We start from the raw sequence: 72,089 nt of genomic DNA on the forward strand, positions 1-72,089 counted from the left end.
TAATTAATTTAATATAATGTAGTCTTCCCATGCCAAGCTCCCTTCTCAAATCTATACAAAGTACCCCCTATTGTCATCATTAGAGATTGTGTACATGGCATACAGGGTATCTCTTCAGTGCAGAGTTAACCCAGGTGATCAGCTGCCAGATTTACCTAGCCCGAATTTTAATGTGCTCTCAACAAATCCATACCGAGTTGCTGCATCCACATTGATATTGTACTCACCCATATGTAGGACTTCTGAGGACATATCCTATGGTTCTTATCACTGGACTAAGACTGCAGAATGCCTTCTTCCAACTAATCTAATTTGGTTCAACTGTGATAACCTCCTGAACAAACCTTATGGAATTAAGATAAACTTAATTCAGTAAAATTAAACCAGAATGAATCAGGGTTAATACCTTTGGGATCCATTGTATTAAAAATGCAATTGTGTATGTGTTATTGTGGGATGGTGTGCATTTCCATGGGAAGGGTAACTAGGAGAACAGCAGGGGCAAAATTACTCATGCTGTAACATCTCCAGAGAAGCCACCTCCCTGGGAGGGTGTGGATATAACAAGTTCAAACTGGATTCTCCAGGGACCAATAGACAAAAGAATGGGTCTTTGAATACATAGCCTGGTTTTAAGCTATCTCAGGTCCTTCTTCCTGATACAGCAAACAGACAGGACAGCTGGTCCATGAAGGACCCAAATCTTAGGGTAGGGTTGAAAGGACTGGGCCCACTGAGTTCTCATAAAACTGGATGTTTTTTCTGAGCTGAAGCTGGGATGAACTGGTAACCATAAGGAATCCCCTGGGGTGGAGTGTTGAAGGACTGCTCCTACCAGAATCCATTTAGGATGAAGTCCATTGATCTTATTAGCATGTTTATTTTGCTGTTCTGAATATATTTTCTTGAAATGCCTTTTATCTTAAGAGTTAAGTTGGCTTCTACAGGAAGTGCTGTGTGGTACATTTTAACTACAGCAATGACACCAGTTAACCATCTCTGAAGAGCAACCAAACAGGTCCTGGGAATAACACAGTGAAGGCAGGAAATGTGCACCCTGAAAATATCCCAGTCAGTGGGGAGAGAGACCCAGATCTCCATCCAGAAAGGCAACAGCTGGAGAGCTGGTGTTAGCAATAGGACTGATAATAATATAAATTGCATAAGTGCCAACAGCAGTAAAAGCCAGTACCATACTAGGAAAAACAGCCAGAGAAAAATTGGCTGGTTGAGTTATGCAGTTTAACTCTGAAGACCAGATAAAATCACAGCTAGTACATTAGCTCTATTCTAATGACCACTGAAGGAGCGATGGTCCAGGTTCACAGAGGACCTCCGGCCTGTTGGCAGAGGATCCAGCAGACGGAGACTCTTGAAGCCACTGCCTTGGAGGGAAGCAGGGAAGAGGCTAACAGGGGCAGCAACTATGTGCCATCCAGACCAAGCACACCACTGCAACAGGCGTGGTAGACAGCTGAACAGCTGGAGCAGGAGAAACTGCAGCTTAAGAGGGATTGAGCATGTCTGGAAATGTAGCAGCTTGCAGACCAGGAGCAAGAGAGAACAGACTGGGAAAGACTCTGTTAGTATGAGAGAGAAGAGAAGGAGAACCAGCTCCAGGACAAGAAGTGGCAGCATCAGTTCGAGCTGGAGAAACTGCACAAACAGACCTCTAAACCAGTAGGTGGAGCCAGCATCCAGGTACTTTTCCTGGTGTGTGGTGTAGACCAGTGGTTCTCAAAGCCGGTTCGCCACTTGTTCAGGAAAAGCCCTTGGTGGGCCAAGCTGGTTTGCTTACCAGCTGAGTCTGCCACTGGTGTAGACTCCAAATTACTTCCTTGGTTTATGGAGGGAGACGACATGGATGTATTCCTACATGCTCTTGAAATGGGTGTGAATTGAATAAGGTGGGGAAATCAGACCTGCTAAGGTACCTGGCTCCACTAGTAACTGGGACAAAGGCCTTGCACATTTTTACCCTTATGGGGAGGAAGGACTATAAACATAGTAGTTGCAAAACTGACCCCCTGAAGTGCATAGGAGAAGCTTAAGGGGAGTTTAGAAAAGAGGAGACATGACCTATGCTGAGGTTGCAGTTCAAAATAGGGGTTATGTATGGAAATAGGGAACTGGTTAGTGGGTTACCAAGTTAGATGCGGCCTGTGAGTTAATGGTATAGAACAATTCTATAAACTCTGCCAGCCTGGCCAATAGTCCTCAGGAGGAAGGGCTTGGATCCTTATCCCTTTTGTATCTAGGATTCCAAAAATAAGAGTGAGGAAAACCTGGCCCTTCTATTTCCTCAGAGGACAAAGCTGGCTGATACTCTCAAGCAATTTCCCCAGTAGACAACCACTGTTCCCTAGTGTCAGGCAGTTCTCTGCACTAGTTCTGTTTGCTCCTGAATGTCACCCAGCCTCAGCCAGGACAGTCCCTCTTTAGAATCCACCATTCTCCAGGATTGTCAAGCCTTAGAGGTGAAGTAGGGTATGGTTGATTACGCTCTTTAACCTATTCTTAACTGGGGTGAAGAGCTTCCCCTGCTATAAAGACCTACACACTCAGACCCCAATCATGCACTGTAATCCATACAGGCACATCAATGCACCCACGTGGAGACCTGTTGATCTCTGTGGGGCTGTGCATTGTTACGGCAATCATCCCGCATAGCACATGCCACAGGAGGATGGTGTAGAGAGAGACAAGTCACGACATCTGCATCTTGATTTTGAATACCTGGAGTTTCACAGATGTAGAGTTTAAGACTAGAAAGAACTACTAGATCATCTAGTCCCCTGTATATCACAGGCCATAAAACTTCATCCAGTGACCACTGTATTAATAATATAAATAATAACAAAGCATAATTTGTTTGGCTAAAGCATATTTTCCAAAAGGTAGCCAGTTTTGATCTGAAGAGATAGAGAACCACCCACATCCCTTAGCAGATTGTTTCAATGATCAATTAACCCTAATTGGGTTTTTTTTTTCCAAGTGTGTCTAATTTCTAATTCGAATTTATTTGGGGAGAGTGTTATGTCAAGTGAATTTTGGTTCACTGTATTGAACAGGCATAGACTGTTTTCCAAATGTGGATTCAGGGTTGGATTTGAGTACCCTTAGTCCTTTGGAGGTTCTGATCCAGGGAATGGGCTTTGGCCCATCAGTATAAGCAAGAAGTCTTAGGTCACATCTACACTAGAGACCTTAGAGTGGCATAGCTGTACCAATGCAGCTGTGCTGCTGTAGGATCTCCCATTTAGCCACTCTATGCTGACAGGCGAGCTCTCTTTTCAGTTGTCCTTAGGGATGGCAAAGTCATCCGTTTCTTCCCAAAGTCCCGTTCCTGAAACAGCTGGGCTGCTCTTCTGGGAAAGTCCATTTGCACAAACACTTCTGCGAGCATGATCACTGATTCCAGGGTCATTGACTGGTGCCTTCAGACCCAAATGTGCATATTAATGGGGAGAATCTGGATAAATTATTCCAACACTGTAGCATCCACTATTTCCTCCACATTTCAGGTATATGGCCTTGGACAGTGAGTAGCCCAGTCAGTTAACTTTTGTGCAAAAGCCGAGAGCCGTACCCTTAAACCCATTTAGCAGCCCAAAATTTGTCATTATCTGTTCTATTCAATATCAAGTTCTGTCCAATATCTTCATCAATGATTTAGATAATGGCGTAAAGCAGTGGTTCTCAAACTAGGGTGGCTGCCTGTTCAGGGAAAGCCTCTGGCAGGCCAGGCTGGTTTGTTTACATGACACTTCCACAGGTTCTGCTGATCTCGACTCCCACTAGCCGTGGTTCACTGCTCCAGGCCAATGGGGGCTGCAGGAAGCAGCACGGGCTGAGGGACGTGCTGGTCGCCCTTCCTGCAGCCCCCATTGGCCTGGAGCGGCAAACCGTGGACAGTGGGAACCACGATTGGCCAAACCTGCAGGCATGGCAGGTATACAAACTGGCCCGGCCTGCCGGGGGCTTTCTCTGAACAAGCAGTGGCCCTAGTTTGAGAACCACTGCCATAGAAAGTACACTTATAAAGTTTGCGGATGATACCTATCTGGGAGGGGTTGCAAGTGCTTTGGAAGATAGCATTAAAATTCAAAATGATGTGGACAAACTGGATAAATGGTCTGAAGTAAATAAGATGAAATTCAATAATGACTAATGCAAAGTACTCCACTTAAGGAACAATCAGTTGCACACATACAAATTGGGAAATGACTGCCTAGGAAGGAGTACTGCAGAAAGGGATCCTGGGGTCAACGTGGATCAGAAGCTAAATATGAGTCAACAGTGTAACACTGTTGCAAAAAAACCCCAAACATTATTCTTGGATGTATTAGCAGGAGTATTGTAGGCAATACATGAGAAGTAATTCTTCCGCTCTATTCCACACTGATTAGGCCTCAACTGGAGTATTGTGTCCAGTTCTGGGTGCCACATTTCTGGAAAGATGTGGACAAATTGGAGAAAGTCCAGAGAAGAGGAACAAAAATGATTAAAGGTCTAGAAAACATGATCTATGAGGGAAGATTGAAAAAATTGGGTTCGTTTATTCTGGAGAAGAGAAGACTGAGGGGGACATGATAATAGTTTTCAAATACATAAAAGGTTGTTACAAGGAGGAGGGGGAAAAATTGTTGTTCTTAACTTCTGAGGATAGGATAAGAAGCAACGGGATTAAATTGCAGCGAGGTCAGTTTAGGTTAGACATTAGTAAGAACTCCCTAACTGTCAGGGTGGTTAAGCTCTGGAATGAATTGCCTAGGGAGGTGGTGGAATCTCCATCATTGTGGATTTTTAAGAGCAGGTTGGACAAACATCTGTCAGGGATGGTCTAGATAATACTCAGTCCTGCCTTGAGTGCAGAGGACTAGATGACCTCTCGAGGTCTCTTCCAGTTCTATGATTATAAGGTTTCTATTATTAGGGATAGGGTTCTGTGGCCTGCCTTGTGCAGGAGGTCAGACTAGATGATCATATTGGTCCCTTCTGACCTATGAGTCTATTATTTTTCTGCCAAGAGGACTACCAGGCCCAGAATGGCCACCATTACTGCCTCATAATCAGAGGCCTGCTCCTTCCTGTGGGCCATGTAGGCTGCATGGACTTCCCTTGACGAATAGGATACCACCTTGTGTGGCAGGCTGAGCAGGAACTACTTTGTAGGGTGCAACATATACTGCTTGGTTCATCACCTTGCTAATACTAGAATGTCTGCTATACTACTCAGTATGAACTATAAAAACATATGGAGAGTTCTGATTGTTCAGATATTGCAGTCTATCACAACTTAATCCTTTCTCCCTCTAATTCTACATATTTACTAAACTTCCCATTTAAAGTTCTTTATGTTTCACATTTATTGTGCATGCATAACTTATTCTTGTTTCATACAGAAGATTAAAATGAAGATTAAAAAACCTATATTCTCATTCACTTGGAAATAAATGGCTTATGAAAAATAATCTATTGCGTAATACTAAAACCACAGTAGTACCATTCCTTGTCATTTCTCTCAAGGGTTACAATGATATACCATCACATGAGTTATTTCCAAAGCTTGCTGTTAGTCATCATGGATCCTTCTGTGAAATGAAACACTAGCAATTTGTCACGTTATCTAAAATTACATAGACAATCTAATATGACTAGAAGCCACAGTAACAGAAAGCCCTGCTGGAACATTTGCACATGTTGTGAAGAATCTAATATGTTTCTCTAGAGTAAGAGTGAGCTGTATCTAGAGTATGAGTGCGTTGTAAATCTTTCTCATGGTTAACATCTTAAAAACCTAAAAATTCTTAACTACAGTAAACTAAAATAATGCAACTCTGGTAATAGTTTCTATGCCATTGTAATATTGTTATTTTATTTATTTTGATAAGGACAGATACTGTCATGGCCAAAGAAGTTTATAGTCTGACTGGACACAATCAATTCTATTTAAGTTCTCAAGAATGTGAGCATTAACATGGTGCCTAAATGTGAATCTTTCTGGGTATTTCTACACTACAGCTAGGGATGAACCTCCTATGCCAGGCAGAAATATTCATGCTAGCTCTGCTCAAGCTAGCAAACTAAAAGTAGGCGTGTAGACGGGGCTGGCCTTAACATGAGGCGAACTGAGGCAGCCGCCTCAGGTGCCAGACTGTGTGGGGGGGGGGGTGCCACTAGGACCTAGAGTGTAGAAAATTGTGTCTGCTGCTGGTGCATGTGTATCTGCTCTGCTCTACATGGACAGAGATGGTGGAGTGCTGTGCTGGAGGAAGGAGGGCACAAGAGACATAACAGGCAGGCAGGAGAAAAGGTGAGGGAATAACAGAAAGCAGAAGGAGCTGCAGGAAGAGAGAGGAGAAGGAGTCTCTTATGTACCTCTTTAGCACCCCCAGGAGCCTAGACTGATTAACACCAGCTTCTCAGGGAGCTTGCTGTTTCCTGCTGCTTCCCTGAACCCACTTGAGGAGAACAGGCAGTCAATTGAAGTAGTAGGAGTCAGGGCAGGTCCAGACTAGAGCTTTAAATCGATTTAAACAGCTTTAAATCGATTTAAAGCTGTAACCGTCCACACTACAGAGTACAGTAAATCGATTTTAAGGGTCCCTAAAATCGATTTCTGTACTCCACCTAAACGAGCGGAGTAACCCTAAAATCGATTTTATAAAATCGATTTTATGCTAGTGTGGACGGAAACAGAAGTTAATGGCCTCCGGGAGGTATCCCATAGTGCACCGGTGGCCGCTCTGCACAGGGAAAGGAACTCTACTGCTGGCCAGGTAAACAGGAAAAGCCTCGGGAACTTTGAAATTTCAGTTCCTGTTTGCCCAGCGTGGAGCTCTCAGCAGCAGAGATAACAATGCAATCTCCTGAGAATAGGAAAAGAGCTCCAGCATGGAACACACAGGAGTTACAGGATCTGATAGCTGTATGGGGAGAAGAGTCAGTGCTTTCAGAACTGAGGTCCAGCAGAAGAAATGAGAAAACCTTTGAAAAGATTTCTAATGCCAGGAGACAGAGAGGACACAGCAGAGACTCGTTGCAGTGCAAGGTGAAAGTGAAGGAGCTCAGACAGGCGTATCAGAAGACCAAAGCAGCAAAGGGCAGGTCAGGATCTGGCCCCAAAACATGCCGCTTCTACAAGGAGCTGAACGCAATATTGGGGAACTGTGCAACGACAACCCCCCCCTTGTCTGTGGATTCAGAGGTGGGGGTAGTGATCTCTGCCACTGCCGAAGATTTAGAGGACAGCGAAGATCACGATGAGGACCAAGAGGAGGACGAAACAGCAGAGAGCACAGAGCATTCAATTCCCCCTAACAGCCAGGATCTTTTCCTAACCCTTACAGAAGTACCCTGCCAGCCCTCTCAAGCCAGTAGCACAGAAAATGATGCTGTGGAATTGTCCTCTGGTGAGTGCACTTTTTTTATTAAAAGCGTAGGCTGAATGAATGCAAGCCTTTTTTAGTGAGTGATTTGCCATGAGTGCTTGCATGCAGTAGCTGGAATTAGAGTTACTGGAACAGTCCGTTAACATGTCTGGGAACAGAGATGACCATTCATTCCTTTCTTCTGTGCTGAGCCAGTAAATGAAAAACCTTTCCTAAAACAATGACCCAGGTGGTGGTTGTTAGAAAGCTGTTCATTCCTACGGGGTAGTGTCCCCTAGCACTTGGCCAGCATGAATCATCCCTATTAACTGCCATGGCAGAGGGGGGATGGGGTTAGGTAGATGGCATTAAAGCTAACTCCAAAGTGCAGCACAGATGATTGTGGGAGGGAACTTGTATTTCCCTGTGCTGCACCTTTTCCATGGCTTAAGAAAAGAAACCATTGTTGTTCCTTAAAGCGCTTTGCCTCACTACTGTTCATGCTACCTGATAATAGCAGGGGGTGCAGGGTACTACAAGCCACTGCACGGTTCACTACCAAATAACTTACCATTGTCTCCGGACACGGTCTGTGTGCTCCCCTGACCTGCGGCTGAGCTGAAATCTCAGTCCTCAGCCACAAGCAATAAGTATTAAAAGAATCCTAAGGCGACCTTGTGGTAAAGTTACATGCTCAAGGTACGGTGAATAGCGCAGTTCACTGAGAAAGACTGTATCCATTGTTCTATGAAATGTCTCTTATGATTCTTCTATCACTCTTTCCACCCCCACCCCCCCACACAGCTGCACATTTCTCCAGCCTCCCTCTCCCTTCTCCTGTCTGACGGGGAGGTCACATAAGAAGGCTAAGAAAAAAGAGGACGCGTGAGGAGATGTTCACAGAAATTATGGCAGTAACCCGTACTGAGAGAGCTCAGCAGGGGGACTGGAAACAATTGGTCGCAAAGTACAGGGAGGCTGCCAGTCAACGCGAAGACAGGAGGGATGCTAAAAATGATTTCAGGTGGCAGGAAGAGCAGCGCTGGCGGGCAGCAACGCTGGATCTTCTTCGTGATCAGACCGACATACTCCGCGATATGCTGGAAGAGCTGCGTGGTCTCAGGTTGCCTCTGCAGCCCATGTATAACCTCCCTCAGTACTCACCCTGTCCCACACCTTCCAGAACCAGGCGTGTAAGAACGCGTGGGGGAAGGCTATCTGCACCAGCCAACTACACCCCTGTGGACAGTCCAACCAGAAGGCTGTCATTACATTGAAAACCCCTTAATGTTATGTTTCTTCCCTCCTGTACTCCTCCCAAACCTCTCCCTTGGCACCATTTACTTACTTTACTCTCAGGACATGCTATGCAAAGGCAGTGTGAGGGTGGGTTGTTAAAGAAATAAAGCATGCAGCTTTGCAAAGCTTCAGGGAAGCTAGTTTGCAGCATCAGGAGTAAACACATGGGAAGGTGGGTAATACAGGGAAAATAAACAAAGCAGTCATACTGTACCATGGTCTATGATAAATCTTGTTATGTCTTCTCTGATGCGCCTTCTTCTTACCAACCTCCCTCCTCCTTCCTCCAAACCTCCCTCACTCCCTTCCCCGGAGAACCCCGAGTTATGAAATGTCATGCACAGGATTGTAACAGCAAGCATGATGATTGATTGCTGAAAGGGTCTGATTTTTAATAAAGAACTCAATTTCTTTAACAAATACCAGTAACTTTATTTTCAATAAGCAAGCAGTTAAGGAAGGGTGCAGGGAAGCTCGTTTGCAGCAGCCAGAGTCAAGACATGGGGAGGTAGGTAATAACAGGGAAATAAACATACCAATCACACTGTTCCCTGGTCCATGAAGCCACTTCTGGGCTTCCTTAACTGACTTTGTCTTTCCTTCCTACATCCCTCCCTAACCCTAGCCATTTACTATTCTTCTCCCAAAAAAACCCTATTACTGTAATTCTATTCACAGGCTTCTAAATGCAAGAGGGAGGGTACGCTGCTTACAGTGACTGTCTTTTAATAAAGAATTCAATGTTTTCCACAGACACAGATGGCTATTTTAATTACCGTAAGCAAGCAGTTGTGGAAGGGTGCAGGGAATGCAGCTTGCAGCAGCAGGACTGAATACATGGGGAGGGTGGTAATCAATGGAAAAGAAACTCAGCATTCAAACTGTACCCTGGCCCATGAGGAAGCTACTTTTCAGGGCTTCTCTGATGCGCACAGCATCCTGGTGTGATCTTCTAATTGCCCTGGTGTCTGGCTGCGCATAATCAGCGGCCAGGTGGTTTGCCTCAGCCTCCCACCCCGCTATAAAGGTCTCCCCCTTACTCTCACAGAGATTGTGGAGCACACAACAAGCAGCAATGACAAAGGGGATATTGGTTTGGCTAAGATCTGAGCGAGTAAGAAGCGTTCGCCATCTTCCCTTCAATCTGCCAAATGCACATTCTACCACCATTCTGCACTTGCTCAGCCTGTAATTAAACAACTCCTGAGCACTGTCAAGGCTGCCTGTGTATGGCTTCATTAGCCAGGGCATCAAGGGGTAGGCTGGGTCCCCAAGGATAACTATAGGCATTTCAACATCTCCAACTGTTATTCTCTGGTCAGGGAAGTAGGTCCCTTGCTGCAGCCGTTTAAACAGTGTAGTGCTTCTGAAGACACGTGCGTCATGAACCCTTCCTGGCCATCCCACGTGGATATTGGTGAAACGTCCCTTGTGATCCACCAGGGCTTGCAGCACCATTGAAAAGTACCCCTTGCGGTTTATGTACTGGGCGCCCTGGTGCTCCGGTGCCAAGATAGGGATATGGGTTCCATCTATGGCCCCCCCACAGTTAGGGAATCCCATTGCAGCAAAGCCATCCACAATGGCCTGCACGTTTCCCAGAGTCACAACCTTTCGAAGCAGCAGCTTAATGATTGCTTTGGATACTTCCAGCACAGCAGCCCCCACAGTAGATTTTCCCACTCCAAATTGATTACCGACTGACCGGTAGCTGTCTGGCGTTGCAAGCTTCCAGATGGCTATTGCCACTCGCTTTTCCACTGTGAGGGCTGGTCTCATCCTGGTATTATGCCGTTTCAGGACAGGAGAAAGCGAGTCACAAAGTTCAAAGAAAGTGCTCTTACGCATGCGAAAGTTCCGCAGCCACTGTGAATCGTCCCATACCTGCAGGACTATGCGGTCCCACCAGTCAGTGCTTGTTTCCCATGCCCAAAAGCGGCGCGGAACGGGTAGAACCTCCCCCAAAACCGTCAGGAGCTCCAAAGTGCAGGGGCCCGGGGTGTCGGAAATCTCGTTCTCCAAGTCCTCATCACTGTCGTCCCCGCAGTCAAGCATTCTCTCTTGCATTTCTGACTCATGATTCAGCATGGATAGCATGAGAATGCGTGAACTATTTACAGCATTCGCGATCAAGGATAAGAGCACTCCTGGATCCATGCTTGCTGCAAAATGGCGTTTTCTCACTGCAGCCAGTAAAAACCGCGCGAAGTGACTGTGTTCCGCTGACAGGAAGGGAGGGGGTGAGGCTGTACCCAGAACCACCCACGACGGGGATTTTGGCCCCATCATGCACTGGGGTAGTAACCCATAATTCCAAAGGCCAGGGACCCATGCAGGAACTGTGGGATAGGTACCCAGAGTGCAACGCTCAGGGAAAAGATGGACGCCAGGGAACATGGACGCTCAACATCGATGTAAGTAGCCCTAGTGTGGACGCGCAAAATCGATTTTATAAAGCCTGCTTTATAAAATCGATTTTAATAACATCGATTTTACCCTGTAGTGTGGACGTGGGCTCAGATAGGCCCTTAAGACCCTGATATCTTCCCTCACTCAGGCTCTGCTACCAACCTGCTTATTTGTCTCCTTCAATTGAGTGTTGAGAGCCACTATAGCTGGAATAAAACAGGAGTCATGAGTGTAAGAAGAAAACGCCCATCTGGGGCAGCATTCAGAAAAAGAAAAAAAACAAAGGAAGCTTTTCTATCTAAGCAGGAAGGAGCTCCCCTGAGATACATAGACACAAATGTTCACAGTGAGGATGTAAGTGGTGAGGAGATGCCTGATCTTCCAATTAGTCAGAGTACAGGTGACCTGGCAGCTACTGCAACATCCATATCTCCATCTCAAACGGATGTAACCATGCACATTTCTGAAGAAAAATGTAGATCAGAAAAGAGTGTGGCGGAGGTACAAGATATAGCTGCTGGTGAGTTTAGTCCCTTAAGTCTAGATGAACCAGAACTCTGAACCCACTTGAACTGCAGCCTGAGGAACTTCCTTCCATAGGCCACAGCAAGTGAAAAACTTCATGTTCCCCAAAGACAATGAAAATAGAAGTTTCCATCCTTCATGTTACTGGTGTGAAATCCCCAATGGTGACAAACTGGAGAGGCCATGGTGTGTGTACTCAAAAACCCAGAATTCTGCATACTGTTTTTGTCGCAAACTCTTCCAGTCTAATGTTCTGGCCACATTGGGTTGTATAGGAACAAAGGATCTGGCAAGAAATCTGGCATGCCATGAGAAGGCAGCAAATCACCAGAGAGCATTCCATAGGTGGAAAGAACTTGAGATGAGACAAAGGTTAAAGACCACCATAGATGTTCAGCATCAAGAGAAGATTGCATCAGAGTCTTATTACTGGCAAAATGTTCTGAAAAGGATCATTGCCATTGTGAGAATGCTTGTTACCCAAAACCTAGCACTGCGTGGCATTTCAGATCAGCTGTATGTGCCAAACAATGGAAACTTCCTTAAAATTGTGGAGCCGATGGTTGAGTTTGATGCTACTCTAGGAGCATCTAAGAAGAGTCACCACCCAAGAAATGTACACACACCATTACCTTGGAAAAACAATTCAAAATGAGATCATACAGTTACTGGCAACAAAAGTCAAACAGAAGATTGTGGCAGATCTGAAGACAGGAAGATATTACTCTGTTATTCTAGACTGCACACCTGACATCAGCCATACAGGTGTGTTTTGTAACGACAACAGAACCAAGTGAAAATGTCCCTGTAATGGTGTCTGTCAGAGAGCAGTTTCTAGAATTTATTGAAATTGATGATACTACAGGAACTGGTATGATAAATGTGCTTATTAAAAAGCTGGAAGATACGGGAATTGCGATAGCTGACATGAGAGGTCAGTGCTATGATAATGGTGCCAATATGAGAGGAAAGAACAGAGGAGTGCAGACACGGATCCGAGAGTTAAACCCTCGGGGGGGGTTTGTCCCATGCAGTTCTCATTCATTGAACTTGATGATCAGTGATGCAGCATCAGCTTCTAGTGAGGCTGCTGAATTTTTTAATGTAATATTCAAAGCATCTATGTATTTTTCTCTGCATCAACTCATTGATGGCAAATTTTGAAGCAACATCTGGGAACATCCTCTCTGACACTGAAACCACTGAGTGCCACACAATGGGAAAGTCGAGTGGAGGTGATAAAGCCTATCAAACACCAAATTGGGAAGACAGATGATGCCACAGTTGCCATTATGGAGGATAATGCTATGCCAGGAATTGTTCGTGGGAGAACAATGGCAGAGGGAAACATACATAACTTCAAATTTCTCTGTGGCTTAGTGTTGTGGCATGACATACTGTTTGAAATAAATCTTGTAAGCAAGAGATTCCTTGATATATCTGGAGCAATGGAACAACTGGACAAAGCAAAGTCATACCTACAGTCTTTCTGGTCAGATGAGGGATTTCAAAACATTCTGAAGAGTGCAAAGAAGTTGGCAGAGGAACTTCACACTGAAGCTATTTTCCCACACATTCAAGAATACAAGAATCACTGAAGAAGAAGACATTTTGATCACGAGGCACGGGATAATATCATAAGAGACCCCAAACAACAACTCAAAGTTGAATTCTTTAACCAGGTGCTAGATTGTGCAGTACAGTCAGTTGAAGAATGTTTCATGCAGCTCAAGGAACACAGCAGTATATTTAGAATGTTGTATGATATTCCAAAACTCCTCACTGTACCTGAAGAAGACCTACACCAGCAATGCAGGGCACTAGAGACAGTGTTGACACATGATGACATGCGCAATATTGATGCTAGTGATTTCGGTGATGAACTGAAAGCTCTTTCAAAATCCATTTCAGCAGGATCAACTCCAAAGGCTGTTCTGGAATATATGTACACAAATAAGGTGACCACCCTCTTTCCAAATGCTTTTGTTGCTCTGCACATACTTCTAACACTTCCTATAACAGTTGCCAGTGGAGAACACAGCTTCTCCAAGCTCAAGTTAATAAAAACACACCTGAATGTTCATGTTGCTGCATAGGCAGAGGCTCAGGCTTGCCACACAAGCTCAGATTCATGGGGTTGTGTGTGTTTACACTCTAACAGATAGTATGGGCCACCATATGTGCCACAACATCCACATGGCTACTTTTAACATGTTAGCTTGAGCTGAGCTAGCGTGAGACTGTCTACACTGCATGTCCCAGGTGCAATGTATACATACCCATGGCAGACAAAAATGTACCAGGAGACCACGTGCTAGGTCAGCGGTGCTTTGTTGTTGGGGCAACAAATCTCTGCGAGGGAAGGTGGGGAGCATTTCAGTGAGAAAGAAATAAGAGAGAAATAGGCCTAGCCAATTTGAGCATTAGATTTGGTTATGTGTGTTGTAACATATAGAATAGACTAGTATCCATTTACATAGCTTGAGTTCTGTAGTGGCGCTTCCTGTATTTAGAAGCTACCTGAACCCAGTTAGAGCAGCAGTATGCACGTAGCTGGTCCTCTTTTATATTTCTGTATATTTAGTAAAGACAGTTATTTGGGAACCAACCGTGCCTGTGATTTCTTCATATTGATTTTGTTAAGTAAAGAGCAAAAGACTCCCCAAAGATGGACCCCAAATTTAAAAAGTCTAGGCTCTTTGCATATCAAGGGGGAGAGAAAAGACACTGTCCACTTAGCAAACTCTACAATCAGCTTTTTCTTGTCATATGCCCATCCAGTAACTTCGTGTTCATGTATGTGTATGATCCCATTTGTGAATATCTGTCTCATATAACGGTAATAATAGTGTCTGATCCTGAAGTCAAAGGGAGTTTTAATACTGACTTCACTAACAGCAGGATTGGGCCCTTGAGTCCTGCGTGTAACATCTAGGGGATTTGGGAGACATGCTGGGTATTTTCCATCCAATATGCAGAAATACGTATATCTTCAAGTGACTGGACTGAATCCACTGGTGTGTGCATTATGTCAAAAAAACATTCACTATAGTTAATGCAAGATCACCATTATCATATTCACATATGGAGCACTATCTGAGGAAGGTATGTTCCTGTCCCCAAGTCTGTCTATCTTGTCTGTAGGCCAGACTGAGGGACAAAGTATGAGGCCGTGCAAAGGTTTAAGGGGACATAAAGCCCTTTCACTCTCTTGCACAGCCTCCCTACATCCCAACAGCAGGCACAGGTGGCAAAGAAATGGTTATGTGCCTCAGGTGCTTGAGGTGTGGGGGAGGTGAAGCATTGGCTCTCCTTCCCAAATGCATTGGCCAGAACAACTAAACAAGTCTGGAGAGGAAATTTTTTTTTATTTGTGAGGGCACTGACGGATTAGCACATGGGCCCATGCCTAGGGACCCCAGCCTATTGGGATGTAACCCCCAGGGAGATTATCTAGATTCCTGGGACTCTGTCTGCTGGCAGCTCAGGGAGAGGCACACTGTCCCTGGTAGAGAGGGGGATACAAGGCAGACTCAGAGTTGGCCTGGAAACCAATAGGGCGCTCAGGAAAGAGGAGACACTGTTTTTTGAGACAATCTGGAGCCAGCCAGGGCAAGGGCAGGAGTGGCTGTGTTGGGATCTGGTAAGTCCCAGCCTGCATGCAGGGTTCCCCTTGAGAACTGGCCTCTAGGGACCTGAAAGCAAGATCCCTCAGCTTGGCTTTTCCTTCTCCACTGAAGACTCCAAGTTTGTTAAGTTTTGCTAGGAAATTTCCCCAGCCAGTCTGGGTTTGCCTTCCAGCTCCCTAGGGGAGACCAGTCACCCCATGGTGAGCTCTGTGCTGTCCCCTAGTTCAGGGCTGCTGCCTGCTGTGTGTGTGTCTGGATGGTGTGGTAGGAGACTACAGTTTGGATTTTAGTACAGGTGTGTAATCTGCACCTTGAGCCCTGCACCCCTTTGTGGTGAGGGGAAATCCTGGGACCAAAGCAGCCTGATTCCTGCCTGAAGATGATCCCTGCCAGAAGAGATCAGTCCCTCTGCAGTGCAGGGAGGGATAGCTCAGTGGTTTGAGCATTGGCCTGCTAAACCCAGGATTATGAGTTCAATCCTTAAACAAAAATCTGTCTGGGGACTGGTCCTACTTTAAGCAGGGGGTTGGACTAGATGACCCAAGGTCCCTTCCAACCCTGATATTCTGTGATGACTGAGGAGTCCAGAGTCATCTCTGAACCTGAGGATCATTCATGGAGTTTGTGAATGTACCATCTTTTAGTTAGTCAGGGAACTTGTTTTGAGGACTCAGTACTCCCTGAACTGTGTCCTCAAGTCAGAGAGTAAGGGTTTGGGGATTTTATAACCTGCTGTGTATTAAACCTGTGAATGGACTTACCACCTTCTCCCACTTGTTAGTCCTTTGGGCTGTACTGAACCCAGTCAGCCTGTCATAAACAGATAGCTAAGGGTTAATGTCTCTTACACCTGGAAAGAAGTAACCTGAAACACCTGACCAGAGGACCAATCAGGAAACAAGACTTTTTCAGATCTGGGTGGAGGGAAGTTTGTGTCTGAGTTCTTTGTTCTTGTCTTCTGCCTGTACTCCCTCGGCTATGAGAAGTGATTTTTTCTGTCTGCTGAGTGGGTGGGGGGATTCAGAAGAACCCAGACCTGTCCATCAAAACCTGTAAGCAGACTGACATTAAAGAAGGTAACTGGGTGGAGAGGGGGCTCTACAGGGAGAACCCAGGAAAATGGGTGCCTCTGTGCCCCAACCCGCCTAGCATTCAGAATCATTTCAGAACCCTTTGGAAGTGGTGCTGAACACAGCTTTTCTGTCATGTCCAGCACTGGGTCCAGTGTTCCTGCTGCTGACACTATGAAAAATGTGTCCTTTCTGAAGTGGACATAAGCCATAAGCATCAGTTTGAGGCTTGGATGTTAATAAGTGGTATCTTTCAAACACTAACAAGTGTTTGGCCTACGTGAAGTTACCTAGTGACTCCAATCCAGTTCTAAGTGGACAAAGCACTGCAGCTGTTTGACTGAAGTCTATAGTTTGGAGGGACATGTGCTGAGCCTAGTGGCCTGCTAGGCAAGGCTGAGGCTTTGATCCTTAATCACTTTAACACCCATTAACCTTTAACCAGGGGGCAGGGTACTTGGGAGCAACTCAGGGAGAATGGGAGTTTAAAAAGCCAGCTTCTAAGTAACCAGAGGAGGAAGTGAACAGGACCAGCTAAAAGGAGTTTTTTTGAGGGAGTTCTCCAGATGAAGGCGGAGCAACTACAGTGACCTTTGGGGTGAGTTTGTTGTCTGCTAGCTTGTTTGGTTTTTGTTTGCTTGCTGCTTGACTCAAATATATTGTTTGGTCTGTTTGTCTGGGGTGGGGGAAGGCAGGGATGGGGCATGTGCTGACCTTGGCACCAGTCCACTCTTGGAACTGCTCAATTGCTTCCTGGGAACGAATTCATCTGGATTATGTGCAGATGCCATCTAGTGGTTAGGCATGGAACATGCACAATTACATCATATATATTACACTTCTAATTCCTGCAGATGCCACCTACAAGAAAGGATTGAGGTGCATTGGAAAGGGCAGTCTAGGAGATCAGGAGTTGGCCTTGCCAATGCTGTGTTTTTCTGTGTGTACAGAAGACTTCAGATTCCAGAATTGAGCAAATAAGGACAAAAATATTTAACATTTTAAAGAATGAAAGCAGCAAGTTCTGTTTGTTATTGGTGTGGTCTTCCTTATAACTGCAGATTCACATGTGCTACCAGTTTATTCAGAAGCAAGTTTGCTAGTATCTAGAGTTTTCCAAATATTATAGGTAGTCCAGAAACTAAAGAATGAGACTAAAGAACTAGATCAGGAGAGACGGTGTCCATCATTGAAGAAGGATTGACTTCTCAGCAACCCAGAATGCAGTAATTCAGGTCCTTTTACCGGTTCTGTCTTGCCTGTTATACTTATCTGTCATAAATGTATGACCAGACACTATAAGTGACAATAAGTCTGTCTGAAATTGCATTTGTATTGATTAAGTCTGAATTGGGTAGGTAGGTGACTCAGTTTCTTCTCTACACTCCCAACAATCCCTAGGGTAATTCAGATATAAAACTTTTTAATTATTATTGCATTTTCAATAATAAAAGGAATATATAGAGAACGAGAATTAATCCATAAGCATAAACAATTTTCTAATTCTCCTAGGGCACAGATTTCTCTGTGCTGTTGATTATGCCAGAAGAAGAAAAGTAATTAGACTCATGGGTATAATTCAAGATTTCAGGGTGGAACATATAGCATGGAAGAGCAGCAAGCAGCTTGTCAGCCATTTTTAACTATTAAACATGTCCCTCCAAGCTTTAGGTTGTAAATTCCTTTCATTAGCCCAAGAAAGAAAATCAATCATCTGTGCTCCTATCTTGCCAGAAAACACTGAAGTGAATCAAGCAGAAAAGCTGGTGGATCTGTGTAACTACATGGCAACATTCAATGTGTGCATTTTTCTGGCTCATCACTTCCTCTTTCTCATTCTGAATAAGATGTGGCTTTTTTGGTGGTGATTGGAGCATGGGCTAAGACTGATGTGGAGAACATATAGTATAGTTAGTCTGTGAGAGTGGTTGTGATGAGAGAAAAAGAGTTTTCCTTTTAGAAACCACCATAGGCTTTTCTGTGTTGTGATCTGGCCAACAGTGCATCATATTTGTGAATTTAGCTGTAGAAGACCATTAGCTATTTGTCTTAAGGATATATATGATGAAATCCCACTGCACTGGTATATGTGCATACATTCTAGTCACACACAGTAGTGCACTGAGATCTCACCATGTAGCTCAGTCAATAGGAGTAACACAACTAAATCACTATGGACCAGATAATCCCCTCTCAAAGAAAACCCACAGCAGATTTTCTGAGGGGAGAAAATGTCTGTCCTCAATGAGTAGTCCTAGCTCATTCTGTCAAGTGGCAAGTTTGACCTGTCATGTTATGAAACAAGCAGGAAGTTTCAGCCCACTGAAACCTATGAAACCTCCGCTTTTCTCTGGCCCAACTTTTAAGAATTGAGTAAGAGCAGACACTGGATTTGTTTCTTACAGCAGGTAAGTTTCTTCTTTAGAGTCTGTATGAACTTCTCCATGCTGAGTAAATGAATCACATTTTAAAGTGTTTCAGCTAACATATTTGTACTCTACATAATCTTAAACAATACAACACCTGGTATAGGCAATCACAGCCATATTTAAAAACATGTTAGCGGCTCATGGTTGACTCTAGGGAACCTTATTTGTTTCTGCTGCAGCTGCCACTTTATTTTGAATTATTCTTTTTGGGCAAAATTTCTTTTTGATGGGTTTTTTTGTGCTCTTTGTCAGCCGTATAACATTTGTTTGAATATAGACATTTTAATGCCTTCACAAACTTTGGCAGAGAGGGGTAATTTGACAGGATTTTTTAGAAGTTACAATAGGTAAAATGACAAGCTCTTCACACACACAAAAAATCAATAGCAAGGGAGAAAAAAATAGCTGTGGTAGAAAAGAAACTAAGAGTTGCAATCTCTAATGAAAAGAAGCTGAGCAAAAGAAGCTGAGCCCCAGAATATAGTCACTACTACTTAGAAGAAGAAATAAAAGCCAGAAAGCTGTAGATAAACATCACTAGGAGAAAAATGATGACCTGGGAAAATGACTGCAGGCACAACAGTCTGTGATTAATGGGACTGCCTGAAAATATACAGCAAATCTACCTCGTCTGGAAGAATTCTTAAAAAATATGCTGAACACATTACAACTAAAGGACTGCAATATAACTCTAACAGTTGAGGGAGCACACAAAGTGGTGGAGGGGAAAAAACCCCAAACTGCTAGGCCAGTAAGTATGACATGACTTATAGCCAAAACGAGAAATCTTATCCCTGCACAAACCAGAAAAACTGGACAATTATTTACTAATTCTTATTCTGTTTCCTTCCAGACTTTAGTACAGAGCTGCAAAAGAAAAATTGCATTTTTGCTGAAGTTAAAAAGGCAAAATATATGTGCAAAAAAACTACCTCCATTCTGTTATACTGAGACTTGAATAGAATAATAAAGTACACAGCACAAGAGGCTTGGAATCGTCGCAACATGTGTGGAATATCAATCAAACATAGCATGTGCTTCATCAAAACATTCTCATTGTGTGTGGTAGAGTCAAATGTTTAATACAAAAAGCCTAATAAGATCTTAATATGCATAAAGGTATCATACAAAAATTGTGATCTGTACTAGTGTCTCCAGGATGGACTCAGTTATTAAATTATAGTTAATCAAAATATGACACCCCAAAAGTTGCAGTAAAAAAACCTAATAGCATATAAATGGAAGTCTGAAAGTCATCAAGTTAATATTATACAAGAGGTCTTGTTTTTGTCAGTTTTGGAATGGCAATATAGATGTAGACGCATAGGGAAAAAAATTTAAAAATCCAATATTTAAAGGTGTATTCTATGGAAAAATTGTTAGAAAGTATGGAAAATAATGAAATATACTGCAACAGCTAAAGCACAATTTAATCTGTAATGTATTAATTGAATGGATTTTTTTATCTTGAAATAAAACAAGTGAATATGGTCAAAAGACAAAGTACTTTGCTATTTAAAAAAGTGTGTATGTGAAATTCGTATGCATCTGATAAGTGTGGTAGATGATAGCATTAAACAAAAAGGGAAAGGAAATGCTCGAGCAGTGTCATTAGGTGATGGTGATACGCAGTCTTCCAAGTTCTTTTTACAGGTACAGGCAAATATTCAATGTTGGTAAGACATGCTGTGTTCTTGTTAGTTTTTGGTTATACAAGATTCTGTATAGAGGGAGCTGTGTGAATGGCAAGACAGTTTGCTGTCTGCCTTGGTTTCTGAATACAGTCTTGAGGCAGAGATGATCCCTGGGAATGGATCATTGGTGTTGGGCTGAGATTCTTGAAAGAAAGGGATACCTATCTCTCTGTTCCTTGGCAGGGTATATAGGTATGTGTAAATAAAGCAAGTTACATTTAGACTGTATGCAGGATCCATGTCACTGATTTCTGTTACTCTGTGAAGCTGACCTGTAAGGTCTTGACATCTGTCATTCAGCATAGTACTAGTGTCAGAAGAAGAGGCAACAATGACATGAACCATTAATTGCATTCCTCACAGACTGGAGGTATAGTTATATTACCTAGTAGACAGACATTCTTATTAAAATAGTTTTTAAAAGATTGACATAGCAGGTGGCTTTTTAAAAACAGATGAAGACAAACCCCACTTAATATATATCAAATTTCAAGAGTTTAACATCAGTGTTCAAAATAATCTTGAATTGTTGACTCCATTTTTGAACAAGAATAAACTCATTTCAGATTCCCCATAAATTTAGTAAAGCTACTTGTTAAACCATGTACACTTTTGATTGGACTTAGAGTTCTAGAATACTTTCTCAAAGTTACTTTTCATAGGTAGACCCAATTTAGTTGTGACTCTCCAATGAAGAAGATGGGCTGGACTTTAAGAACAATACGTTTCTTAATGCATTTTAATTTGCAATGCTAAAAGTGTATCAGAAATTCATGCTTGTATAGTTTTCTTTTACCCATGAAAGTTATGCTTTTTCAAAAAAAGAAAGCTTGGGTCTATCTGTCTAGAGAGAGCAAGAGAAACATACAGTTTGAGTATAAAAGTTTATTTTGTAATATGTTGGATTTGAACACCCCATTATGTTTTATAATCCTAATTTTTAGGAGAGCTCTTCCACAGTGCTCTCTCTATAGTTGTTTCCTTCTTTGCAGTCTGTGTTATAGTTCTGACTCCTTATAAAATTACAAATTATAATACATTATTCATCTTAATAAGGCTTGCAGGGAAAGGAAGATCTGTTTTACCTGTATGGGAAATTAAATAAAGTACTTGGTCATTAATTTTATTCCCCTTCATTGAAACTACTCTCACCATTTTCACTCTGATTTGAAAAAAGTTGCACAGATGCAAACAGATGGTTTGTCATGTATGGAATTATCTCAGAAGGTTTCTTGGTTCATTCTGGATAAACTTTCAAAATCCAAACCTGATCTGAACTACTAGAATCTCTTGTCTTTAAAACTGGGCGTCAGATCTCATCAGAACTCTGATTTATCATCTCCCATTGGGTGTGAGCTACCATGAGGAATATGTAGGACTAGGTCGCAGCTTTAAGCAGAGCCCTGGGCAAGATGCAATATGTAAACCTCACTGCCTGAGAAGTAGCATATGGAGAGATTGTGCCCTAGAGACCCTCCTCTGAGGCAGTCAGGGCTGGATTATGGAATAGGTAGCTCAATGGGATATTGACTCCAAGGCCCATTGCTCTAGGGATCCCCACCAAGACTATCCCAGCTGAAAACTGTGTGTGTGGCAGGAAGAGAGAAGAGACAGCGCTTCTACCTGAACCCCAGGGTAAAGACTGGGATATATGGAAAGCTTCTTTGCAGCTGTCCCTGTCTTCTCCCTGCTGTTCACAAAGTGAAGGAAATCCCTGCTGCTTCCCCTCCCAATGGAGGGTGGACCACAGGATTGGGGCAGCAACTCAGGAGGCTCCATGTCATTGTGTGCCAAGGGTCCCAATGGGCAAAATTTCTGATGCCCTCTTACACCAGCAGAGAATTTTTATTGAAATGGTACCATTTATTTCCCCCTGGCCAACTGCAGTGGACAGAGTGGGGCAGAGTCAAGGCTCCACCTCTTCCCCATCCCTGTCTCCTTGCCTATTTGCTCACAGGGCTTATCTGACGAGCAGGGCCTGCACTGTGCACCACACTTGAACTCCAGGTCTCTCTAAGCAAGTCTTCCTTGTCTAAGCAAAGGGCTTGAGGGCTTACAGCCTGGTTCAGTCAAGGAAGTAAAGGCCAAAGTCTAGCCCTCAGTACTGGGATACTTCTGACTGTTGGAGGAAAAAAGTTGTTGAAGATTTCCTAAAAGGTGGGTGAAGGTACAAGCCAGTTCTTAATTTCATCCAAACTGACTTCAGCAGGGCCAGGATTTCACTTCAAGAGGTTTAGTGACCAAGCAAACTTGGACATAGTTTAAGTTCTTCAGTGCCCTGCAGAAAATGCCATGCTGTGCATAAAAACGAGGAGCCAACATTTGATAATCAAGTGGACTGTGGATCAGAGTGGCATGAAATGGTGGCTGAATCATGTAGAATATTTATTTTATGAACTAACCCATTTACTAATACACTTTTGAGCATAGGTGGGATATGCAGCCATCTATGGCAAAACACCTTATTCTTTGTGAGCCAGATTTACAGGAGATGGCTGGCAGCCCAGGAGATAAGCCCAAGCTGTTTGGGTGGGGAAGGGAACTGGAGACAGGGAGGTAGGGGACAAGGTGTCTTTAAAAATAATGTATAATCTTTTTTCCCATGGTGTCAACACACACAGATCTGATCCTACTTATACTAATGCCATGCAGCTTGTAAAGACCTTATTTATCATGTCTCTTGCTTTGTTTTGGCTTCAGACTTTCATGAAACTTAAAAACTATCAAGCGATCATGTGCTTTAGAAGATCACCTCCTGTTCTCTGCAAATACTTTGATTGAGGAGTCAGTTGCAATAAAAAAGGACAATGCAGTGATTCCAGCTTAGTACTTCTGCCCTAAGTAAGTTAGAGAAACTCACTTCTGCTTTACACTGCAAAAGATCCATCCAAACACAAGTTTCTAGGACAGAGGCATCATGTGTTTCATTGTGGGAAAACTCGTAACTCTTCATGTATGATTCACCAGTGCTTCAGTAAAAATTTACTCTAATAATACAGGGAGATTTGCTGGTTAACGCTAATATTTTAGACAGAGTATACAAAATATCTAGAACTTTCAAACTAAAGATGGACTGAAACCTCAAAATTCAGTCCCAGATTTCAATAACCCAAAGTTTGAGAGTATTTGGGTTAGACCCATCTCTACTTAAAATGTTGCTTACTGGATTATAATTAGTGTTTTACATTTTTTGCACAAGTCAAATGTTCATGCTCTTCAGTGTTATTTTGTTCCCAAATTTATGCTGCAAAACTTTAAAAAAACCACACACACACACAAAAATAATGTTAATATATCTCTTTTTGATGGGTGACGAGAATATATACAAGGCACTCAGATATGATGGTCAGGAGCATGGTATAAAGCACCTGATTACAATAGCAAAGTCTCTCCTATCCTTGACTTTCCATTTTGCTTTTAGTGTCTGTTATTATATGTACGTGTACTGCTGTCTGGTTTATTTAGAAATTTGTATAATCTATATTCTATACTAATTGTTCTGTTTCTGCAGAAACACAGATCTAACTTTTAATACAACATACTACATTCACTCAGCCTCAAATAGCCTTCACATGTCCTAATCCATATGACTGATGTTTTAACATATGTACCTTCATGCCTACTCAGCAACATGGATCTAAAACGATCATTTCTGTACAGGAACATGGCTTGAGCGTCTGTGGTAAGAATAGCCCAAGGACTTTTGAGATGGACTTCCCTAATTAGCTGCAGTTTCTTCTAGAGAAAATCCAATCAGATCTGTGGGAAATTAAAAGAACAATTAATTTTCTTCCTATTTGTTTAGGAACTGTGAAGACAAGAATCTGGTATTGAATGGTGGCCAAATGGAGCTTGATTCTGACCCGTGTGAATCATGACTAAATCCATGAAGGTCAATACTTCTTTAGGGTAAAATCAAGGAACATAAGACTAGAATTGGTTTTTTGGAGCTTTTGATTCACCTTTTTATAGATTTAGTGCCTGAATAGTAACAAGCTAGTGTGGAAAAGTGAAAAATCTATTTTAGAAATGCATGAGTAGCTTAGGAAGAATAATGCTAAATAATACGCCAGCTGTGATACAAAGCAGAAAAAGCAAGGAAATATAAAACTGAGACTAATAATACCTAGCTCCTATATATAGCACTTTTCATCAGTAGATCGCAAAGCACTTTACAAAGGAGGTCATTATCCTCATTTTACAGATGGAGAAGGCACAGAAAATGCTACATCCTCTCACAGGATTGCCAAACAATAGTGTGATATTTTCTAATCGGTATTCATCTGTCTTGGATTCCTATTCAAAGGTTGTATGCAATATTATTCTATAATCAGCCTATTAAGTCTGATTTAAGGAGAATGGTTTTATACAAGCTAATGATAAATATGTTGTGTCCTTACTTTGCAATCTTTCCCTTTCTTTATGTAAAACATGGGGTTAGTTTTTTCTTGTCAGTTTTGGTTGGGGGATCTGTATGATGTCTCAAGAGGAGAACGTAAGCTTGTGTTTTGTATCTGGATTTTGTCAACACATGCAATAACTTTAACTTTTGGGATACTTTAGGTTTGGATAGCACATTGCAGGATTAGGAGGATTTTAAGGACCATGCTGTGCTTCTCCATTAGGTCTTATCAGAGCTGGAGTTTCCTTGCAAGTTCCCCATCCAACTACTGATGAAACACAACTCTACTTGTGAACTCTGATCCATGTGACAACCCAAGGTAGTGGCACTGCTGGCATTAGATCTGATAAGTACCTGTATTTAATCTAAAAAAAATGGACAATAGGTTAAAGTTAGTGTGTAAATCACATTTAAAGTTGCATTTAAACCCACAAAAACTATGAAATTCGGAGAAAATACTGAAGACTAGCACTATTGCCTCAATCAGTTCCTTATAGTAGTATCAGAATGTAGTTTGTTCGTTTTTCTCTTCTAGAATTCAGGTTGTTAACCTGGCTTCTCAATCTTTATTTTTAATCATCAGGCTTATCTGATCATTACATTTTATTTAGCTCCTGCTGGTTTTCCAGCTGTGTTTAACACATAGACACACAAGCGAAGCCTTTGATTTTTAATGTTACTCATGTTTCCCCTAGGCCCAAGTTGTCATCCAATATTCAGGGCCTTCACAGATTGTCTCTACTAGGAGGAGAAATTGATGATAGTCAGATACAGTGAGTGCCAGTTTTTAGCAATCCTTTTAGATAAAGACAACTTTTGGTTATTAGCAGTGTTTTTCTGAGATCTGATCCTGTACCACGGACTTTAATGTTAATTGGATTAGAATATTAGTAATTGTCATGCTGCCTATTGACAACTTTTTGACAACCCAGGTTCCCCCGCTTCCCTGCACCCAAAGGCGGGTTTGTAGGTCTGCAGCCAGGGAAGGAACCCTGGAATGTGCCATGCCTGGGCCCCTGGTGCCAGTGCAGAGCGCAGCCCAGGGAATGAAGGGAGATGTACTGAAGCCCCATAGGCTCTCAGAAACCCCCTTCCTGCCTCTGTCCTGCAGCCTTGCCTCCCAGCCTCTCCTCCCAGCCCACAACACTGGGACTCTGGCTAGGACTCCCCACTTACCACCTGTGTGAGCACTGGGACCCAGCCTCAGGGCCACCCCATGTTGCTGTTTCAGGCCTGAGCATATCGTTTATTGGCAACTTTTGTGTAATAGCAACTTTTTGCTGGGCACCAAAAGGTTGCTAATAAATGCTAATAAGGTTGCATTTCTTTGGTGCAATCTTTTTTATTTACAAAGAATGCAGTAAAAGTCCTATTTCAATGGGAACAATAGGAATAAACAGGAGGCAGTTTTCTTTCTCACAGTTTCCAAGCCTCTTTCCAGCCTGTCCTATGCCCCAGGGAGCATTGTCTATGCTCCCTCTGTGGGCTACACTTACAACTGTTTCTCTAGCTTACTGCTGACCTTCTTTGGGCTTTCTGATGCCTTTCTGCTTTTGACACCAGAGATACAACCAATAAATGCTCTGGGGCTATCAGTCCCCAGGGAAACCCCTTAGCCCACACTGCTTAGCTTCTCCTCAGCCATTGTCATGTTGGCCAATGGCTTCGGTAGTGGCTTCTATTATTTCAGCTATCACTACACAAAGCTATTGCTCATTCATTTAGCCTGAGTGAAGGGTGCTGAGTACATCCATTAATGTTAATCAGGTCTGTGGCTGATGGCAGCAATTAACATCTTCTAGTGTAAAAATCACTATTGCTACATGTTAGGTCCATTAGCAACACTGGAGTTCACCTCCTATTTGCAAAAAGTACAGTACAACACAAGTGCTGCTATGTTTATGAAATAAAACAATAAGGAAGCAGTGCTAAGGAAATTACTGTAATTAGAGATACCTGGTGATTCAATTAAACTTCTCTCTACCTTGTGATGCAAAAGACAAAAGAAACAAGTAGTGAAAAGAAAGAAAATTGCAATTTCTCTCACTTATTTTTTTAAGTTGTGCTGTAATTTTTGTTTTCACCAGTCAGGGACAGGCCATGCGTATCCATGGTCCCAAAGGACCTCCTTTTGTAGCTAAACCCCACTCAGCGGAACTTTTCTACATGACAAATCTCAGCAACATTTCTATTAATTCACTCATATTTATTGCACGCAGCAGCCATACACTTCAAACACATGTTAATACATGGACAATTGTACATCTGCAACAAAATCCAGAATAAGTGACTTTTATTTGGCTATCAGTCAGGAATTGCAATTGTTCGCTACTGAAATATAATACGAGAGCAGCACAAGATGACAAGGCTACGGGGCCTACATGGGGCATCTAAATATACAAGGTATAATGTATACTTGAACAGGCTACATTTATAGAAATAAATGGGTTTGTTTCATAAATATCAGAAGACAATTGTTTATTTAGGGGAAATATGTACAGGTCTACAGGTGTCCTGTTCTACTGTGCCATTTTTTTCCCCTCAGATGTTCTCGTAATGTCCCTTAGTTTACCATTTTTCTAGTGCTGCCCATGTTATTTTAATAGTGGCAGCTCCCTCTACTAATGACTAAATGTATTCCTGCACTCTGCCACCCATTACTGAACCTCTCTAGCAGACTTTTGACGTTGCTATGATGCGCTAATGGAAAAGTACAACTTTGTCTTTTGCCAAAATACATTTCATGAGATTGCTTAATGGGTTATAAGAGAATGAGTTGGCTGATCAGCAATGCAGGGGCAAGGAAGCAGAATGTTGAATCCCCCTCGTGTCAGGACCAATTTACAACATAAGCTGAAGATTTCTGATGGAAAAATTGTTGCAATTTGATACATAGGTGAAAGTAATGTGGAACAGGATGAGACATATGCTCAGGTACCACTATTTTCAATATAAACATGGATAGATAGAAAGTCACTTTGAATTCAAAAAGATATTATATAGCCATTATATATGCTTTACTAATTGTGTTTAGGAACACAATGGGAAATGTTTATGGAATGCAAATGTATGTAGAAAATAGATATTTGCTATACATATTATATAGTAGTCTCTCTCATAAATTGTAGAAAACAACTTCAAATATAATTCACAAAATATTTTATTGAGGAGATAATCTTATACTGTGGAAGAATTAAAACAGTATTCTCTATTTTTATACTCTCCTCAGAAGTATTGTATAAGCCACTTGGCCAAAAAACCTGCTGGACTAGTTCCAAGATGCAGCCACCAAAATGTAAGTATAATTATTCTTTCTTCTTTGTATTCCAATTCATTCAAAATCAGTCAAGGGAGATTCAAAGAAGAGCTGTCATCTGACTAATATAGGCCCCGACCCTGCAAACACTTAGGCATGTGCATAGCTTCACGACTAGCCCTGCTGCTTCAATGGGGCTACTCACACATTTAAAGCTCTTCATGCACATAAACCATTACACGAACAGGGACATAATGCTTAATATTGCAAATATATCTCCGAATTTTAGATTTGCTTCATTAAAACTATAGACTATTTAGGTCACACTTTTCTAAAAATATGTCCTGAGATCTTAGTAATAGGATGGAAAGGCTAATGTTTTCTTAAGCACATTGTCACAGCAAGTTATTTGTTTAGGCCTTGATCCCACCAGGTACTGAGCACTGTGGCCTCAATACAGTAAAACATTTATGGACATACTTAAATTTAAGCATGTGTATAGTCCCATTCAAGTCAATGGTACTTTTCTATTATTAGGGCTGTCAATTAATCGCAGTTAACTCCCTGGATTAACTTAAAAAAATTAATCACGATTTTGAAAATTATTCATGATTAATCTCAGTTTTAATCACATTGTTAAACACTAGAATACCAATAGAAGTTTATTAAATATTTTGGATGCTTTTCTACATTTTCAATTATATTGATTTCAACTCCAACACAGAACACAAACTGTACACTGTTCACTTTACATTATTTTTGATTGTCATTTTTACAGTGCAAATATTTGTAAACAGAAGAAACTATTTTTCAATTCACTTCATACAAGTACTGAAGTGCAATCTCTTTATCATGAAAGTGCATCTTACAAATGTAGATTTTTTTTTGTTATATAACTGCACTCAAAAACAAAACAATGCAAAACTTTAGAGCCTACAAGTCCACTCACTTTTGGTCCAATCGCTAAGACAAACAAGTTTGTTTACATTTATGGGAAATAATGCTGCCCACTTCTTAATTACAATGTCACCAGAAAGTGAGAACAGGCATTCACGTGGGACTTCTGTAGCCAGCATTACAAGGCATTTATGTGCCAGATACACTAAATATTCGTATGCTGCTTCATGCTTCACCCGCCATTCCAGAGGGCATGCTTCCATGCTGATGATGCTCATTAAAAAAATGTGTTAATTAACTTTGTGACTGAACTCCTTGAGGGAGAATTGTATGTCTCCGACTCTGTTTTACCCACATTCTGCCATATATTTCATTTTATAGTAGTCTCAGATGATGACTCTGCATGTTTTTCATTTTAAGAACACTTTTGCTGCAAATTTGACAAAATGCAGAAAAGGCAGAATGTGAGATTTCTAAAAATAGCTACAGCACTCGACCCCAAGGTTTAAGAATCTGAAGTACCTTCCAAAATCTGAGAGGGACGGGGTGTGGAGCATGCTTTCAGAAGTCTTAAAAGAGCAACACTCCGATGAGAAAACTACAGAATCTGAACCACTGGAAAAGAAAATCAACCTTCTGCAGGTGTCATAATTGAAATCAATATATTTGAAAATGTGGAAAACATCCTAAAATATTTAAATAAATGGTAGTCTATTATCGTTTAACCTTGGGATTAATCGCGCAATTAATTTTTTTAATCATGGGATTAATCGCAATTTTTTAAATTGCTTGGCAGCTCTAATATTATGAACAAGCTTGAAGCTAAGTCTGTGCTTAAGCGTTTTACTGGATTCCGACCAAAATGTTCAGAATTGAGCCCTTAATTAGTCAGTCAGAGAAATAGTTTCGAGAGCTATTGTTAGTATTTCAAAGGCATATATTTCTTTACAACCAGTCAAAACAAATTTTAGAAGACTTAGTGGCAAGAGAAAGTAACTTATTGGTCAACCCAAGGATAGTATGGTATATAAGCAAGATTCAGGTTCAAGATGTGGTGACAGGGTAACAGAGTATCTTCAGAGAGAGATTTCTGAATTTTGTTTGGGTTGTCAGTCATTTCTCTTTTAAATTAGTTTGTCAGTTTCAGGATTGCTTGTCACACCTTCGGATTGCTGATAATAGGCAAGACATCAGCACACTGTAATCACAGCACACAACAAGCAGTGAATATTGAACCAAATGTCCTGGTTTCAGGTTTCATAACCCATTAATATATGGCAAGCCAGAGGGAATTGTAGGGTTCTTTAATTCATGTCCATCTGCTACATGTGTAAAGACAACAGCTGGAGTGAATTGTTTCAAAAAAATCCTTTGGATTAGCAAGACAAGAGAGAAGAGAGAGCTAAAACCATTAATTTATAATAAACTTTATTTTCTTTGGCATCTTTCATGCAAGTGTATCAGACTCTTTTCTGACTCAATATATTTACAGAATTATAAGGTAGGTATAGAATTAGGGTCTAATCCTGCAAAGTACTGCTGAGCCTTCTGCAGTCTACTGACTTAACTGGGAATTGAGAGTACTCTGCACCTTGAAGGATTGGCCAGTAGAAGGTAGGATTTTCCAATGGCTAGAGTAAATGACAAGGACACAGGAGTTATGGGGTCTCCTCCCAGCTCTGCTGCTATGTCTGTGGGTGTCTTGGGGAGTCACTTAACCTCTCTTCATTTGCCCCATTTCAAAAAGGGAGTAAAATGACATTTACCTGCGATTACCTCGCAGGAGTGCTGTGTGGATTAATTAACTAATATTTATAAAGCACTCCTACACCCACTTCCACATATGGATCTCAGAGTGCAAAATACTATTGTATTTTTTCTATTTGTTTTGGAAATATTGAGGCCATATTATAGATTATTCCTACCTCCAACCTGTCAAAAAAAAAAAGGGAAAAAATAAACTAATATGGATGGATAAAAAAAAATACGTTAAGTGGCTCATGTTAAATATCCATACAGATCTAACACCGTATCTCCGCAATATCAGCCAAAACCATGAAACAGACATCTGTTACCTAAGATATCCTAATACGTTAATGTGTTTGCCTAATTGTTCATAGATTCATAGATTCTAGGAGTGGAAGGGACCACGAGAGGTCATCGAGTCAGTCCCCTGCCCTCATGGCAAGACCAAATACTGTCTAGACCATCCCTGATAGACATTTATCTAACCTACTCTTAAATATCTCCAGAGATGGAGATTCCACAACCTCCCTAGGGAATTTATTCCAGTGCTTAACCATCCGGACAGTTAGGAACTTTTTCCTAATATCCAACCTAAACCTCCCTTGCTGCAGTTTAAACCCATTGCTTCTTGTTCTATCCTTAGAGGCTAAGGTGAACAAGTTTTCTCTCTCCTTCTTATGACACCCTTTTAGATACAGGGCAGAGGGAAAGAGAGGGGCTAATGTCAGGGTGTCCCCCTCCCCCCTGCTCCTGCGCCCTGCTTATCCCATCTCCATAGAGTGTGTGGGGTTGGGGATGGACATGACGGGGCTCAGGACATAGGGAGCTTGCTCACAGCAGCTGCTGTTTCAACTTGCTGATCTACTTGAAAAGGCACTTACTTAAAGTGCAGTCAGCATACTTAAAGGGGCAATGCACATCTCTCTCTCTCTCTTTCTCTCTGTCTGCCATGCTGTCACCCCTCCCTCCATTTGTGCTGCCTTGTAGAGTATGAGTCTACATTAACAACAGTGTGTTAACCTTTGAGGGCTCAACTGAGTACTAGTTCATCATTTAGCAGTAAGGCATTCCCTAGGAAATATCCCACCATCTGACTTCACCACCTCAACCAAGCTTCACAATTATCATTGCTGTGTACAGTATTAAATTGTTTGTTTATATAGTCTTTTTTGTTGTGTATATATATAGTCTTTTGTCTGGTGAAAAAAAATTCCCTGGACCTAACCCCCCCATTTACATTAATTCTTATAGGGAAATTGGATTCTCTTAACATCGTTTTGCTTAAAGTCGCATTTTTCAGGAACATAACTACAACGTTAAGCGAGGAGTTACTGTATTCCATTTTCTGCCTCTGCTCTTGTGCCTTGCCTATCCTAATCTTCTTGTTACTAGCTCAGGAGAGGTATGGACATAAGCCTTAATTGTGTGTCCTGAAGGCTGCCAAATATGATCTGTGGTCAACTGCAGGAAGAGAGTTCTACAGAGCTGATTACTCTCTAGTGAAAACAGCCTACCACCAGTCATAGAAAGTTATTCCTAGGACTGAGTAATGACAGCATCAAAGCTGAGCTCAGCCATCTGAATGGGACATAGGAATGAGAGAGTTGAGTCCCTATATGTTCAGTGAAGCAGAGAAAGCTTATAAAGCTTATTGGAGTTTTACTATCAGGAAAACTGCCAAGTTAATCATTTGCTAATGAGTACTAAAAAGACAAAAACATGAAAAATGAAGCACAAAGAACTACAAATCACTAGAGGCACTAGTACACACTGAGTCATTGATGATTGTCAGAAGCAGAATGTGTAGGTGGTAGGGGTTTTTTTAATTGAAAGGCTATAATTTTGTCATAATATCAACAAACAAAAGTAATGGAATACTTTAATAAGCAACACAGCAACACAAATTCAAAACCCATACTCAGTGCAAACCATTTACAGAACAAACTATACATCTAGTTTTATTCACTGCTTGTAACAGCGGTATTGAGTTTATTGTGATATGTCTGTGTGATGAAGCGGAGAACCCTCCCACAGACATGGAAGGGTTTAAAGAGAGCCTTTGTGCCCAGATAGCCCCACCCCATTATACTTGCCATACAATGCCAGGCCTGGAAAGGAAAGAAAAGGAGAAAACCTGTCTCAGTTTGGGGCTGACTGGTGATTGGGTGACCAGATATCCTGATTTTATAGGGACTGTCCCAGTATTTGGGGCTTTTTCTTATATAAATGCCTATTACCTCTCACACTCTGTCCCAATTGTTCATACTTGCTATCTGGGCACTCTAACTGGCAAAGAGTAGGGTTGCCAACCCTCCAGGATTGGCCTGGAGTCTCCTGGAATCAGCATTGATCTCCTGGTGACTACTGAAAGCAATTCAGGTGATTTTATTAGGATATTTAAGAAAATGACATTAGCTTATGTTGGGGAAAAATATCTCCTGGAATAGTTTCAGTCAGAATTGGCAACCCTAGTAAAGAGGCAGGAGCTAGCTGCCTCCCTGTCTGAGAGGAAGGATCACTAGCCTTCCAGCCAAGGCAACTACCAGGAAATAAGTGCTGTCTCCTGGCTAAATGAGACTATGGAAGAGACTTAGGAACACCTGGCCTTAGAGATTACTGGATGACTGAAGCACAGAGACCTTGTGGTGTTCTGGCCCTGACAAACTTATGGCTGCCCCACCTAGAGGAACTTGGGACTACAGCAGGATGTGCCGAAGGTCCACGGGGGGGTGCTAATAGCAACAAGCCACCATAGTGTCTTGGACTATAGGGATCACAGCCCAAATTGAAGAGACAGTGGTAGGAAGTAGCCCAGGGAAGTGGACATGGATTCCCTGCTGGAAGATCCCCTATTGAGGGGTTGACTCACACCGGACCCTGGGCTGGGACCAAGTGGAGTGGGAGGGCCTAGGTACTCCTACTACACTGCCTTAAAGACTGACCAGGGGAGCAAGGGGCTGGAAATCAAGCATTCCAACTACTAGGCCACTTTTCCTTCCAAGCTCCTTGTTCGTCTGATTTGGAAAATACCTGTCTATGGATATGGACATCATAAGAGGATTGCATGATGTACTTACATTCTGTGTACTCAAGGTCATAGAATGAAGATACAGAGATAAAGAAAGAAAAAATAATCTAAACACTATATTACATCACAGTATCATTCTGATACAACACTAAAGTTCACAATTTCTCTTCTCCAGCAATTCTGTTCATTTGAGGTATGTCTGTAGGGATCATCATTATTTTTACATGGCTTTTATAAGAAAAGAGACAAAATAAAAAGATACCCCATAAAGGGTGGGTAAATGCAAAAAAAATGGCTACGGTGGTAAAAGACTGTATTGTAGTAGTATTATGTTTGTTAAAGGAATTAATATTAGTATTAGTCAACAACTAAATTCAAACAATCCCTAAACATTCAAAGTAAAACTCAGCCAAATCTAGTATAATTTGCCTTCTTATGAGTGGAAATCACATGAAACAGCTTAGTTCTGGCCTGACACCATACGCTGGCTCAAGTTCAGTCAAGATTGGGTGCCAGATGGCTTGAAGCAGCTTAAAATTCACAGAAAAATAACCCAGTTTTTCTGAGATAGTCGCACATTTTGATGAGCCTTTTCACAAGCCTGGCTTCAAGTTTATGTCAAAACATCAAGCCTGTTTGGGGGTTTTTTGGTTTATTTCTGCAGTGCTGTAGTGTTAAATAACTGTAATAACCTTTACAATACAATACTCCAAGTACAGTAGTTCTTTTCTTATCCTTATGCAGTTCACCATTCCAGTGATGAGGAAATAGCACAATAGTCAGCTTTAGATTTAATATATAATAATTACTTTTTAAAAAATAGTTCTCCAGACATTCTTGCAATCTTAATAAACGTATCTACTCAAATAAAATGTAGATTCCTCTGTAACTCCAATAAATTAATGATTTTCACAGCTCAGAAATATCTACTTTTGTTTATTGGGATATCAAATCTTCAAGACCAAGCAATGAACAAGACTCAGAACTGTAGCAATTAGGCCTCATACATTTCTAAATGACTTTCCAGATAATTCAGAACATTAATGTACCTATCCTGTCTTTCAAATGCAAATAAAGATATGTAAGCATTGAAGTACTGCTTTCAACCTGCCACGGTTAGAAGACGACTGCCTTCAATAGAATGTGACCTGCTCCCAACCCACAAAAATGTGTCTGTTATCCAAATATTTGTAATAAATGACACAAACTTCTTCTGTCAAAATAGTCACCTAAAGAAAATCTATTCAGTTATTCAACCAAGTTGAAAATGTGTGAGATTTATACAGAACCTTTCATCCAGTACAATTGCAAAGTTCTTTTCAACGTAGCTACAGATTCACTTCACTGAAAAGCAGTTATCTCTAAGTCTTTTTAATAGTGCTCAAGAGCACAAAACAGCTATTTGTGATTGGAATTGAAGAAAAATGCCATGTCCAGTTGAAGCTAGAGGTATATGTAGCATAGCATAAATAACAAGGCTAGGATACTACTGCTAACACCTCTAATGAAAAGTAGTCTGAGATCGTTAACACAGGTAACTAGATAGTAAGATCTCAAGAGTACTAGTATGTCTCACCTGAAAGATTTTAGAAATAGCTCTCAGTTTGTAATTTGTAAACTTGTACTCACAGGTCATGTTTTCATACACTTTTAAACCTTGCTATGATTCGAGTGTTATTGAAGTAGGGACAATTGTAAAGGCTTATCTTAGTAAAAGCTAGATAACTTTGTAAAGATGTGGAGATATCAGAGCATTTATGCATAAGAGCTATTGTAACTAAACATAATGTTCTAATACATTTACTGAGATTAAAAAAAGAGTAATTAACTTTGATGTTTGTTTTTGATCATCTAAAAATTATTGTTAATATTTGGTACATAAACTGAGATAAAAGCAAAACAAAAGCAGTAGACGGGCAGAAACAACAAAAGAAACTGCATATTGAGCAAGCATGCAAACTTCATTCATTTAAGGTAGAGTCTATTTAAATCCTGAAAAATAACACAATTACTTGAAGATAAATGCCTAGTTGTGATATTTCATTAGTACGTTGGCTTTCTTCATTGTGACAAAAGAAAAACAAATAGTAATACAGGGCCCAAAGGATACAATAATTAATGAGTAATGAGGGGTCACAAATGTCTTCTGTATTTATATCTATACTGAATGTGTTCAAGAGTTCTGTAAAAAAAATGTAAGAGCAGTGGCAAACAACCTGTCTGTGTACAAAGGCAGAAGCTTGACACATACAGATGAATGGGAGCAAACACAGATAAAGGAAGATAACATACTTTAGTTGAATACGAATTCTGTTAAAAAATTTATAAGAAAATCAGATTTCATTTTCAGGGGGCTTCATTATACATACAGATATGAATAAAGTTCTTAAGTCATAGCAAAGATGGTGAGCTGCTGATTTGCAAAAACTCCTTCCAGAATCAGTTTAATAATAGGCAGTCCATGTATAGACTTTGTTCAAATTCTTCTATAAGTATCTGCAGGGACAGTTCAGGGTTCGAGGAGACCTCATTCTTGTGGCTTGAACTTCCCCTGACAAAGTTTAAGGGTGCATTAGATCAGCATCCTTAAAAATAAACAAGCTTACCAGAAACAAATGGTGTGCGTGCATGTGTGTGTGTCCTGCACAATGAATGTGTACAGCCTGTAATGGATGGAATGTTACACCTGCTAAAGCATGAGTGACCCTATCACCCTCTAACAGCTAAATACTCTGCTACAAATTATAATACTGCAATCACTTAATTAGTGTGTGAGATGTTGCAATACAGAGTCTGCAGCCTAGAGTTTACAAATCCTAATACTACTACATGTGACTATTTCAAGCTTTTAAATATTTTTCATTTCAGTTTCTCCAAAGTCACTAATAATTTCTTATTTTAATATCCTGGGTATGTATGTCTTCAAAACAGCAAAGGAGAGGAAAGTTAGTTTCTTCTTATTGACTTACAATATCCCATCCCAGCTGTCTGTAGACTTGAGTGTGTAAGAAAAGTTGGAGATTTTTGGACATTGCCAAAATATCAAATCGAGTTTCAATTGTCTTTCCGCATTTTTCTGAGATTAAGGCCAAGTCTACACTACAGACCTATGTTGGTATAACTGTGTTGCTCAGGGTGTGAAAAATCACAACCTAACACCCCATGTAGACACCACTGTGTTGACGGAAGAGCTTCTCCCATTAACATAGGTAATGCCTCTCAGGGAGGTGTATTAACTGTGCCAATGGGAGAAGCTCTCCTGTCGGTGTAGTAGTGTATTCATCAGAGCACTACAGCAGCACAGCTGTGCCACTCTAGCACTGTATGTGAAGACACAACCTTAATATTTGTTTATAATAGTCTATATAAAGTAAGGCAATTTGCAGTTAGTGTTCAGGAATACAGAGTTGCTCCATTCATTACTATGCAGATTAGCTCCAAGAATGCTTTAAACACCAGAAGATATAAATCACTGCCTATTATAATTTCTTTCTTCACAGTTTTAGAACTGTATTACACATCTGACTAGTATCTGTTTCTCAAGCATAACTTGTAATTAAGGATCTTTCAAACATAATTCGTACTTTATTTGAAAAACAGATATTATTTTGTAGACTAAGTAGATGTATGGAAAAATCATTACATTCCAAATTACAATTAGGCACCATGTTTTCTGAATAAGAACTGACACAGAAATGCAAATCTTAATATTCATTATGTACATCGATTCCAATTGAAAATATTCCTGAAGAATTTAGGTTTTTTTTTTTAAATAATAAAGTCTATATTTCTTGGGTCTGAGCCTCTTTTCTTCCATCATCTTTTTTTTATATATATAATTTAGGAATGATAGAGAAATTCCCTTAACTTCGGATCATCCAAATGAACATTCTCTCATGAAAATATCTTATCAACTTCTGAACCATACTCTATTTTCTTCTTGATTTTTCAAATTTATGCCGAAACAAATTTTGATGTTATTAGATGGTATGTGTGATGCTGGCAGATAGGTAAAAGCTCATGTCAAGGCCTCTAGGTCTCATTGAAGACTGACAAATGTATAGCTGGAAACAATCTGTTTCCCCTGTGTGTTAGCAATGTTAAAATAAATATTAAGTTGGTAAGAATGTGTTTAGTGTTTAGACCTGGTGAAGTGTTTGTAAGATATTGCCTGTATTGATCTCAATTATAACATCTGTAGCCCATGGTATAAAGTTATATTGAGTGTTTCCATTGTAAACCTCTGTAACTCATCAAACAAGAGCGAAGCCTTCTCTCATGAAAATGCTGGCTTCCTACAGAAGATGTTAGGTCCTGCACGAGGAGAAGGCCTTTGAAAACAAATGAGCCAATGTGAGACATAAAAAACAAAGACCTTGTTAATTGCATTCCTCACCACCTCCAGAAAGAGGAGACCTGGATATGCACTCACCCCATCAGCTTGGACTCTGAGGAGAGGGGGATAAAAATCTCTGATGAGGAGAAATGGGGTTCTTTTTGCTGCTTTCACTCTAAAGGGGCAAGAACCACAAAGCACAATCAAAAGACACTCAGTTGTTTTGCCTGAGTAAGCCCTAAAGGACTTATGGAGTTTGCTTATTATAGAAGTTTCTATTACCTTTTGGAATCTAAGACTGTAACTCATTTATGCGTGTGTGTGTGTTACCTGCTTTCACCTTGCAAATAACTCTCATTTCTTTTCTTATTTAATAAATCTTTAGTTAATTTATTACAGGACTGGCTACAAGCATTGTCTTCGGCAAGAGATCTGGTGTGCTGTCGACCTGGAGTAAGTGACTGGTTCTTTGAGACTGGAGGTAATATGAATATTGTTGTGATTTTTGGTTGAAAGGATAGTCTAACACAAGGACAATTTTGACTGGATGGCAAGTCAGACCAGAGTGTCCAAGGGGACAGCCTGTGACTTTATGTCAAAGCTGTTATAGTGCTTTAGGAGTTCACACTTATTGCTTGGTGTTTTAAGATATCTTTGGGCTGGTGGAGGATGAAGTTTGTTTAAGAAGCCCCTGAAGCAGGGGAAATAGAGGCAGAGTGTTGCAGATTGGCCTTTGGTCATGAGATGATTGGGTGGTGGCTGACCTCCTTACATTCCTCTGTGTTTTACTATGGGAGAGGATGACCTGAACCCCAGATAGGCCCCACATGTAGGGCAGAAACCAGAGGAAGCAAGTTAAAATACTGCTTTGTGGAGCTGGCAAGACCTGGCCTTACAGTGTAGAAGAGCCAATAATAAATAATGCAAAAGCTTTGCTAGGGGGCTGTTAAAAAAATCTGTACAAATTAATAAGCAAGAAGCTATGCAGATCTATCAGCCAAAATGTATGTTAATATGATGCTCTGACAGGTTTGATGCCTGAGGTAAATAAGGATATATAAACCAAAATAAACTGTGGTGTGAACAGAGCCAGCATTAGCAGCAAACCCAAAGGATTCTACTCAGTCTTGCATGATTTCTTATGGCTGCATTGTCAAAGCATTATAAATCAAAATGTACTTCTTTGGGATTTGTGGGTGCAGCTCTTTGCCCTGAGCTTTCTCAATTTGCAATGCACACATCATTGGCTAAGTGACCTATCAGCAAAGAAAATGACTTCTACCAGTAGGCTGCATTGCAACCTAGTCCAAAACTCACTGAAGTCAATGAAGAGATTCCTTTCAGACCAGGCTTTATAAGTGTTGTGTCAGGAAAGAGGATTTGAGTGTAGAAGCCTGGTATAAGATTAGATGTTTCAACAGTGGCAGAAAATGATGTTCAACTTTAAAAGCTTGTATAGAGCTTCAGTGTTAGGAAAATGAAGCATAATTTTGTAGTTTATAATAAATATATTTTCTAAAAGGATAATATATTATATTGGCTTATTGAGAACTCCCTTGGCTATGTTAACCAGCCAGAACAGACCATCCATTATATAAGAAAACTCATTATAATTTTCCGCTAGCACATCAGATAAAAAATGGCCAAATAGCATAGAGCGCTTAAGTAGCAATTAATCATAAATCACCCTTTTTCCCTTTAAAAAAAGACCTCTTGCAATTAAAATTTTGAGCAAAGTTGTACTTAAGAAAAATATTTCTAATATTTTAGGTAAAAATTGGTTTATTTAGATGCAGTTACAGCTTCTCTGTTGTTTTCATAAATACTAGACAGTGTCTCTCTTTTATTCTTTCATCTGTCTAGGCTCCGATCCTGAAAAGACTTATGCATGAGCTTGAAACTAAGCATGTTTGTAGTTCCATTGACATGACTCAAGCTGTACCTGTGCTTTACTTTAATCATCTGTGTAAGTCTCTACAGGATTGGGGCATTAGTCATCTATTTCTCTTTCCATCTCTCCTCGCAGTCCTTTTCCTTTGCAGGACTCTCCACACTTAGCTCCAACCTCTTTTGCGTGGCTGCGAAAGCAGGGTGAGCTGGACTCTGCAGCATGCAGCGAGTAAATAATCCCTGTGTGGCCTCCTGGCCTTTCCTGAAACAGGAACCTGATCCAATGCCCAGTGAAGTCAATGGGAGCCTTTCCATTGACCTCAGTAGGTTTTGAATCAGACCCCAGGAGACAGATGCTCCTAATTGCTATAATACAGACACTTCCTGAAATGAGACATAAGAACAAAAGGGCAGCCATACTGGGTCAGACCTAAAGTCTACCTAGCCCAGTATCCTGTCTTCTAACAGTGGTCAATGCCTGGTAACCCAGAGGTTATGAATTGAACAGGTAATCATCAAGTGATCCATCACCCATTCCAAGAGGTTAGGGACACCATCCCTGCCCATCCTGGCTAATAGCTATTGACCATCCCTACCCATCCTGGCTAATAGCCATTGAGACGTTGAACTGGAGAAATAACTCCACACTCTGAGTTATCATTTCCTCATGCAAGAGTCTAATTAAAGGTGATGAATTATTGCTGCAAGATTCTGACATGAGTTACTACCATCCCCTCAGTGGTGAGCTGAAATGGAGGGAGGGCACATGTCACCTACCTGGACTAGAAATAATCTTCCCATTAATAGAAGGTAATTGTTTACCCTTCACTTAATTTAAAAATCAAACAAATCCATCGAAAGGTAATTTTGTCTAGTATTCCCATCTCTTATGTTTAATAATCAAAGCAAATATGGTTAACTGTGAGCGTGTGCATACTACAGGTCAAAGAAGTGTGAATGCTATGAAAGTGATATAAGAACTCCATCTCATTGGACTTCAGTGAGCATCACTGTCTGGCTCTGAAGGTCTTCTAACCTTATTATTCATCTTTGATTGTTGGAGATAAAATAGAGCCAACACCTTGTAAATTAAATATGAAATCATTCCTAGGAAAAATGTATTCCAAGCTCCTTCAGGTGCTCTTAAAATTCAAACATTCCTTTGTTTCAACAAATTGAAGATGTGTTAATTGTATAGGCCTCTGCAATTTAAGGAGAGATTTCCTCCCCCTGCCCCATGTTTTCCCCCCTGCATGTTTTTTATTTCTTCCGGGCATAACTCCATTAAAGCAAAAGAGCAAAACCAAGGATGAATCTAGCCTGAGGTGATTTAAATAAACATTGATACTGTTTTGGATTTATAAAAATATATTATGCAAATAAAGTATGAATAGATAAAAACAATCCTATTTACTTATTGTGATTAAAATACCCTCTAGTTCTACAAGAGATACCAGTTGTTTCAAGGTACTGTGATTAAGCTAAAATTATAGACTAAGAGCAAGTGAAAAAGAGGCTGAATTCTCCTATCTTTTGCCATTTTTCTGTGCGTGTGTTTTGTGTACATTCATCTTTGTTTTGTCTTAAAAAGGACTTCAACAACAACTCTAAAACTAAAACTGACTTGTACATGTGCTAGTTGAGGGGAGGCCGTCAAGCAAAGACTCTAAACAAACAACTAAAGAACAGTAAATAAGGGAAATTGTTAAAATGAAGGTTTATTTAAAGCATTTTGAACTTTAAAAGTTAACTTCTATCTTTTTAAAGTATGTTTTATACAAAGTGTTTTTTTTCTCCCCAATGGCAACAGACTAAGGTATATTAAACATATTCCAAAATACTTAACTATTTTATTCTGTAGGACAGACTAACTATGGAATGTCAAAATAATATTTCAAACCAAGGGAGATGGAGGTGAGTTTTAGATTTAGTTTAAGTTGTCTTAACTTCATCATTCAAGGGTGTGAAAAGTCCACACCCTAAGTGGTGTAGTTAAGCTGACCTAAACCCCAGTGTAGATAGAGTTAGGCAGATGGAAGAATTCTTCCATTGACCTAGCTACCACGTCTTGGGGAGGTGGATTACCTACAGCAGTGGTTCCCAAACGGGTGTTTGTGAAATGTTACAGGGGATTCTCGGGGAAAAAAATCCCTAATGGTGGACAGAGCTGTCCTAGGGACCCTGGGCAGCATGGGGCCAGCAGCCCGGAACCCTAGAATTCCAAGAGCTAAGAAGATCAAAGCAAGCATATCTATCACACTGAGGAGATTTAAACTTCAAGACTCCTTATAAGAAATGGAAAGGGAGGTGGATAGTTTTTCCTGTTTTTTAAATTAAATAGGCAGCTAGTATTGTTTTTAAAATTATTATGAAGAACAAGTGTAAGCTTTGTTGTAACGTGTGTTGTTTGCCTAGACTGCTCAAGACCTGAATGCTTGTGTAGAAGGAACTCTTTGAGTTGGCTTCTTAAATGTCTTCATGCTGTTTCACATTTGATACTCCTTGATGAAACATAGGAGCCCTGTCTTTTAAACATGTTTATTCAAAGTGATCCAAGCTACGAAAGTGAGATCTTGGAAGAGTGTTGCCATTTTCATAATGTAATAAAAATACTGTAATGATAAATGATAATTAATAATAAATAGTGTGTAATAAGCATGTCACAAAAACAAATTTTATATTTCCAAGATCACTCTTTTATAATTTATACTCAGGTAAAGGAGAAAATCCCTGGAAATGTTCATTTCTAAGAGGTGGTTCACGAGACTTGACATTTTAGTGAAAGAGGTTCACAGGTTGTTAAAGTTTGGGTCCCCTGACCTACACCAATGGGAGAATCCCTCCCATCGGCATAGGTAGTGTTTACACTGAAGAGCTACAGCAGCACTGGAGCATTTTAAGTGTAGACATATCCTTAGACAAACTCCATCTCCAGCCAGACTGAGGCCTGGTCTACACTATGAAATTAGATCGGTATGACTATGTCACTCAGGGATGTGAAAAATCCATTCATGAATGACACACTTAAACCAGCCTCACCCCTGGTGTAGACAATGCTAGGTCAACAGGAGAATTCTCCTGTCGATCTAGCTCCTGCTTCTCGGGAAGGTGGATTACCTAGAGTGATGGGAGGAGCCCTGCAGCATTTCAAGTATAGGCAAACCTTAAACTATCTATCCAAAGAGCATGGGAGGCCCCTCACAAATCAGTCAATTCAAGGGGTTAGGCAAATATTTGGAGAATGACCATGAAGTGCTACACTTAAAGCTGGAAAATAGCAAGATTCTCTCTGGGGTGTGGTTGCCATATCTCAGGGCATTGGAAAAATCTGCTTTCAGGAAGAAAGGGACCCACAGCTAATGAACTCTAACACTGAGATCTTTAAAAATCAGATTGTCTGGGGGACTGGGGATGGGGAATGTCTGGTATTCCAGGGATGTGTGAGTGGCCACCTAAGTGAACACAGAGAGCTACTATAGATGCACCCCTGCCTGGAGTTGGCAGGAAGTATTGGATCCCCTTGAACTGTGTGAAGAAGATGCTGCACAAGACCAGTCATGGAAACATCGACATCTCTGAGCAGACAACACAGGGGATGCAGGCAAAGGAGCATGACAGGGATCAGCAGCAGTGCCATGTTAATGCCAAGGAACTATGCCAAACCAGTCTAGGGAAGGCCACAAAAGCCCTACCCTGCATAGATGCTTCTTTTAAAACTAACTGCATGCCATGCTTGACCCTATCAGCACTCTGTTGACACTGTGGATACCTCAGAGGAGCCTGAGACAGAGACCCCTGCTGTGAACAGTAAGGAAGAGGAAGACTAGGAGTGTTTCTTTCCTATTTAAAAATGGCACGAGACCATTCTCTTTCCAGCAGGGGTTGAGCCACATGCCTGGTGCTGTGTGCCAAGCTTGCCCCAGCCTCCTGCTCAGGGACATATAGCCTTGAACTGAGTGTCCCCGAACGGTGAAATTATTGAAAGGCCCTGGCTCATAGACTCACCATCAACTGGCTGTGTCTTCTGTTTTGTGTGCAAATTGTTTTCTCCAAACAGCACATCTGCACAAGATAAGAGAGAACTTGGTTCATAGGATCACATTGGCAGACTTGGTGAACATGAAAGTTCTACTGAGCACCAACAAACTCTCACCACTTATGCAATGTGTTTATCAAAACCTCAAACCCTTGATAAACATATTTCAGATGGCTATTTTAAAGAAAGAAATTACTGGACAGAAGTGTTGAAGCGAGTCGTAGCAACAATAAAATTTCTGACAACACGAGGTCTGGTGCTGAGATTGTCTAATGAAGCTTTTGGCAGTCTTAATAATGGTAACTTCCTTGGCTGCTTAGAGCTCTTAGCACACTTTGATTCTTTCCTGGCCTGCCACATCAACAAGTATGGGAATGCTGGTCATGGCACATTATATCTATCATCAACAATCTGTGAAGAGTTCATCAAACTCATGGCTAACAAGGTAAAGGAGGACATTGTGGATGAGCTAAAATTGGCTAAGTATTTTTCCTTCAGTGTTGATTCCACACCAGATATTAACCATACTGATCAGATGACATTTACTGTGCGCTATGTGCTGAATAATTGCACACATGTAGAATGCTTCTTGACTTTTGTTCCAGTTACATCGCATACAGGTCTTCATCTGTTTAATGTTATCAATGAAACCCTAAGTAATGAACTAAATATTAATCTAAAGGACTGCAGAGGTCAAACATACAACAATGCTAGTAACATGTCTGGCATTTATTCTGGTGTGCAAGCTCGGGTAATTGCAGTCAATGAGAAAGCAGTGTACATCCCATACATGACCCACTCACTAAATCTATGTGGTGTTGCTGCTGCAGAGTCATGCACTGATGCAATTACATTTTTTGGATTTGTCCAAAAACCTGTATGTTTTTTTCTGAGGTTCAACTTGTCACTGGGGCCTGTTGCAAGATTCTGTGAAAGAGGAGACACCTAAGGCCAGTAAGAGAGAACTTCTTTCAAAGCGCCTCAGTGACACAAGGTGGTCAGCTTGAGCAGATGCACTTAGCAGTTTATCAGGCAACTACAAAATTTATAAATCCATGCTTCAGACTTTTGGTGCAGACAATGTGCAGAACAGTGAAAAATGAGCAGACTCAAACTCATTAGTTGAAACCATGGATCAGCTGGAGACTGCATTTATGGCAACATTTTGGAGTAGTATTCTTACAAGAGTAAATAAGTCAACTTCTGCGGTCTGAAAGAATGGACTTAGGCACAGTTGTGATGCAGCTAAAGTCACTATCTCAGTTTGTGGCAGCACAACGGAATAGTTTTGAGGAATATTGTGAATCTGCATGTCTAAGTTCTACAGCTAACTTTCAGGTAAAAAGCAACATCATCCAAAAGTGTATAGCTGATGATAGTGAAGAACCTGCTGTTGTGCTGACGGGGGAAGAGAAGTTCAAAGTAAAATCATTCTATACCATCATTGATTCGTCAGCCATCTCAACAGAAGAAGTCAGGCATATTCAGAAATAAACAATCATTTCTGTTTTTAAACAGGTGACCTTGACAGTACTGCTGTCTCTCAGCACTCTCAGATGATTAATTGAATTCTATTCAGGTGATCTTGATGAAGAGATTTTTGAAGAATGGGTACAGTGGAGCTCACTTGTAAAGCAGTTTGCCTTCAAGCCATTATCACAAGCTCTGCCTACACCACTGCAAATGCTGACCATAATGAACATGCATAATCTGCAAACAGCCTTTCCAAATGGTTTGTTGCACTAAGTATTTACCTGACACTACCAACCTCAAACTGCAGTGGTGAAAAGTCTTGGCCATTTTCACATTTAAAAAGGATTAAAAGTGCTTTACGTGCTACAATGGTTCACAAAGACTTAACAGTCTTACTCTGTTTTCTATTGAATCTGAGATGGTAAACTCTATAGACTTCTCTAGATTCATTCAAATGTTTGCTGTAGCAAAAGCACATCGAAAAATCTGAAGAAAACTTTCATACATTTTATTGACAGCATCATTCTTCATACTAGTCTTGCTTCAGATAAGTAATTTGTATATTACATAGCGAGTATTAATGTGAGTAACTTACTCAACCAAAGCACTTCATGTAGCTATTATTAATAAAACCTGTGCTGCTATGTGCTGTGTCAAAGACAATTTCTATGTCAATCTCCTGTCTTTTACAATCATTCCCCAGGGGGTCCCACAAATATGTTTGGCGCCGGACCCACCAAAAGTTAATCCAGCCCTGGTCAAAGGACATGGACTGAATTGACCTCTCCCTGTGAGGTATGTTGCAAAAAGCTACAGCAGGTAACAGTATGGGTGATACAAGGAAGGAATTGTAGGGTGGTTGGGTCTTATGCTGTTACAGTACCACAGGGACACTAAAGGCACTTTTACCCCTTCCTAATACAACAGGATCTCTAGAAGGAGGTGACAAATTTGCCATTACATCAAAGAACCAATGTGGAGAAAATGCTGGAATATCTGGAGCTTTATATTGAAACATAATCTTATTGTGCAATTAGAGCTCAACAACCTCAGCAGTAGGCGAGTGCCACTGAAACAATACAGGAGTTTGCACTTGCTTTCAGGAGATTGTATACAAATTGAAAACAGTGGCTCCCGGAGGAATAGAAGATGAAGACAAACTCCTCAGAGATTTGTTTGTGACAGCATTTTTTGACATTTTTATTAAACAGGTCTTGGGAAAGCTCATATGGAATCATAAAGAATTAAGTTTCCCTGAAACTGAAGGAAAGGTATATTATTCAGAGAGCAACAAGATGGAATGTCCCTGCAGGAGTTTATTATCTCCCCTCTAAAAATGTTTTAGGCCATGTGAATCCCTTCTAGTCCTAATCCTAATTCCAGATCTGTCTCAGCAATGACCTTGGCCATTTTCTAGGATGTCAGCTCAAACTATTGGGATCCGCTTGGAATTATTATATATTGTAATATCAGAGGCTAAGGGGAAACAATGCTGTACTATTCTGATCAAAGAATATATGCCTTCACAGTCTTAACCCGAAACGCTCAAGCTTGATGTAGAAAAGCATTTGCTTTAAAATCTGAATCTTCTTTTGCTGCTTCTGTTTTATTCACAGCAATATGTCATTTTATGTAAAACAATTAGAAGCTTCAGGACTGATCATGTTGACTTTGCTCAGGTGATTAGTGGCATGAGATGGAGCCCTCATTATTTTTAGATATGACCAAGTGAAACTTTTTTCCTAGGTTCAAGCTAAAAATCTGAGGCCTCTTAACTCCTTGGAAACTGTGCCAGAGTAGGAAAAAAAAAGTCTCTCCAAGGATCAGTCACATTTTCCTCCTCAACTGTTGCATGGAGCAGGAGGGTAATTATTCACCTATGTCACAGGGAGTAAGGTAACAGGGAAGCAGTGTTGCCTAGTGGATCAAGCCCTGACAGGGCACTCAGGCGATCTGGGTTCTGTTCCTGGCTCTGCCAATGGCCTGCTGGGTAACTTTGGGTAAGTCATTCCACTTCTCTGTACCTCATATCTGTAAAATGAGACTAATGGTACTGACCTGCTTTATAAGGTGCTTTGAGATCTCCTGATAATCTGTAAAAGCAGCAAAGATTCCTGTGGCACCTTATAGACTAATGGATGTATTGGAGCATAAGCTTTGGTGGGGGAATACCCACTTCGTTGGATGCACCCTGCTAATCTGGGTGGTGGTTTTTGTTATCGTTAACAGACTATGAATTCAGCTCATAAACCCCACAAATTCCCCAGGAACCATGGGAGGCTAGGACCACCACTACAAAAGACTTGTGCCTTCATGCCAGCCTGAGTCCTTAATGACCTCCCAGTTGCAGTGCTGCTCCAACAATGTAAGGACTTCTCTAGGTGGCAGATCCCCCTGGTTCTCTACATGAGGGGTGAGGAGAGCACTCTGGAAATGTAAAAGCCCATAGTTATAGCTTTAGGAGGAGTCTTCAAAGCTTTGTATTACAAGAAACACCCAACCCCAGAAAGGAGCTTACCTCAGATAAAGCTGCATTGAGAGCAGCATGAGTTTTGGACAAAAACCTCTCCCCCAGTGCTGTTCAGACATTTAAAAAACAAAACAAAACCAAGCTGTCCCCTTCCCCATTCACTGTAGCCTAATTAAATGGGTTTTTGGTCACTTAAAGTAATGTAAGGTAGGATGTCACTACCCATATACAACCGAACAACCAGCTGCCTTTGCAAGAGGTAATAAGCAGGCCCAGATTAAAGAATTTTGGGGTCCTGTGCACTAGGGATAAACACTCTTGCCCATACATACTCCCACCCCACATACAGGCCCCAGAATACTCCTCCTGCCCCACATATACCCCAACATATATCTTTCCCACTGCAGTCATCATGTAGTGAGAAACTTTACTTGAGTCTAATACACAGGCTTCCCGACAGAGGGGGGCAAAAGGGGCAATTGCAGCCAGGAGCCCTGGGTCCTTTTAAATTGCTCGGGCAGGCTGCAGGACTCCTAGGCACACGCTCCCAAGTCCCAGCACCCACCATGGGCTGCAAAGCGGCTCCATCGGGCTGGCCCATGAGGCTCCATGCACCCCGCCGGACAACGCTGGGACTGGAAGGGCCCTGGGAGGCAGCAGGGTGAGTTAGGGCAGGAGCCCCCCAGCTGTGTGGGGAGGGGGACAGAGCTGGGGGGAGGAGCCAGTCCAGCTGTGGCAACAATGGCTGCAACTTTGTATCCAGGAGCTAAACTTTGAGGGGTGGGAGCTGGGCCAGGACCATCCTTAGGCATATGCAGCATACACGGCTGCATAGAGCACCCAAAAATTCCGGGCACCATTCCCCTCGCTGGGCACGGTTGGAATCCTCTCTTCTGCTGCCCCTCCCCAACGCTGGGATGGGGGGCTTCTCCCGACCCCAACCCCGCCCCTTCCCTCACTCGCTCCAGCCTCCAGCTCGGCTGCCCCGGCCCCGGAGAGCCCAGAGTGGATTCCCTCCCTGGACCCTGCCTGCCTGCACCACTTGGTCTCTGACGGGGGCTGTGCCAGGGCCAGGACAGGAGCAGTGAAAGTTCCACGAGTCAGCGCAGAGCCCAGCCAAGTGGGGGAGGGAGGGAAGGAGAAGGGGACTTAAAGTGACAGTGCGCTCACTGTCTCTCACACTTCCTTAACACACACACACACATACACACACATACACACACACACACACACACACTGTCTCTCTCACACACACACTGTCTCTCACATCCACATACACTGCCTCTCATGAGTCACAGTCCCCCAATATAGATTGGCACACACACTCAGTCTCACACTCCCCAACACACACACTGTCACACAGTCACACACACACACTGGCTCTCTGTCTTTCTCACACACGCACACACACACACACACACGTATTGTTGTTGTTGTTGTTACTGCTTGGTACTTCCTGTCAAAATGACCATAGTGAGCCAGGAGTGGCAAGGGGCTGCAGGAGAGCCATGGGCTCTGTGACAGGGCAAAGCCTGCCTTGAGCCACTGCCGCAGCATCTGCTGCGTACAAAGCTTGGTGTGTGTCAGCAATGGGAAGGGGAGTCCCTGGGGGTCCACAGGCGAGGGTGGTGGCTGTGCCACCTCGACACACTGGGGTCAGCGGTGCCGGCTGGGGACTGCCTTCAGTGGATCATAGGGGCATCAGTTTAATAATACTGCATAGGGCCCCATAAATCCTAAGAATGGCCCTGAGTTGGACACAGGACTTTGGGCAGCGCGGGGTAGGGGTTGAGGAACCGGGCTGGAGGTGGCTGGTCTCTTTGGGGAATTATCTCTGGTATTTGAAGATGATTTAGGGGTGATGGGATGATTGGAGATCAGGGCTGGTAGTTGGGGGGTGGGGATGTGTTGCTGTTGGGACTGTTGTAAAGGGAACAATGATAGAGTCTCACCAGAGGATTTATTTATGTTCACTAATAATAATCCAAGTGGATGCTCCACCACTGACCATTTTATAAAAGATCTGCTGTTGGAATTATTTTGGGGAAGGTCCATGGCCTGTGCTATGCAGGAGGTCAGACTCACTAGATGATCACACTGGTCCCTTCTGGCCTTGGAATCTATGAATAAAAATGTAATGTCCCAAAAAGAGCTTCAACTGGTGCATGAGTAACATGTCAAAGAGGGATATACAAGCCTTGAGGGATTATAGTGAGAATTTTCATATATCCACAGCTGTGAGTTTATAAAGCCCATGAGCACCCAGTAGGTAAATATAATAATTATTTAGGTCACTGGTTAATGTTGGGACCCTCCTTCTCCCATATATTAGTACTCTGTTTCAGTTGGGATTTTCCTTCATGTTCTAGGTGGGAAATTGGCAGAGGGATGGGGATTAGCTGGAACACAATGTCCCAATGAATTTTCCTCAGGGAGATTAAGTGACTTTCCTAAGGACAGCCAATGAATCAGTGACACAGATATAGACCCCAGTGTGCTGCTCTAATCTTTAGGCAACATTATGCTAAGTGTTCCCTGAATTTAGGCATAAAGGGACATATTTTTAAAGGAACCTCAGTTTGGCCTCCTTTTCAGATTGTTGCATATGCAAATGTTCTTGTGTGCAGAATTGTGTGCCACAAATGTAGAGTGTTGGGTTCTTTTAGCTGTAAGCTTTAGGAATGGGTTAAGCAGCTTGACTGCCTTTGAGCGTATTTATTGTCATGTCTTGGAAGTTCATACTTATTTCTGGGAAGAGTTTTTGCACAGAGATGAAGGATGGTCCTAGGGGTACAGCAGTAGGCGCTCTGTGTTTAATTCTCCCCTAGACTTCCTGCCTCCCATGGCTGGAGTGTGCACTGGGGACAGTGTAGGGCTGCCTATGATGGCACAATGCAGTTCCCATGGCAGGGAAATGCTCTGGCTGCTTGTGGGCTGGTTCTGGTTCAGGGAAGGGGAGACAGAAAGCCACCTTGTGTAAATCACTTAATCTCTCAAGGCCTCTATTTCCTATCTGTAAAATGGTGATAGCAATCCTTCCTTTGTCTTGTCTGTTTAGACTGTAGTCACTGTAGGGCCAGGAACTGTCTCCATGAATGTGTACAGCACCCTGCACAATAGGGCCCTGATTTCTGTTAGGACCCATAGGTGCTAATGTAATACAAAGGCATAAATAATAACAACTGTAATGGTTGCCCATTGGGACCTGAGTTATGACATTTGCATGCTCAAGTACCCTTGGATACATTCCTAGTTTTTTGACCAGTTGTCTGGAAAGACCTTTTTTTAAAAAAAATAGCAGATCTCAGCTGGTTTCTAGGATATCAGGTTACCCCGGGCTTGGGGAAGGAAGGGGAGAGAGAATTCTTCAGTGTTGAGACATTGCACTGCAGGTTCGAGACACAGAGCCTTCAGGTAATGACACAGTTACAGAAACTGCAGTTTCTTCTGCCTCATCCTCTCAAAGGCCAATGAGAAGAAACTCCTTCAGTGATGTAATGGGGAAAGGGCTGGGTGGTATCTGAGAAACAAATACATTCTGAAGCAGCTCTGGAGCTTGCACTTGTCCCAGGTGGATGAGAAAGGCAGATGGATGGATATCCATGGGGAAGAGCTGAAAGTTAGGATCTCTGTGGTTGGTAAATGTGTATTAGAGAAAATGATCCACAGAAACAAAGACAGTAGGAGACCAGAAAGAAGTGAAGGTTCCCCTGGGCCCAACTGTAGGGGATGCCACGCCCATCGTTTCTCGGAGGCCCACTGACTGCTCAGCACTGTGGCCCAGAATTGCTGTTGGCAGGCCTGCTAATACAGTTTGTTAAGTTAGACACTAGAAAGTGTTTATCATTTTTCTTGTAACCATTTCAGGCTTTTATGCCTCATTACTTGTGCTCACAAAGTCTCTCACTTTGTAGTTAATACACTTGTTTTATTGTTTTATCTAATACAGTGTGTTTAAGTTAAAGTGTCTGGGTAACTCAGTTTGGGATAACAGGAAAGGAATAATGAGCTTAATTTATTTAGACTGTCCAGAAGAGGGCTGGCATTGCAAGATATACATTTCTGGCAGAAAAACTGCAATTGGGAGTGTATTGGGGTCACCTTACATTATAACCACAAACACATCTGGGAGTGACCTGCATGCTGGTGGCTGTTTCTGAGCAGTCCAGATTGGAAGCTACAGCAGCAAGGCATTGCAAGTGTAAGTGGGGGAAATGGTCCTGCTATTGTGGGGGAACTTACCTGGCTTCTGCACTACCCTGGTGAAGTGGGCTAGCGAAAGGATCTGAGTCCTCAATCCCACTTCCTTTACCCAGAGGCCTCTCTGCCCTCGAGGACTCTCCTTCCACTCTCTTGTCTGGCAGAGTCCTCGTAACTCCGACAAGGCTAGGCACAAGATTCCTGGGGGGATCAACCCCCAACCCTATTATTGTTACCTAGGACTGGGGCTAGAGTGTCCCCACTCCAGGGTGTTCTTTCTGCACTGGGCACCTCCCTGACCCACTGATCATTTCATACAATTTAAAGCAAATACAAGTTGTTTAATTAAAAATTAATTTAAATAAAAGAATAAGGAAAAATGGAAAAGGTTAAAGCAAAACACATCACCCTGCACTGTGGCAGGGAACATTACAAACAGTGTCTCTGGACATCAGGGCACTTCACAGTCTGTTCCTTGCAGGTCCCAGGTCTTCTTCTCAGGCCCTGGCTGTGCTGCAGGGATGTTGCGAGTTGGACACTTGCAATGGTGGTGGCCACACATCTCCAGGCTTTGGGTGGTGGGAACCTTCTTCCCAGCATCAGCCCCCATGGGGGTAAGATCCCCCTCCCAGTCTGGCCTGCAAGGACCCTTGCCTGGGGGTGTCTTTCTGTGCTGGACCCAAGGTCCCCCTTGGCTGGCCCCAGTTGCTCACCACACCTTGCTCTGTGGCTGCAGCTCTGCTCCCAGCACAGGATCTGTTCTCTCCCTGGGCTGCTTCTGTGACTCTGCTCCCAAGTCTGACCTGCTTTCTGAGCTGCTTTTCTAGCCCCTCTGGATCTGGCATGACTCTGTTTCCCAGCTCAGCTTGGGCCCCTGCTTTCTCCTTAGCACAGCCCCACTCTGTCTGACCCAGGCAATTCCAACTCACACGGAGGATGGGATCCCCTCTTGGCCTCCTGACTCCCTGATTAGCCTGCCCACCTTGTCAGTTAGGCTCAGAGGCTGAGGCTGACCTGGAGCATTGGCCTCTCCCCAGTATTTTAGTACTGGGAGCTAGCCAACCAAAACACCCTCACTGAATGTTAGTAAGGGGGCAACAGTCCCCCTACACAATGCATCCAGGTTACAGGGCACTGGTGACACAGCCCCACACTAGTCTGGACAGTATCCCAATATGTCTCAGTGTCCTGCAGGAAATTATTCAACCAAAAGTCAAATAATTATGTCTGAAAGTAGATTTATTACAAATAGAGAGAAAGTGTTAGTAAAGCAAAAGAAATGGGGCTTACATAATAGATTTAGATTGAAATTCTCATAAGCTAAAGTTTAGAAAAGGCATTTTCAGTTTTGTGACAGGGGAAAGAAAAGAAAATATCTTACATCTCTGAAAAGCAGTGTTTTTCCTGACCACTCACCATCAACTTAACGCAGCCTTTCTTTGCTGTATCAGAGAGTGCTTTCAAGTTCCAGGTCTTTTGATGTTCAGGAGGTTTTCAGAGTTCACCATCATACCACACAGACCCACCATCCACTCTATCCCTGAGTAGCCCTTTAAAGCTAGATGCACACAATGCTAAGCAGCCTCCTTTCCCCAGTGCTAAACTTCCTAGGTCAACAGATCGTCTGCAGCTAGCCAACATCCATTCCACATCTCCTTATCTGCTTTTAAAAAGGTAGCTCATGGAGTGTCATAATTCAGTTTTACTATAAGCTTTCTCCATACTAAACATCATTTATTGATAAATACTAAACTCTCTGATATGGTATTAATATAACCGAAAAACTAGTGTTTGTAGAAAATAATAATAATCTCTACAATAGCCAATTTTAATTTGTGTCTGGGGCAGCTGTGTTATAGCTATTTCTGTCTTGTGTGTCTGTTTTAGAACTGTAGGCTTTTTCCACCAAAAATGGCCAGAATATATTCAAAACATCTCAAGAAGGGGAGGAAGACTGCAAAATATAAATGAATGCAGTGACCATGTTGTTCATGTGCACCAGTTGTTGCAGCTGAAAGATGCATTTGGGTGGTCAGTGTAATTATGAACATCTCTGGTTACAATAATTACAGACTAAGGCCTGAACTATACAGAGAAATTGACTAGAAGAGCTCCCTAGATGGACATTCTAATCCACACCTTGCAATCCCCTGAACCAACGTCTGCTTGCAGCTGAACTAGGCAGGCACTAAATGTAGTCTATTCCTATCCTGCGTGATTCTTCCCAAAGTTCCTTCCTGCTGAAATCACCTTGGCATATTTGTAGGATTTATTTTGCTTGCTTCCTTTCCGCTTATTGATTTTAAATACTCTTCCACCTCTACATGCAAACTCTGATGTGTAACTAATTACCCAAACCTAGGTGCTGCATCATTCTTCCTGACATAGCTATGTCTTCCTGTGTTCTTCTGGCAGAGTGATAGTGTTTATGTCCTCAGGTGAAAAACCTCATATTTCAATGCACAGGAAAATATTACTCAATAATAAACTTAGTTAACAATCCAGATGATTTTTTTGGGCTCCTCGCAGGACACAAATTACCCTCTCTTACACTCTGAAAAATGTTTGTCTCAACTGACTCCACACCACAGAGTGCTGGAGCTTGTAGTCAGGATTATCAACCTGCATTAATCTCTTCTAACAGCCCATAGGATCATATTCTTATAAGATTAAAAAAAGCTCTCTATTTGGTTGATGAACTCTCCCTAGACAAAGAGATGTTTTGCCCAAGTTACATAATTAATCTCCTTTTATGGTCTAATATTATACCAGTGTCTCCATTTCCTATGTAAAAATTGCACATGACTTTCAGCCATCAACCTATATATTACACAAAATTCACATATATTGTTTACTCATCACCTCCATTTTTCAAGCAAGCCAAATTACCATTACTGTTCAATACACAGCCTTGGCCAGTCTAACCAACAATACCCTGCTACAATCAGATCACTTATTACCTGCTGTCAGAATGCTCCCTCGCAATATTAATTTGCATACACTATGCTACACAGTTCATCAATTGTATCATTTTACAGGTGATTCTACCTGCATAACGGGACCATACGGTAGCTCAGTCTATTCAGTTCAAATCTCTGCTATCCCGGGGGAACCACAGTGATTCGCATTATAGCTATCTAGTTAATATATTATAATTATAAATTTGTCTTAAAATAAAGTAATGCAAAATCTGACCTCATCTGAGATCTCGGAGTAATAAGATTAAATATTAATAACAAAGTGATCATTACAGACTACTTGTGCTTTCACATAATGGTAGAGGTTCCTGTTCATATAGATATCTTGCAACTTCCTAGGTAGTTGCTTTGCAGTATGAATTCAATCCAGTATCTCTATAACATATAAAATGGGCAATCTTCTAAAATGTCTTTTTCACAAAAATAATTAATTTGATGTACAGGAAACCGGTATGATTACTGCTAGGTATTTAATTGAAGCATTCAGAAAGCCTTCCAAATTTCAGGATTCGGATGGCTGGGACATGAATGTAACATCTGCAATAACCAGTGCCAAAAACTGCTATCATCTTCCATAAGAATGGAAAGGTGTTCAGCTGCAGTGTTTAACCTCAAATCTGTTTTCTGGAGATTAATCAAATTAATTATGCTTCTGCAGTCTAAAACATTTCTAAATGCATTGCCATCAGGTATGTCCAATACATGGCTTGTTTGCAGATATATCCATCAATCTTGTGATGTGAGCAGACTAGGCGCCACGGCCCCAACTGAACACAACTGAACACTGACAAATACATAACTGGAGCCAGTCTGGTTCATCTGTGCACTAGTATAGTTAAAAGAGGTATTCGAATTATAAAAAAATGTATTTAATGTTTAGATTTTATGGAAAGCTTGTAAATTGCTGCATGCCTTAATCTCATGTATCCCATGTTATAAGGGAAATATTTAAGGTATTTCCAGTAGAGACAGGGAAGTGTTAGTACTATTATACAAGGCACTAGTGAGACCTCTTATGGAATACTGTGTGCAGTTCTGGTCTCCCATGTTTAAGAAAAATGAATTCATACTGGAACAGGTGCAGAGAAGGGCTACTAAGATGGTCCAAGGAATAGAAAACCTACCTTATAAGAGGAGACTCAAAGAGTTTGGCTTGTTTAGCCTAATCAAAAGAAGGCTGAGGGGAGATATGGTTGCTGTCTATAAATACACATCACAGGGATAAATACCAGGGAGAGAGAGAGGAGATGTTTAAGTGAAGTGCCAACATAGACACAAGAACAAATGGCTATAAACTGGCCATCAACAAGTTTACCCTTAAAATTAGGCGAAGGTTTCTAACTATCAGAGAAGTGAAGTTCTGGAACAGCCTTCCAAGGGGGAAAAAAAACTAACTGACTTCAAGGCTGAGCTTGATAAGTTTATGGAAGGGTTAGTATGATGAGACCACCTACAATGGCATAAGCCAATCTGAGACTGCTAGCAGCAAATATTTCCAACAGTCAGTGATGGAACACTAGATGGGGAGTGCTTTGAGATATTACAGGGAATTCTTTCCCACGTGCCTGGCTGGTGGGTCTTGCCCACATGCTCAAGCTATAACTTATCACTATATTTGGGATCAGGAAGGAACTTTCCCCTGGGTCAGATTGGCAGAGACCATTGGGTTTTTTTGCCTACTATGCAGCATGGGGCATGGGTCACTTGCATGGTTAAACTAGTGTAAATGGTGGATTGTCTGTAACTTGAAGCCTTTTAAACCATCATATGAGGGCTTCAGTAACTCAGCCAGCGGTTAGAGGTCTGTTACAGGAGTGGGTGGGTGACATTCTGTGGGCTGTAATGTGTGTAAGATTAAATCATGATGGTCCCTTCTGACCTTAAACTCTATGAGTCTATAAGTGTTTACTCTGTAAGTGTAAGTCACTCGTCAGGAAAGAAGCATTAACAAATGTGAAATACTAGTTTGCTACACAAGGTGTTATCTCCTGCCCAACAAACGACGGTCAATCAACGCCAGACAAACCATTGTGGAACATCAGAGGACAAAGACTTTGTTGAATGCTTCACACACACCCCCAAATGAAGAGGAGAAATGCAACTGAATTCCTCCTACAAACTTGCATCTTGAAGCAGAAGGGGGGAAGGAATAAAAGGCTTGAACTCTGAGGAGCAAGAATTACTAAGCATAAGCGAAAAATCCCAAGTGTTTGGCCGGAGTTAGCCCTAAGGGACATATAGATCTTGCTTATTATAGAAGCTTCCACTACTTTTGTGAACAAAAGATTGAAACTCATTTGTGTGCATATATGTTTACCTACTTTAACCTTGTAAATAACTCTCTTATTTCCTTTACCTTGTTAACAAATCTTTAGATAATTTATTATAGGATTGGCTACTAGCATTGTCTCTGGTGTGAGATCTAACGTGCTATTGACCTGGGTTAAGTGGCTGGTCCTTTGGGACTGAGAGTAACCTGAATATTGCCTTGATTGTTGGAGTAAGAGATCATCTATCACAAAGGTATGCTTATGTGGTTAGCAAGATAGATCAGAGTAGCCAATGGGACTGTCTGTTTCTCCACATTAAGACAGTTATAGCACTTGAGGAGTTCACACTTGCTGGGTCAATCTAAGTACAGAACTCATAACTAATGTGGGACTGCTTCTTAACTGTCTGTGCTGAGGCTGGTACTCACTCTCTTGAGCCACTGCAGGACAGCTTGACAAGAACCATCCAACCAATTCTCTTTGTTGCCTCTTCACTCTCCTGAACTTAATCATTAAAGTACTCCTTACCTAACTGCATTTTGTACAAAAGCAAAAAGAAAACCAAAGGGGAAAAGGAAACTGCGCTCCATTTCAAAAGTAAAGGGCACTCTTAAGGCCTATTGCCTCCTGTGATAAGAATTGCCTTTTTTGTTTTCCTCAGGCAGCACCTTGTAATTTCATTGCTGTACATGTTAAGAATTTCTAATGGGATGAATTAACAGATGTTTTATTTCTAAATCTTCCATTTTTCACCTAGCCTTAGGGAATTTTTTTAAAGGCTCGTCACTTAGCAAGGACAGTTAAGAAAACAAACAAACATCTTGTGCAATTAACATATATCTTGACTCCTTCATACAAGGAATTAATTAGTAGGTCTTTGCTAAAAACACAGTGCAGGGCAAAAACACTCATGACTCATTCAGCTCATGTGTGCTCAAGGGTCTATTGAAAAAACTTTGATTTCTGTATTATCCTGCAACAATTTGTTCCTAATTTGCCTGATTGGCATAATCCCCCATGTAAATGTACCCACTAAGTATTTGAACCAATAAAAGTGCTGTAGGAACTGACAACGAAAGCACAGCCAGCTTTCAATATAGGCATTGTAGCCAAACGCATAGGGCCCTGGTTCCTGGAATGACACAATGATGCCAAACTCTCCGCTTTTAAGAAAAATCTTAAAAACAAGACCCAGATGTAACCAACGCGGCAACTCTGCCTGATGGCAGCTTGAAACAAAACTTCTGAGAGGTCTGAGATATCCTATGCATCTCAAAGGGTTTTTATCTATGCAACTCACTGTTGTGGAGGACTCTGACAGACATTAATCCAGCAGAGAGCTCTGTGCTCGTGGAGCTCTTGCTGACAAACAAACTGGTGTCAGTATAAATCCTTTATTATGAACAGGAACTATGTACAAAAATGAAGTAACAAAACTTGCTACCATTCTGCATAGCTATAACCTGTGACCGCCCTGTCCTGGGCGTCTTTGTTTCTGAGCCAGCAGGAAATCTCCCCAGAAACCAAAAACTACATGAAGAGTGTACAGGAAGTGGCATTTCTACATTTCCTTCAGGACTTACTTTGTAGCACATCAACTTTTTTTAGATCCCCTTTTAAAATTTCTTGACTGAACTAAAACTCTATTAAATTAAACTAACTATAACAAATACAATAACTGTCTTACTCTTCAGGTTGCTTAAACACAATTCAGTCACGTGTCAATCAGTGTCTTAGGGCATTTCTGCTATCTTCCCGATCTCCTATATTGCAAATGCTTTATAGTCAAATCCTTGACTGTAACATACAGTTCAGTCTCATGTTCAATAACAGGTCAATTTGTAAATTGTTTTCAACTCATACATCTGCTCTCACTTCACTCATCTTGGACGAGCTGTCAGATATCTTGAGCAGATGCTTACAATTCCTATGTAAGATTTTACCATCATCTTTCATCACTGAGTATGAGTGTAATGACTCTTCTTTGGTCATTGTAGCTTTGACTGGCCAGTGCCCGTCTTGCCAAATTATTACAGAGTCTTTGTTTGTTTTTTAACTCTGGAACAAGTCTTGCTACTTTATTATAATATTTTGTCTAACTTTATTTTCCCAGTTTTTCCTCACTATCACAACTCCTTAGTTACCCTTTCATTTTCTCCCATATCTGGTATTTATACACCTGATGTAGAAAAGTTCAGCAGTTGACTTTCCATCCTGCAGTGGTGTAGCTCTGTAGTTGAGTAGTGATAAGTACGGCTCTTCTTTTGCTTCCATTCCTTTTCTAAGCAAGTTCTTCACTAAACATACTCCACATTTAGCTAATCCATTGATTTGAGGATATCTGGGAATAGATGTTGCATGATGAAAGTCATACATTTTAGCAGAGTGCAGGAATTCACTGCTCTTGAACTATGCTCTGTCAGTGATTACTGTTCTTGGAATTCCATGACTTTCAAATACAGATTTAATGTGCCTGACTACTGTTGCTGCTGTGGTGTCTTCAATGGTAACTGCTTCTGCGAAATTGGTAAAGTTGTCCATTATAACCAAGTGATCATATCTTCCAAAACGGAAGATGTCAGTTTCCACTTTTTCCTACAGATTTGCAAGCTGTTCATGCAATATCATTGCTACTTGCTGCTGGGACTCTCTGTGTTTCTGACATTTTTCACACCTGCTCACCATTTCTTTGATGTCACTATACATCTGTGGCCAGAATAAAACTTCTCTAGCTCTCCTCTTTGATTTGGTCATTCCCGAGTGCCCTTCATGTATTTGTCCCAGTATTTCTCTTCTCTTCGCTGTGGGAACAACACTCTGTTTCCCTTAAGAGCACTCCTGAGATCTCTAAAAGTATTGATTTTACCTCTCCTTTACTTCTTACATCTGTCACTGTTTGAAGCATTTCCTCTTTAGCTGTTTTGTCTCCAGTTCATCCCATATGCCAGGAGTTACAGCATATGACACTTTTATCATGCTCTCATGTATGTTTATTGTTTGTTCCAGATCATCAGGCTGTGCATTGTCAGATGGAACATATATGGTCTTGAAAGTGTGTCTGCCATTACTAAGTGGCACTCAGATTGGAACTTTAGGGTAACATCACACTTCTGTATTTTCAAAAGTAGTTGCTATATCCTTGGGGAAGCTTCTCCAAGTCCCTTTTAGTGTATTGTACTCCAGACCTACAGCAGGGCAACTCTACCAATACAGCTGCACCCCTGTACCACTGCTAGTGCAGATGCTCTACACCAACGAGAGAGAACTGTTCTATCAGCATAATTACTCCACGAACAGTGGTAGCTATGTCAATGGAAGAGCTTTTCCTGCCAACATAGCACTGTCCACACTGGTGCTTAGGTTTTCCACCACCCTGAGCAACTTAAGTTATACCAAAGTAAGTGGTTTGTGATCAGTCTCTGCTTTGAAGCTGTGACCATGGAGAAAGTAATAAAATCTTGTACATCCATACACTAGATCCACTGTCTCTTTTTCAATTTGAGCATACATCTTCTCTGCAGATGTCATAGCGCTAGATACATACGAGACTGGCAACCAATTGGTTCCATGATGCTGTAATTGTATTGTTCCCAGCCCTCTTTTGAGGCATCCGTGGAGAGTCTGATGTCTTTCAATCGATCAAAATATTGCAGTACTGGAGCTGATGTCAGAATGTGTTTTAAATCATTGAACTGTCTTTCATGCTCTGGCATCTATGCCCATTCAGTGACCTTGTGGAGGAGATGCCTTAGGGAATTGCATGAGCGGTATAGTTAGGTATGAATTTGCTTACATAATTAAACATGCTAACAGCCTTTCAATTCACTTGCTATCTTCAGATCTCAAGTTGTTTAGAAGTATTGCCTGAATCTTTGATTCATTGTACAAGATTCCCGTGGAGGTCAGTTTCTCTACCAAGTATGTTATTTCCTTTGTTTGAAATTAACATTTGCCCTTATTCAGTTAAAGGTTATTGGCTCTCATAATGTCCAGTACTTTCCAGATTAGTTCCTGATGTTCAGTAGTAATGCTGTCTCCAATTATTATGTACACTTCCATTCCCACTGGACCTCTAGCACAGTGGTTCTCAAACTTTTGTCCTGGTGACCTCTTTCACATAGAAAGCCTCTGAGTGCAACCCCTCCTTATAAATTAAAAACTCTTTGTATATTTAACACCATTATAAATGCTGGAGGCAAAGTGGGGTTTGGGGTGGAGGCTGAAAGCTTGCAACTCCCCATATAAGAACCTTGTGACCCCCTGAGAGGTCTAGATCCCCATTTTGAGAACCCCTGCTCTAGCATCTGGTTCATAGTACAGTGAAATACTTCTGGAGTCAAACATTTTCTGTAAGGGAGTCTTAAGGCTTATCTACATTTACAGCACTGCTGCACCTCTGTAGCACCTAGTGAAGATGCTACCTATGCCAACGAGAGAACTTCTTCTGTCAGCGTAGGTACTCCACCTCCCTGAGAAGCCTTCCCATTGACATAGCTCTGTCTACACTGGGAGTTCAGTCGGTATAACTGCGTCACTTAGGGATGCAGATTTTCCACATTCCTGAGTGATGTAGTTATACTGACATAAGTTTGTAATGCTGACCAAGCCCTAGGATGCAGTTTTTGTCAAATGGTGTGTTGAAAGCACAGCTCTTGGAGCTCTCAGTGTCCAAGTGGGCCTGCCAAAATCCAGTTACATCTAATTTGCTGAAGAATTTTGCTCCTACTGTCACAAACAACAGTTCACTCTAGTGTGCATGTAAAAGTGTCCTTCTGTTATGTTTTTGTTCACCTCCTTTGGGTCCATTCACAGCTCTAGTGCCCCTCCCTTTTTCTCTGCAATTACTGAGTGAACCCAATCTGTTGGTTCTTCTATTCTCCTAATGATACCATTTGCTGTCATGTTTTGCAGCTCTTCTAGCCTCTTTCTTAATGCTTGTGGAACTTTTGGTGTAGCATACACCACAGGTTCTGCATCGTCTCTTATATATACAAGTAACATAAGATATGGTTGTGACCCACTTCCTATGCATGTATCTTCACATGATGCTATAAATACTTTCATAGTTGGTTCTAAGTTGTCTTCTGTCTGTTGATGGTATACATCCTCATAGAGATCAAGCTCCTAACACACCAAAACTGGTTGCTTTCATCTGTGAACCACCACTAACTGTTGCTTTATATTTTCCCATTTTGTATGTAAGTGTCAGTGTGCACTCTCCCAACACTGGAATTGTTCCTCCATTATAGTCTTTCACAGACACTTTTGACTCTTCCACTTTTATGCGATCCTTTTTATTTTAATTTTTGTATTACATTTGCTTATGCCCCAGTATCTATCTTGTATGTGACATTTGTGCATATATGAATTAGCCAGACTTTTGAGTTTTCACCCTCCTCCACTATTGTGCTTAAGAACAGCTCTTCCTCTTCACTGGAAGAATCTCCTTGCGCATTTAATACATGCACTTCCCTGCTTTTTCTGAACATTTTAGCACAATGGTTGGGTTTATTACAGTTTCTACATATGTGCCTGGATGCAGGGTATTTCCAGTACATATCCTGGTAGCCACATCATTGGCATGGTTTCCTGCTTTTCATGTTTCTGTCCTTGGCCAGTTTAATTTCTGTGAACTTTTCCTATGCTCGGTTAGCTATAGAACTCACCAATAAAAAGCTTAGAGAAAGGCACAGGGCATGAGTGTATCTATTTGTTGGCTGCTTGGTATATACATATTGCCCTTTCTAGCATCAGATCAATACCCCTTAGTAACCATTCACAGACTTTCTTTTGTTACACCCCTGGACAAACTGGTATTTAATGAAGAGTTTTTAATATTTCATATTCACAGGACTGACTTTATAGTTTTAAGTTTGTGACAAAATCCTCTAGTGTTTCCCCTGCAGTCTGTGTTCTTATTCTGAACAATCTCTCTTGTAGGTAACATTTTTTGCTAGGGACACAATGATCCGCCAACATTTTCGTTACGTGTGCAAGCTTTCTTCTCTCCCCATCACTATCTATATGGAATGCATTCTGTAAATCCAGGACTTTTGTGCCTTCCCCTGTTAAGAGCAGAAATATTTTTTGCTCATCCTTCAGTTTATTTGCCCCTGTGGTTTTCATATACAGCTGCTGGAACCTTTTTCAGGCACATTCAGCATTTCCCAATTCTCGCAGTTGCACAGGCTACATAGCCACTATTGCAATGTTACTTTCACTGGGTTTCCAGCACGCTGTGCCTCCCACTCTTGGTACATGTAATATCTTACTGATGATTAGACCACTGTCAACATATCCTCTTTATTATGAACAGGAGCTGTATCCACAAATGAAGTAACAAAACTTTCTATTCTTCTGTGTAGTTGCAGCCTATGACTTCCCAGTCATGTGCTTCTTTGTCAGGGCCGGCTCCAGGTTTTTTGGCGCTAAACAAAAACAAAAACAAAACAATGGAGTGCCACCCCTTAAAAAAAATCTCCCCCAAAGGGCTGGAGTACCGCCCCTTGAGAAGTGCTGCCCCAAGCACATGCTTGGAATGCTGGTGCCTAGAGCCAGCCCTGTTCTTTGTTTCTGCCCTGCAAGAAGTTTCCCAGGAAACCAAAGACTGCATGAAGTGTGTATAGGAAGTGTGGTATCTTTACACTTCATGGAGGACTTACTCTGCAGCACAACGACCACCTTAGCCTATTTCTGCTGGGAACCCTCTGCGTGGGTGGATAGGTAGGGGATGAGTCTCCCTTCTCCAAGACAAACCTTAGCCTGCCTAAAAAATGGGGAATGGTGGTATGGGGAAAGGAGTGAAGTTTGTGCACCCTCCCCCAGCTCAGCAGATGGCTCTTCTGGGTGTGACTTCTGACATTCAGACCTCTGACTAATCAAGAGCAGAACCACTGTGCAGGGGTGGATCCATGACATGAGGGGCCCCAGATTGCCTTAGTCTGGTCATGGGTAACAGATTGTGAATGTCAAAACCAAATGCTCTCAACATCATCATTTGACAACAATAAAAAAAAAAAGATATTAAACAGATCTCAGATTTGAAAATCGTTACCTCAAATGAGCAAAAAAAAAAAGTACAAACAAGCCCCATACTTGGTAATGTCACTGAAGCTGTGAAGCAAACTTCAGCTAAGATAATTGTATCCAATAAGACAGTTCATAAGGGACCCAGATTTAAAAGTTACTTTATGTCCATGTCAATATTGGCCTAAACTGTTAGATCAGTTTTGATAATATGCCTCTGTGTCCAGATGCATTGAATAACAATCCTATGATTTTTGCCCTCGAGATTTGATTGCATGAGTCAAATTGTTATCTAGGGAACTTGTCAGAATGATTCATTACAGCTATCTGCTAAAACCACTCTCAGTGCACATATCAACTTTGCAAGGAACAATATTCAGTATTAGGAGAGCACAAGCATCAATGGCCCTGTCATAAGGAGGAACACCTACTCAAAGGTAACAAAAAGAGAACTTAGAAATGAGACTATGTAATGGGGTCAGCACCCGCCTCTCGTGCGTGCCCCCTTTTCTCTGGCTGATAGTGCCTGCAAACACATCTCCTTTCGTGGATGGCCCCCTTTCTCTTGGTTAGGTATGAGCCTGCTTTTCTTTTTTGGTCTTACATCAGGGTGACACCTGCCTCTCCTGAGTACACCCTGGCTGCTGTTTCTCTCAGCTGGTCTGTGGCAGCTCAGCCCTCACACTGTCCCCCCTTATGGGCTATACAGTTCTGAGTTCTTTCTCAGTCCTGGTATGGGGCCATAGCTCTAAGGCTTCTTCCCAGAGGAACTGCCTTGTTCAACCACCCAGCCAGGGCCTATCTTGGTACCCTCATCTAGTGTCCTTTTCAGCAATCTGCAACCAGACCAACAGGCCCATCTCAGTAACCTCGCCTGGTCTGTCCAGGTCCTGGGCTCAGTCCCTTGGGCTCAGCCTGCCAGCACTGACCTTTTCATGGTCTTTCTGCTACTCTATCCAGTCTGTGATCTAATAACTTCTGTTAGTTGCCGGAAGAAAACTTCGTCCACCTCATCCCCCTGGTCTGGTGGTCTATATCAGACTCCCACCGCAACACCACCCTTGTTGCTCACACTTCTAAACTTAATCTAGAGACCTTCAGGTTTTTCTGCAGTTTCTTACCGGAGCTCTGAGCAGTCATACTGCTCTCTTACATACAATGCAACTCCCCCACCTTTTCTGCCCTGCCTGTCCTTCCTGAACAGTTTATATCCATCCAATGCAGTACTCCAGTCCTGTGAGTTACCCCGCCAAGTCTCTGTTATTCCAATCATATCATTATTCCTTGAGTGTGCCAGGATTTCCAGTTCTCCCAGGCTTCTTGCATTTGCGTATAGGCGTTTAAGATAACTGACTGATCGTCCTGATTACTCAGTATGAGGCAGAAGTCCTCCCCTCTTGCCCTCTCCCACTCATGCTTCCTCCCAGTATGCCACTTCCCCACTTACCTCACTGTCTCCTTCCCCCGGTGAACCTAGTTTAAAGCCCTCCTCACTAGGTTAGCCAGCCTGCTTGTGAAGATGCTCTTCTCTCTTTTCATTAGGTGCAGCCCATCTCTGCCTAGCAATCCTCCTTCTTGGAACACCATCCCATGGTCAAAGAACCCAAAGCCTTCTCTCTGACACCACCTGCATAGCCATTCGTTGACTTCTATGATTTGACGGTCTCTACCTGGGCCTTTTCCGTCCAAAGGGAGGATGGACGAGAACTCCACTTGCACCTCAAACTTCTTTATCCTTCTTCCTAGAGACAGGAAGACTGGGGAAACACCCAGAGGTAATAAGGGGACTGTAGTCCTTGTGTGGAGGACAACTTTACATAATAAACAGATTGGGTGAGGGATAGGGGAGAGAAAGCAGCAGAGAAAGACTGTCATGGCAGATCAGGAAATGATCAGGAGGAACTGATTTCTAGAGATGTAAGATTTTTATTTCTTTTCTCTATAATTAAGCTAACTGGAACCTGTTTCTTTTGTGTTACTACCTTTTTTTCTATATTATCAATAAATCTTGTTTTTAAAACATGTACGGTCATATGGGTAGCTTCACACAGATGGCGCCAAACTGGCTAACTACGAGGAGAGCTGCTGAAGGGTAAGGAGTTTCTGAAGCTTATCTCCCACAATTCCTGGTCGTGGTTAGAGAGGGCATAGACAGAGGTGTCCTTTCCCATTAAGGTGAATCATAAAGGGCTGCAGCAGGTGAACACTAGGAAAAAGCCCAAAGATCAAGGAGGAGATATGAGTTGGTAAGGGTGCAGGTGACAACAAGTTTTCAGGCTCATGCCACCAATTCGTGATGCTGAAGAGCTGGAGAAAGTGAGATTTATGGTGCAGAAACCATATGGAACAGCAGTATGTCATGATGGTCCACTAGACAGAAGATACTGGAAGGGACTGTAGTCACCGACAACAAGTACCTAGAAGAGAAATCAGAGTATTTACAGTAAATCTGTCTATTACACTGAATTATTGATACAGTAGTGCCTAAGGACTCCAAATGGGGCTTAAGACTCTATTGTGCTAGTAACTGTACAAACAAATGACACAAAGAAAAATCCCTGCTACAGCAAGCTCATAATCATGGATTTAGAAAATATATACTAGGTGGATAAATAGATGAAGGAGGAGGGAGGAAGAGGTGGGAGGACACGTTAACAGTAGAAAGTCCCATTGTTGTCGGTACTCAATGCCAGACAGTCGTTATTTGTAGGCATCACTGCAAAATTAGAAGGAAATTATAGTGGCTTGCAAAGAATAATTAAACATCAGTATCAGACAGCTGTTTCTACAGTAGAATCTGACTCCAAAATCTCCTTTGTATAACCAGAGGAGCAAGCCCACATTGTTATTAGAAGAAATGAGGTTTTTCCAGGATTCTCTGAGGTGCATGTAGGAGGAGAAAGAATAGAGTCTTCACTTAGCGGCTGCTTTAAAGAACAGACATCAAAGACAGAGGTTCCCAACAAGGGCAAGGATAGGGAAGAGAAAAGAAATAGATATAAAAGGTTAAGATAGCTTGGTAAAATCTGATCTCTGAGGAATGAATGTGATGTGTTGTTATTTTTCAGCTAAACTGGTTTGCAGCCAAGACCTAGAGGAGATTCATATGGAATAGGTATTTTCTGCATTTCTTATGCTTTTTTGTGAGACTTTCTCAAGTAGTGACTTAAAAGAAAGTTTGGATGAGGTCATTTTTGTCCTTTTCTCAAAGGAGTCATTTGTTACTTCAGAGGCTACAAAAAATGCCTAATTAATTATCTCTAGGAAACGTTAATTCGCAACAAGGGTAGATATAGGGATAAATAAAGTGTTTTCATATTGTTTTTATGGAAATGGAAATGAATGATGTTTAAAAATTGTTTTTGTTTAATCTTGATAAGGCTTGTATGTGATTTTTAGCATACTTCTGATTCAGTGGGTGAGTGTTACCTTGAAAAGTGCTGGAACAGAAGTGTCGTAAGTCATCCTTCTGACTCACAAAAAGAGTGCATTCCGAAGCCTTATAGCAGGACTCAAGCACTGCTCCAGTCACAAAGAAAATATCATATAGCATCTGCATTCCACTACTAACCAATAAAACTATTTATTAGTAGATCTGGTTGGTAACATGATTTTCTGTTTGATGGGAAATTCCACAGATTTGTAAAAAAAAATTCTGATATGGAACAAAAATTAAAATTTTCCACAAAATCAAATTCAGGAAAAAAAATTGTTTTGGGTCAATTAAAACATTTTGGTTTTGATAAAATATAAGCATTTAATGCATTTAAAACATTTAAAGTTTTTTTTTAAATTAATATGAAAGAAAAAGACGTTTCAAAACAAAATAGAAATGTTCCCTTCCAAAAATGTCAGAACATTATCAAAATGTTTCACGCTGGGTTTTTTCCCCAAAATGGAAATTCACTGAAATTGACATGCTTCCATGAAACATTTCACTTTCAATTAATTGGCAATTTCTGATTTCTTCCAGTGATGCAAACTGCCTGCAATGCAGTTTAAGGAGACAGTTATGCTACCATTACAGTTGTCTTCCATTGCTGGGGCCTAATCCAGTTCTTATTGAAATCAGTGAGCATCTCCATTGACTTCAGTGGGATCTGGGTTGACTTCCTGAGGCAGTTCAATTAATATTTGGCATGCATATATATCTTGCTGATGTTTCTCCCATACAGTTTGAGTAAGCAAGATATTCTATTTGTAATATCACTAAATAAGGAGAAGCAAAATAATTTGTCCCTGGTGAAAAGTCTGCATCACAGCTTGGCAGCTGGATCCTGTCTGTATTGTTTACTCTTCTTAAGAACTAAAAGGTACATTTTTTGTAGGTCATGTCTACACAAGGAGCACTTAGTCCATATAGCTATACCAATATACGATTGTCATAAACAGATAGCTAAGGGTTAATGTTCTTTTACCTGTAAAGGGGTAACACCAGTAACCTGGAACACCTGACCAGAGGACCAATCAGGAAACAAGACTTTTTCAAATCTGGGTGGAGGGAAGTTTTGGGTGTGAGTTCTTTGTTTTTTGTCTTGGGTCTGTTCTTTTCTCGGCTCTGAGAGTGATCTTTCTATCTCCTGGCTTTCTAATCATCTGTTTCCAAGTTGTAAGTACAAGGATAGTAAGACAATAGGTTTATATTGTTTTCTTTTGTATTTACATGTGTATAGTTGCTGGAGTGTTTTGAATTGTATTCTTTTTGGATAAGGCTGTTTATTCATTTTTTTCCTTTAAAAAATTGACCCTGTGTATTGTCACCTTGATACAGAGCCCCTTTTATGTCCTTTTACATTCTTTTTATATAAAGCTTTCTTTTTAAGACCTGTTGGAGTTTTTCTTTAGTGGGGATTCCAGGGAATTGAGTCTGCAGCTCACCAGGGAATTGGTGGGAGGAAGAAGTCAGGGGAGAAATCTCTTTGTGTTAGATTTACTAAGCCTGACTTTGCATACCCTCTGGGTGAGGGGGAAGAGAGATTAGATCTCTCGGTACTTGTGTTTCCAGGACTGGAAGCAGGGAATCTCCTAGGGTCGTCCGGGGGGGGAGCCTGGGAGGAAGTAACAAGGAAACAAGGGGAGGGGGTTATTTCCCTTTGTTGTAAGACTCAAGGCATCTGAGTCTGGGGGTCCCCCAGGGAAGGTTTTGGGGAGACCACAGTGAGCTAGGCACTGTATAATTCCTAGCTGGTGGCAGCGATACCAGGTCCAAGCTGGTAACTAAGCTTGGAAGTTTTCATGCTAACACCCATATTTTGGACGCTAAGTTCCAGATCTGGGAAGAAATGTTATGACAACTATACCAACAAAGCACTTGTAGTGTGAATGCAGCTTATACGGGCAAAGCTGTGCTTTCAGATAGCTTAATCCAGTCCCACCAAGTAAAACATGCTGTACGGCCAAAAGTGCAATTTTGCTGGTATGGTTGCATCGATGCTAGGAGCTTTTGCCAGTACAGCTATATCGATCAGGGATCACACTTCTTCACTCCCTTACTGACATAGCTATGCTGGCAGAAGAAGTCTGCAATGTAGATTTGGCCCCTGTTAGGAGTGTCAGTGATGATAATGTAGTGTTCTATCCTGTATATTTGCCTGAGATAGAATTTTGGGTCTTGTTTGCCCATTTTACTTTTGAACTATTTATATTCTTACTAATATGTGTGAACGAAGACACTGTGTGTTACATCTGGATTAGCTACCATTGCCAAAGAACAGCAAACAAGTCCATGTTGAGAAATAAATCTTTACAAAGATACCAGCTGGTGAGTAGAGTGGGAGTTTAATATATGAGTGCACACTTGAACAGTTCTGCCTCAACTCCTCTCCTGAGATAAGGTCAAACAACCAGCTGGGAGGGGCAAAAGGGAGGGGACAAGGTATAATAAACATTAAAAGCCAAAGAAATGCCTGTTCCTGACCAAAGCACAAACTCACTCCCTACCCCTCCCTTGGGATACCAAAGAGGTGGTATTGAAGCCCCCAGACTCAAGACCCTCCAAAATGGAATATGACCATAAATTGTAAGGGAGGGGGCCAAGAGTGTGCACTACAGGTATCATTATGCCTACTAAGAAACACGGAAAAGGCTCTGCCGTGTACAGAGCTATGCATATGTTTGCTTGATTAATTCCAATAAACATCACATTGCCTGAACTTCAGACTTCTGGTCTTCTGCTTTCTGTCTGTGTGAGAAGAAGCAGCGGGGGTGGGAGGGGTGTGAAGAGAAAGCCCTAACAGCCCCAGATAAGGAAAAGGGATTAGCTACCATGCCCAAAGAATAGCAAACAAGCCCATGAGAGAAATAAATACATCTTTACAAGGATAACCTGAATGGTTTCTAATGTTGACAGAAAAATTCACAATATACACCTCTACCTCGATATAACGCTGTCCTTGAGAGCCAAAAAATCTTACCGCATTATAGGTGAAACCGTGTTATATTGAACTTGCTTTGATCCACTGGAGTGCACAGCCCCGCCACCCTGGAGCACTGCTTTACCACGTTATATCCAAATTCGTGTTATATCAGGTGGCATTAAATCGAGGTAGCAGCGTATATGGAATATTGGGAAAAGAAATAAAAAACTGAATAAGTTGCAAAAGTATAAGCCACATAAGAAACAGCAATTTTAAGCAGGGAAAAAAATAAACCTCAAGTCTAGCAGAATCAAAAATGCCAAAACCAAAAACTCTCTTTTGGAAAAGAATAGAAAACAAGATTATTAATGCTTTTTTGTTTACTTTTATCCCTGGGCAAGTCCATTAATCTTTCTATGTCTCAATTCCCCATTTGTAAAATGGGAATCATTCTCCTGTACTTTTTCTGTCTGGTTTTTGTATTCACATCATAAGTTCTGTGAGGCAAAGGCTGACTATTTTTACATGTGTACAGTACCTAGCACTATCTGGGCTCTCATCTCAGCTGGGGCCTCCAGGCACTCTTGTAATACAAATAATAATAATAATAATACTGTTTGCTTCCTTTCTCAGCACTCAGATATAGATCACATGAGCAGCTACCTTTGGTGATAGTATGTCTCTGTGTCTGGCTAAGTGGATGAATGGATGGTGGGTGTGGTCATCTCTCAGGTCTGCCATGGTCAGCTGTTGTGTTTCCATTATGCAAATCACCAATGCTGCTATTCTGACTGCAGATGGTTGTGCATGGGACAGTGGTCAGCTATAACCAGTCTTCCAGGACTGAGATTGCCTCTCCATTCACAACTCACTGCATAGTTCAATTAATTGGCTCTAAAGTACTTCATCCTCACCACAGATATACCAGGTTTTTGGCAAAGGACCACCCTTTCCAAAATGTTTTACCAGACAAATTCAGGCTGATCCCAACTGTGACCATTTTTCAGAGTATGTTGTGGTCACTTTTTTTATGAAAGCCTTTCAGCACCCCACCCCCACACAGAGAGTAAGCAAAATTTGCTGAACCTGTGAGAGGTGATGACCAAACTCTGCGATGGAGATCCCTATCAGCATTACAGTGATTGTTAATTCTTACAGATGCAGTAGCTAGATTAGATACTTTGATTTACCATTGATTTACTTAATATCTGGTGTAAATCCAGAACTTGAAATTGTAAGTTGCATCTTTGAAAAATGATCCTAGCAAACTAATAAGTCATTCTTATTCTGTATTTGT

General features: G+C 41.5%; 1 pseudogene; it reads left to right on the top strand.

Annotated features, from left to right (window-relative positions):
• Positions 1-20,276: 20,276 nt before the first annotated feature.
• Positions 20,277-44,912, top strand: LOC115649401 (annotated as a pseudogene).
• Positions 44,913-72,089: the final 27,177 nt, after the last annotated feature.

Source organism: Gopherus evgoodei, chromosome 3 (genome assembly GCF_007399415.2).
Source record: "Gopherus evgoodei ecotype Sinaloan lineage chromosome 3, rGopEvg1_v1.p, whole genome shotgun sequence".
Taxonomy (NCBI): Eukaryota; Metazoa; Chordata; order Testudines; family Testudinidae; genus Gopherus; species Gopherus evgoodei.